Source organism: Erpetoichthys calabaricus, chromosome 16 (genome assembly GCF_900747795.2).
Source record: "Erpetoichthys calabaricus chromosome 16, fErpCal1.3, whole genome shotgun sequence".
NCBI lineage: Eukaryota > Metazoa > Chordata > Cladistia > Polypteriformes > Polypteridae > Erpetoichthys > Erpetoichthys calabaricus.
Window position 1 is genome coordinate 42,304,458 of NC_041409.2, and position 72,089 is coordinate 42,376,546.

General features: G+C 38.4%; 2 protein-coding genes across 2 annotated transcripts in view; both read left to right on the forward strand.

Annotated features, from left to right (window-relative positions):
* The first annotated feature begins 7,993 nt into the window (after positions 1–7,993).
* zgc:77880 (zf-DHHC domain-containing protein) lies at positions 7,994–40,072 on the forward strand. The gene is made up of 9 exons (XM_028821589.2): positions 7,994–8,228; positions 9,196–9,284; positions 9,371–9,444; positions 12,502–12,617; positions 15,437–15,498; positions 35,421–35,544; positions 36,390–36,462; positions 36,631–36,760; positions 36,954–40,072. The coding sequence occupies exons 1-9, from the start codon at positions 8,104–8,106 to the stop codon at positions 37,043–37,045; spliced, it is 885 nt and encodes a 294-aa protein (XP_028677422.1). The 5' UTR covers positions 7,994–8,103; the 3' UTR covers positions 37,046–40,072.
* Positions 40,073–58,778: 18,706 nt separating this feature from the next.
* The window catches only part of LOC114667105 (NADH dehydrogenase [ubiquinone] iron-sulfur protein 2, mitochondrial-like), a 31,963-nt gene continuing 18,652 nt past the window's right edge, over positions 58,779–72,089 (forward strand). Inside the window, exons 1-3 of the mRNA XM_028822243.2 lie at positions 58,779–58,943; positions 59,578–59,681; positions 71,876–72,066. Coding sequence (XP_028678076.2) covers positions 58,840–58,943; positions 59,578–59,681; positions 71,876–72,066 — 399 coding nt within the window. The 5' untranslated portion in view covers positions 58,779–58,839. The remainder of the gene's footprint in view (positions 58,944–59,577; positions 59,682–71,875; positions 72,067–72,089) is intronic.

Sequence of the window (72,089 nt, forward strand, 5' to 3'; positions counted from 1 at the left end):
GATATATTATATATACATATACACATATATTTTTTATATATATTTTTTATATATATATATATATATATATATATATATATATATATATATATATACACATACATACATACATATACACACATAGATGCACTTACAATAACATAGAAATCAATATAAACAACATTAACATCATTATCATATGAGAATATGAAGTAATATATAAGAAGCACATTTCATATAAATATAAATTATTAAACAGTAAAATCTTCTTCAATAATTTGCTACCGTGGCTTTTCGTTGGTCTGTCCAGGATTTTAAATCACATGTAGCTTGCAAACCGTTTCACTTATTGACTTGAAATGTGGTACACATATAATACGTCACGTCTGCTATCCGCTTTATGGGTGATGAATGTATTACTCTTTTTATGTTTATTTTATTTTAGAATCAACTCCTATCTGCGCACACCAGGGCGGCCGTGGGCAGATGCGTATGGTGTATTCACTCCATGTTATCGTGCATTGCGCTGTCACTGGTATTTTCATAAAAGAATTTGAACAATATATAAGAAGCGTATAAATTATTAAACAGTAAAACATTAACATTTAAGAAGTAAAGTTACATTGAGTACTACTGCAGTGCCTTCGGGTATACCTCATTTTTTCTTTGCCCATTACATGCTTAAATGTATACGTTTTTTGGTGTACCTACCCGAGAACACGCGACATATAACCGACCGTGGGAGAAGCCTGGATTTTAAACACGCGTTGAGTTCATCTGCTGGTCTCCCTCGTGGAATAACTGGTAATGTTTGAGTAAAATGTACAGCGAGTAAAATGACATTACCTCCTTTTTTTTTTTTACGATCTCTGAGATCTTGCTTTTTTCGGTTCAAGGCTTCATAAGCTGTTTTATGTTCAATGTTGTACTTAATAAGTACTAATTATCCCAAACCATCATCTTTGAATGTTGCAAGACTTTCGCCTTGTATGTAGATCGGGGTAATTACATTCATTGCATTCCTAGTCTGAATCACAATGTGATTGTATGGGTGGTTACCTGGCACTGTAGGGTTGCCACCCGTCCTTTAAAATACGGAATCGTGCCGCGTTTGAGAATGAAATTGCGCGTCCCGTTTTGAATCAATACTGGACGGGATTTATCCCGTATTTTTTTTATCATTTTTTTTTTGAAAGCAGCGTCTCATGCAAATCATCCCACACGCATTTTATGAAGATGCCTCCTTTCCTACTTTTGATTGGGTAATACTTGATGTCATCGTTAGTTTGATTGGTGTTTTTAACTGTCCAGTGAGGAGGGCATGTCTTTTAAGTACAGTCTGCAAAGTGTTGGCACTGAGATGTGGCGTCAGCGCCATACTTGAAGCCCCTAACGTTGCGGTCAGCAAGTCGGCTAACATCCGCCATGTGCCGTCTTTCAGTTGCGAGAAGCAGATCATAGAATGGTTGAAACTGTTGCTCCTTTTTTTTGTGTACGATCTCTGAGATGTTGCTTTTTTCGGTTCAAGGCTTCATAAGCTCTTTTATTTTGTATGGTGTACTTATCCCAAACCATCATCTTTGAATGTTGCAAGACTTTCGCGTTGTATGTAGATCGGGGTAATTACATTCATTGCATTCCTAGTCTGAATCACAATCTGATTGTATGGGTGGTTACCTGGCACTGTAGGGTTGCCACCCGTCCTTTAAAATACGGAATCGTGCCGCATTTGAGAATGAAATTGCGTGTCCCGTTTTGAATCAATACTGGACGGGATTTGTCCCGTATTTTTTTTATAATTTTTTTTAAAGCAGCGTCTCATGCAAATCATCCCACACGCATTTTATGAAGATGCCTCCTTTCCTACTTTTGATTGGGTAATACTTGATGTCATCGTTAGTTTGATTGGTCTTTTTAACTGTCCAGTGAGGAGGGCGGGTCTTTTAAGTAGAGTGTGGAAAGTGTTGGCACTGAGATGTGGCGTCAGCGCCAGAGTTGAAGCCCCTAATGTTGCGGTCAGCAAGTCGGCTAACATCCGCCATGTGCCATCTTTCAGTTGCGAGAAGCAGATCATAGAATGGTTGAAACTGTTGCCCCTAACGTTGCGCCACGGCGTGTGGTTCGTTTATACCTCGTGTCTTCTCATTAAACTTTTATCTCGCGAATATGTTATTGCAATCCGCAGGGGGAGCGTTTCTATAAACTTAATTTAAAGTTACGTTTTACACCGTGCTTTGTTTCCCTTATGAACATGCTTGAATGCTTCACTCGCTCCCTTCTCAATTGTTTAATTAATTTTTTGCTCTTCGCTGTTTGCGGCTCTTACGTCATTTCCCCCTACTTCGTTGTTTTATCTCGCGAATATGTTATTGCAATCCTTAACGGGAGCGTTTCATTAAACTGATTGAAAATAGTTTAGCATTTACCTTTTTAGTAAAAGGCGAGCTTTTAAGCCTGAGAAATCACCCCGTAAATGCACACGTTTAATTGCACATGTGTTAATATGTATGGTTACACAGTATTAAAAGACAGTGAACAACGTCAGTTACCTTTGTTCCCGCGTTTGATAAAAGGCGAGCTTTTAAGCCTGAGAAATCACCCCGTAAATGCACACGTGTAATTAATATGTATGCTTACACAGTATTAAAAGACACTCAAAAATTAACGTCATTTACCTTCGTTCCCGCGTTTGACTCGTGCTGTAAATCTCTTCCTTGTTTTTAGTTCACGTGATTACGTAGGAGGCGTGATGACACGATACGTGACTCCGCCTCCTCCATTAGAGTATATGGACAAAAAACATGTTCCAGTTATGACCATTACGCGTAGAATTTCGAAATGAAACCTGCCTAACTTTTGTAAGTAAGCTGTAAGGAACGAGCCTGCCAAATTTCAGCCTTCCACCTACAAGGGAAGTTCGAGAATTAGTGATGAGTCAGTTAGTCAGTCAGTCAGTCAGTGAGGGCTTTGCCTTTTATTAATATGTATAGATTAAATACAATCTTACACAAAAACATACATCATGACTTTCACTTAAACTCAAAGCACACCTCCATACACAGCTTATAATTAAAGCCATCAATGCACATCCAATATCAATAGTCACGCACTCCTTTGAAGTTACACATTGGCCACTAACAGACCTACAGCGTTTCCAAAGAAAAATTAAAGAAATACTCACAAAACACAACCAGTGCCCTTGTTGAAGAAGACATTATTACACAAAGCAACAGACATAAACTTCACACCACTTAACCTCAAACATTACAAAGGACATAACATAAAAATAAACCAAGGATCCAGAAAACATGGTATGGCAGACATCCTCCTTAACTTGATCTGCCTTTTAAGGTAAGACTGTAACAAATACAGTACCTTGCTAAACTGTGGTAAAATGTTTGCCGTGACGGAAGGGTTAATGCTAGCCATACACGATCAAGTTATGAACATGATGAACTACAGAAAATACTGTATATTAAAAAAAAAATCTTTAAAACACCAAGCTGACATTACAGACGGTACATGCAGATACTGCCGCAAGAAACAAGAAAACAATCCAACACATCACATCTGGTTGTAAACTGACACAGAGAGAACACATGCACAGACACAGACAGATGGCAAACATCAGACTTCAAGAACTGGCACTACAACACAAACTGGTAAACACATACAGACCATATTATAAGTACACCCCCACCACAATACTGGAAAATGTAACACATAAACGATACAGGGACAGAACGACACTCACTGACAAAACTATCCACCAGATAAAACGCTGGTAGACAAACAAGACAATAAAAAGACATTTAATATACAGTCATGGCCAAAATTATAGGCACCCCTTGAATTTTCCCAGAAAATGCACCATTTCTCCCAGAAAATTATTGCAATTACAAATGTTTTTGTATATACATGTTTATTTCCTTTATGAGCATTGGAACAACACAAAAAAACAGAGAAAAAAAGCCAAATCTCACATCATGTCACACAGAACTCCAAAAATGGGCCGGACAAAATTATTGGCACCCTTTCAAAATTGTGGGTAAATCATTTTATTTCAAGCATATGATGCTCGTTTGAACTCACCTGTGGCAAGAAACAGGTGCTGGCAATATAGCAATCACACCTGAAGCCAGTTAAAATGGAGAAAAGTTGACTCAACCTTTCTGTTGTGTGTCTAAATGTGCCACACTAAGCATGGAGAACAGAAAGAAGAGCAGAGAATTGTCTGAGGACTTGAGAACAAAAATTGTGGAAAAATATCAACAATCTCAAGGCTACAAGTCCATCTCCAGTGATCTTCATGTTCCTTTGTCCATTGTGCGCAACATAATCAAGAAGTTCACAACACATGGCACTGTAGCTAATCTCCAGCAGGACAATGACCCCAAACATACCTCTGAAAGCACTCAGAAATGGTTGAAGACAACACGCTGGAGTTCTGAAGTGGCCAGAAATGAGTCCGGATCTAAATGCGATTGAACACTTACGGAGAGATCTCAAAATTGCTGTTGGGAGAAGGCGCCCTTCAAATCTGAGAAACCTTGAGCAGTTTGCAAAAGAAGACTGGTCGGAAATTCCAGTTGAGAGGTGTAACAAGCTTGTTGATGGTTATAAGAAGCTCTTGATTTCAGTTATTTTTTCCAAAGGGCGTGCAACCAAATATTAAGTAGAGGGTGCCAATAATTTTGTCCAGCCCAGTTTTTGAGTTTTGTGTGAAATTATGTCAGATTTTGCTTTTTTTCTCTGTTTTTTTGTGTTATTCCAATGCACATAAAGGAAATAAACATGTGTATACCAAAACATTTGTAATTGCAACAATTTTCTGGGAGAAATGGTGCGTTTTCAAGGAAAATTCCAGGGGTGCCGATAATTTCGGCCATGACTGTAGGCACTGCTGTTCCAAACACACACAACTTAGAAAGTAATCTATATAAATAAAAATGTAAATATTCGTTTGTTCAAAACCTTAAATCTCCGAAAGTTCTTCACCAATTGCTTTGAAATTTTGACACAACGTTGCATTCGAATACGCGCGTGTTTTTATATACAGTAATCCCTCACCTAACGCGGGGGTTACGTTCCAGAGCCCCCCGCGATAGGTGAAAATCCGCGAAGTAGCGACCTATATTTATTTTATTATTTATACATATTTTAAGGCTTTATAAACCCTTCCCACACTCTTATAAACCTTTCTCGCTCTCTTGTTAACCTTTCCCACACTCTTATAAACACTTCCTATGCTCTTAAACACTTTCTACATTCTTAAACACCTCAGACCAACACTGCACACTGCACGCAGCGATCAGACGTCAATGTGTCTGCACTAGCTTTGTGAAGGGGGGCAGCTGAACTCACGCTGAGCAGAAATGGACTTTGTGCTGCTTCTGCCAAAATGCCTGCATGTCCCTCTGCGCGTTTGGAAGGAGGAGGAGGAGGGGTGTGTGTGTGTGTGTGTGTGAGAGCTGAACGCACCTTCGCTCAAATCCCCCCACCCCGGAAGCGCAGTACGCTCCTGCCACTTCGCATTGTCAAGGGGGTGGGGAGCTGAATGAACGCTAAGGAGAAGTGGACTTTGTGCTGGCTTTGTGCTGCTTGTCGCTCTGCGTGTCAATAATTTAAAAGCCTGTACAATCAGGCTTTTAGGTGTACATCACCTATTTTCCTGTCTCACTGTCTTGTCTTGCGTGAAGTTAAAATGTTTTATAATAGTGAGATGTTACTCATATCCTTAGCCCGACATCCACATATATGTGTTAACAAAGTGTGTTTTATAAGCTTACAAGTGTTTAAAGCATGTGGGATGGGTATTTTAAGGCTTAAACTATAAAAATGTTTATTTATATGGTCTTTCTATATCGCAGATTTTCTCCTGTTGCTGATGGGTCTGGAACATAACTTCCGCGATAGGCGGGCAATCACTTGTATTTAAAAACCCGCAAAGTCGTGAATCCGTGAAAAGTGAACCGCGAAGTAGCGAGGGATTACTGTACCTATATTATATAGATGTCACACCTGTGACAGGTAAAAACATGCTTTTTTTGAAAAACAGTGCCATCAGTTGGACGTAAAAGCAACACACGCTATACTAAATATTTTATGATTCCATTTCAATGTTTCTGATTTACGATCCATTTACAATTTTAACTCCGTTAAATCGATCAAATACATTTGTAAGTACGTGAATAAAGGCAGCGACATGGCAGTTTTTGGCGTGCAACCAGAAAGAAGTGATAGCAATGCGGTCATACATATCGATGAAATCGCACAGTATCAGGCTGGAATTCTTTCATTTCCCATACACGAACGAAGTCCAGCTGTTGTTCACTTAGCAGTACATCTAGAAAATGGACAACGTGTTTATTTCACAGCTGCAAATGTGAAACAAATACCCCTGAATCCACTGGCTACGATGTTAACTGCTTTCTTCACGTTATGTCAAAATGACACGTTTGCGTCAACGGCGTTACACATGCCACTTTCCGCAGTGCATGTCAAGCTCTGAATTTATTGGAGAACGACCGACACTGGGTTGTATGCATTAATGACGCGTGCAACACGTCACATCCGAATCAAATTCGTGCATTGTTTGCAATCATATTGACCGCCTGCTTTCCTTCATCTCCAACACAGTTATGGGAGAAATATAAATCGCACATGGCTGAAGATATTTTCCGTCAAATACACAAAAGAAAATTCAAATATGAACATGGATTTCACAGCAGAAATCTACAATGAAGCGTTGATAATGATTGAAGATTTGTGCTTAGAAATCGCGAACAAAGTTATCAATCAATTGGGAATGCCATCACCGAATCGATTTGCTGCTGCTTCGTTCGATGTAGAATTGCGTCGTGAACAAAATTACAACACGGGTGATCTTATGTCGTATATGCAATCAAATATTCCTAAGCTAACGCTTGAGCAAAAAGGCATTTACGATCAAATAATGCAAACTGTCAATAACAGGGTTGGAGAAATCTTCTTAGATGCGCCAGGAGGAACTGGTAAAACGTTCCTAATTAGATTGATTCTGGCAGCAATTCGATCCCAAAATGACATAGCCTTATCTCTTGCTTCGTCCGAGAATAGCTGCGACATTGCTACCAGGTGGAAGAACTGCTCATTCTGCTTTGAAATTGCCATTGAACATGCAATTCATTGAAACTCCCATGTGCAACATTTCTAAAGCATCCAGCATGGGAAAAGTATTGCAGAAATGCAAACTTATTGTTTGTGATGAATGCACAATGGCGCACAAAAAATCGCTCGAGGCACTTGATTGATCATTGCAAGATTTGCGTGTAAACATCAGACAATTCAGACAATGGAACAACAAAAAATACTGTATACCCACAAGCATTGTGAAATTAAACATATTAGAAACATGCGCTTTCTCTTTTTTTTCTTTTCCATTTAACCAGACTAAGCCACAGCAACGCGTGGCCGGGTACGGCTAGTCACAAATAAAATGCAGAATTACACAGAACTGAGAAATAAAATATGCTGCTTTGGAGAATTGATAAGGTAATTGTACCCATTGTTGTGTCCACCATATCCCAAATACTTCACACAAAAGCCCACATACATAAGCGCACGGAGTAATGACAAAAGTGTTATATAAATGTAAACAATTATTATAATTATTATTTCATATAAACCAGTACACATACATAAAATTCCACATTGAGATGAAATTCCTTAATACAAACACGCATACACACCACATAACACTGGCCTACGTCTTGGCTTAGCCACGATATTGGCTGTGGCAACAGTATTATCCTATAAAGTACTTTTAATAATAATAATCGAAGAAACACTGCCGAAATCGCGTCATTCTTCATCCATCCATTCATTATCCAACCCGCTATATCCTAACTACTGGGTCACGGGGGTCTGCTGGAACTAAAGTCAGCCAACATTGGGCGCCAGGCCACCGCAACACGCAATTCTCCACCAAGAAAAAACAATTGGCTTTAGCAGTTGTATGCTTGCTTGCCTTGAAGGTTGTGAACACCCCATAGCTCGGATTGGACAGACGAACGTCGAGGCGTAATTACGTCAAAGCTGACTCCGTGAAGCACCCCGGAAGCCGCGGTGCCTGAAACTGTAAAGATGGCGCTCTTTCGTTGCAGACGGGACCCGTGTGGGTTTATTTGTATGATATTGACATACTGCAGTGTTTTATACGCCGACTACGTTGTCATTCAATACGTGCTGCTCACAGCCTATTCAAACAGGTAACAACTAATATCTAAGAGGACGCAGAAAATTTAGCTGGTGACCGTTTCTATGCAGAAAATGCAAAGGGAATTTGTAGTGGTGTTTTGTTTACTAGGGTGGGGAAGTCCTAACGAAATACCCTCACTTAAAGTTGTTCATATATTTCTAATCGCTTAGGCTACTGAGTTATTCTACATGGTTGTATCTCATTAAGTATGAACACCTGGAAATGAATGGAATTCTTAAGGTGACATCAGTTAATCAGCCTCAGATAAAGAGAAGACTGCGGCTGGCATTATATTGCTACAGCGTAGAAATTAGAGAAGTGCACGGCTTTAAAGCGTTACTTTAAGGCGAAAATAAGAATACAGTATAACAAAGTAAACAGGCCTGGCAAATCTGTTAAATCTGTTTTTGTGGAAAATTGTAACCATTAATTTTTAATACTGAATACTCAATTGTTAAGTAGGACTACTTATTTGTTCTTAAGCTGATCTTGTAAAGCAGACAGTGCCGAGAAGTTACTGTGAGGTGTTGTTTTTTTTTTTTTTTTTAATATGGTTCCCCATCCACCAAATAGCTGCTTTAGACGTCTATTGCTTTTGTATTCATCACATTACATCTTGCCTTTTAGAATCTAGTTTGTTTTTGAATAACAATTTAATTATATGTTTAGCAAGTCTAAATTACAGATTGTGTTGTCTGGTGCTAGATGCATGTCTACTGGGTTTTAAACTTGTTTTTTTTTTTTTCACCCCTGTGAAACACTTCACAGTGTTTATGTGGCTTATTGTCATTACTGAACTATTCATAGGTAACCAAGTGAGAAAACGAGTGTATGCATTATTAAATTCTATTTTCTCTTTTCAGTTTACTTTAAAATTGATTTGTCTTTACAATATAATACAGAGGTCAAGACACCTTCCTCCTGATAACTTGTGCATTATTTCTTGTTAAGGAGTTTATTTCTTGTACTCCCCGTAGTGTCTGGTGTTCTCTTCATGGACTTGTGTTTAATCTTATCCTGTTCTTGCTGCTGGCTTGCCACTCCAAAGCTGTCTTTTCAGATCCAGGTATTTTGCGGTTTTTTTATTATAAACTTGTCAGTGAAGCTTGTCTCTTGTTTGTTTGCCTGACTGACTTTTGTTTCCTCATTCAGGACTTGTTCCTCTGCCAGGAGCTGCTATTGACTTCTCTGATCTGAGATCTCAGCCTACTCGAAAAAATGAAAGAGTATGTACACCTTTAAATCTCTGTTAATAATGAACACTTGAATTCATGCTCATCCTTATTAGTGCAGGCACTGTAATTTTATGATATGGTATTGTTTAATTTCCTTATATAAGTTTCCTTTTAGCAAATGCCAATTCCAGAAAAGCTTTTTGTATATACGAGAAGAGGCACTTGTTTAGGGTGAAGCTTTAATGGCATCTGTTTAATCCATTGCTATTTTACGTTTAGTAATTATTTTTCTGATTTTGTTTGGTTTTGAATTGTTTTGTAATAAATTATTTAATGTGGTTTGGGAAGGCTCAATAGTCACACAATTTTTATAGTTCTAAAGTCCTCAGATACTAGCCTGGGCACTTTACTTTGCATTTGCTTGTTACTGGAGCATCCAATGGCCATCACTAGAATAATCCATATTACTAACCGAGAATGGTAAACCGGAAGGCACGGACACAGGTACACGGCGATGGACCCAGGAGACATAGTGCGCAGGCGCCTACAGCGCGCGTCTCATAAACCGTAGGCACGGACGCAGGTACACGGCGATGGACCCAGGAGACATAGTGCGCAGGTGCCTACAGCGCGCGTCTCATAAACCGTAAGCGAAGTCTGATCCACCGCGAACGACGGAGTCACGGCTCTAAAACGAAAGAGCTCAACTAACGTAAATAAGACATGAAGCAACAACGCGCCCATAGCTAACGACTAACGACACAGCCACACAGAAAAGAGGATTTTGCACTGCACCCCAGAGTCAAACGGAAGACACTACGGAGTCCGCAAAGGTCCACAAAGATAGTACAAAAGGCACAGGCGCCTACAACGAGCTTCTGAACTAAACCTTCACACTACACAGCATGGTCCAGGTAATAAGAATAAACGAACTCTCCGTATTAAACGTACGGCATCCTCACACGTCCAAACCATATAGCATATGTGAATCACATTACAGTGATGCATTATTAACAGTACAACCACAGAAAACGCTCCGTATTAACAGTAAGTGCAATTATCCATATTACTAACGGTAGACAACGGATAACTAATGGAGTCACGGTCACGGCTCCAAAACGATCCAGCTCAACTAACGGAGCTACTTATATCTGTGCATTCTCCTCCCCATCAGATCCATTGCACCTCTGGAATACAAACAAACGAGGAATGATAGAGGACATATGCCACAAGCTACATGGAAACGATGATTCCTGCATCAACTGTGAAGCCTATGCACTTACAGACATTCAGTTAGCTCTAATGCTCCTTGGATATATGTTAGATAACTTCAATTTACCAAATGTTCCTGATTCATTACCAACTCTACATTCAACACCAATAAATCTGCAAGAGGAACAACATATTGCGCAAACTATGATTTCCAGTTTAAATACCTTACAATCTGCTGCTTTTAATAGGATTGTTCTTGCCACAGAAGACGACAGCCCGATACCCAAATGCTACTTTCTTGACGGCCCTGGGGGAAGCAGAAGGACATACCTTTATGAACCACTTATACATTTCTTTACTGCAAAACAACAGTTAATTATCGCATCAGCTACAACCGGAGTAGCAGCTAATTTGTTGATAAATGGTCGCACATGTCACTCCTTATTCAAACTTCCAGTCCCAATCACGGAAACATCGGTATCAACTATGAAAATGAAAAGTAACAATGCACAAGAAATCCATCTTGCAAACCTGTTGATTTTAGACGAATGTACAATGGCATCCAGTCATTTACTCAACACCATTGATAAACTTCTCCACACGTTAATGAATAATAATATTCTATTTGGAGGAAAAGTACTGTTATTAGGAGGAGATTTTCGACAATGCTTAGCTATTGTTCCACATGCCATGCGTTCAGCTATTGTTCAGTCCAGTTTGAAATACACAGACAATTGGCATTACTTTGAGACAATACATTTGGTACAAAACATGCGATGTCCAGATCCAAAATATTCCAATTGGTTATTGCAGCTAGGAGATGGAAACCTTACCAATACATATGGACTTCACCCAGATATTATTCAGATCCCTCAAGCCTTTATCTGCGACGACTTAGAGACGGAGGTGTTTGGAACAGCAATCACATTAGACCAGATACCACTATTAACACACCGGGCTATATTATGTCCAAAGAATATTGACGTTGATCGCATAATTAACCATTTCATTGCGTTACTTCCTGGAGAAGGCCGCCTCTTTCTAAGTACTGACAATGTTGATTCTGAAGACGAGAATGAGCATCTTAATTTCCCCTTAGAATATTTAAACACTATTAACCCAGCCGGATTACCACAACACAATCTTAACCTTAAAATTGGGACAATAGTCATGCTATTAAGAAACCTTAATACTACACAAGGTTTATGGAACGGTACATGTTTAGTCATCAACACCATGACAGACAATGTTACTGAGGCAAAAGTACTTACAGGATCACATTCTAACAATACTGTTTTGATTCCTAGAGTTGACCTTACAAGTTCTGAGCTGGAATTACCTTTTACACTTAAACGACGCCAATTTTCCATTAAACCTGCATTTGCCATGACAATCAACAAATCCCAAGGACAAACCATGGACAGAGTTGGCATATACCTCTCTGAGCCTGTATTTGGACATGGACAACTTTATGTAGCCTTCTCAAGAGTTTGGCGTTCATCTGACATTAAAGTTATAGATACTCCATACCAAGGAAAACTCATTCAAGGACAACACGCCATCTTTATTACATATGTTGTGTATAAAGAAATATTCCAATACATCTTTCTAATGTGCCATGCTATGGGTTCTTTACTTCCTTTGTTTGTCATCTACACCTTTACACTCCAATATATCTCATTCATACATCAATGTATTTCGGGTTACCCAACACCAGGGGTTGGCGAGCGAAGCGAGCAAGGGGCGGAGCCCCCTAGTTTGTATAATAATTAAATATGGTCTGTCTAGATGTTATTTTTACCGTAACAAATTATCTATGATTATGAGGTTTCTGAATGTGAGCTGTCTCCCTGAAGTCTAGATTTCTTATGGTGACCACTATGTGCCTGTTGTTAGGGATCATGTGAAGGATGGACCCTCTGTAACAGATGTGAAACATATAGACCACCCAGAGCACACCACTGCAGAATCTGCCAGCGATGCATCAGGAGGATGGATCATCACTGCCCATGGTGAGCATTTTTGTTTGGTTATGTTAGTGTTTGAAAATTATTAATTCCTGCTAGTCTTGGAAAATATTGTTCTATCAGGTTAACATATTTTCTACATTGTTTTAAATTATGCAGTAAGATTTGTCTTTGTTTTACCCCCAAAATATTTCATGTTTTTTTTCACTAAGTTAAGAGTATGTCTTGTTTTTTTTTAAATTTTCAAACTGAAACAAATTAGAATCAATATGTTATAATTCGCTGTAATGCAGAAGGATAATTTGTGAGTATATAAAATTGGGGAATGGATGATTTTCTAATATTCATTGTGTGATGTGAAAAGAAACTGACAGACATTTTGGTTGTGTAATGTTCTTCAGGGGCCTCATGTATAAATGGTGCGTACGCACAAAAATGTTGCATAAGAACGTTTCCACGTTCAAATCGCAATGTATAAAACCTAAACTTGGTGTAAGCCACACACATTTCCAGGGTAGCTCACACCCTATCGTTCGCAAGTTCTCCGCTCGGTTTTGCAGACTCGCAGCACCCAGCGTCAAAGCAGTGCTACTGTTCCTGTGTGGTTATCCTTTCTTTTTTAGATCCACATCCCTGACGCGGCTTTATAAATACACTGAAATTAACCGTATATTGTTTATTAGTTTAAGGTATCTGATTGTAATTAACCAGTAACAATATAATCGTCCACAAAATGGTCAAACTATTCCAAATACCATAACTGCTTTAGCGTTGTTACTCTCACTGCACCTTCTTCTTCTTCTTCTTCTTCTTCTTCTTTCAGCTGCTCCCATAAGGTGTTGCCACAGCGGATCATTTTTTTCCATATTACTTTCACTGCACCACTCGGAGTATTTATATTACTGTATCTGAGTGTTAATCACAGCTGTACAGCAGCTGATCAGAAAGAGAATTATCGGTATACAGCATCAAGCACACACTGCCTTAGCCATGCTGTCTATTGAACTGCTCAAATATGACAAACGCCTCAGAGCCTTTCCTGTACTGACCTCGCGGTTCACAGTTTCATCCCAAGAACTCTAAACGCACTCAATCAATCCATCAAGTGCTCCTTGTAGAACTGTTTGTACTTATAAGTACAATTACCTCACTGTAAACTTGCGATACAGTTATAATATTGCACAACCTGAGCCACTTTATAAAGCGCGTATTTACATATGATGACGATATCATTTTTAAGATGAAATGCAGCAAAATATATTTATTATATTATACAGATAAAACTTTAACTACACAGTGCCGCAGCGCTAGCAAGCCTCTGGCGCTCCGTTCACGGATTGTTCCTGCCTCGCACTGTAGTCTTGCTGGTGCTGACGCGACACTGTGGAAGGATAGATGGATAGAATAATTAAAACACGTACTACGAAGATATTTCAATGTTCCTTAAAAGTTTTGAAGAATTGGCGTTCTAAGCTTACAGATGGCTTAACGTCTATTACAGAGCTGATTGTGTGGCGATTGGGTATTTGGAGAAAGAAAAGTAAGGACAGGAATTGGAGATTACTACGTTTGAAAGAGACAGTACTGCTACAATAAAGTATTTCATCGAAGGTCGTGCATGGCGCAGGAAGCATCTTGCGTGAGACATGAACAGTCACTGCAACACCGTGTTCCCATGTTTAATAACATACTTTAACTCCTATCATCATGAAAATGATATCACTTATACATCTCAGTATTTTAATTCTTCAGAGAGCTGTAATATCGCAAATGTAATGGATTCTGTGTCCTGTCGGAAGAAGAGACAGCCCGGAAGCACATAGTGATTCACACACACACAGCACATAGAAGATTAAATACAAAACAAAGCATTTAACGTGCTACTTTAGTTACGATGGGATTGAGAAACTAGTAAATTAAATGATATTAAGATGAAGTTTATGATGTTCTACTTTAATGACAAAATAAACTACGTGATTGAAGTGGAAATTTAGAGATTAAAGTTGACTTTTCGTGCTTTTTCCCCACTGTGTGCCTTTTTTTTTTCCTCTGTACCCTAATAAGCTTTCATATGACACTCAGACGGTGGGCTACGACTCGCCTTTTCACGGCGACTTTGATATGTGACAACTTCTTTTTTTATTTCGGGCACTATGTGACTTTGTGAACGGGAGCTTTCGAGTTTCTTCGATATGCTATGTCACTCGATCAACTTCCTTTTGTTGTTTATATCACTGTTTAAGCCAACAAATAGTATGGTTTTTCTTTGCCTCCACTTGGTATTCGCTGAAATTTTTCTATTTTCCCTCTTGCTTTTGCCATTGCCTTTTCACAGAAGGCTAAGCTTAAGGGCTATTTACAGTATATTGATTTGCATATTCAAAGAGGCGTAATTCTGGGAGGAGTTGGGGCGGGACAGAAGGTGCGTGCACATGCGTTACTTTTCACGCTGACTGGGATTTATGTAGCGGAAGAATGTGGAAGTTGGCGTTTACACAGATTTATGCATCTGGATTTTTTTGTGCGTAAGCACATTTCCGCTTTTATGCTTATGTCATGTTATAGTGCGAATTCTACGCACGGCGTTATGCATGAGGCCCCTGGTGTGTACAATACAAGGAAATGGAATGAAAGTGTACAGTTTATTTAAAAATTGAATAAATTGTATTAAATAACTGCATAAATTGTATTAAACAAAACATTGAATTCTAGGGTTAGTAAGCCAAGCAATAATCTGGAAAAAAAATTATTGGTGCAGTTTGTGTACTTAATCTGAGAACAGTATTAAAACAATTTCAGTTTATTCATTAGAGTGTGAAGTTGCAGTATTTATTAGAGTTTTATTGACTATAACTATGTTTTAGGATAAATAATTGTGTTGGAGAACTTAATCAGAAGTATTTCATACAGTTCCTTTTTTACACAGGTAAGAGATTCTTTTTTTATTAAAACAATTACCTTCTTTTTATTTTCTATTCTAAGAGTTTGTTAGTTTAAAATGATTCGAATAGTTGTGTGACAAATATATACATTAATTTGCCATTTTACTGGGTACACATGCTTGTTAATGGAAGTTGTTTTTTCCTTGAAACTACTAGGCATGTGGCTCTGATTCGTTATGTATATATTGCAGACATGGTCAAGAGATTCAGTTGCTGTCTGATCAAACATGAGAATTGGGAAATATGTGGTTTAAGCAACTTTGACTTTTGTTATGATTGTTGTGCTAGACCTCTTAATGGTTTCAGCATGTCTGAAATAGCTGTCAATCTGTCCACCTACTAAAAATCTACAGTTTACAGGAAATGGTATGAGTTCTGTGAGTGAATGTGAAATGTTATAGGAGAATGTCCTGGCTATTTGAAACAAACAGAAAAGCCACCAATGTAAAAATAACTTCGTAACACAGAACGCTTTGGGCTTTGTTATAGCAGTGGACATGTATAGTAGGTTTACACTCTCAAAGATGAGATCACAATTGAGTGCATTATCAGCATAACTGGAGGAATGAAGATTGGAAAATGTCACCGGGGCGTCATGTATAACGCCGTGCGTAGAACTCACACTATTACATGGCGTAAGCTCAAAAGCGGAAATGTTCATATGCGCAAAAAAACAAAGATGCATAAATCTGTGCGAACGCCAACTTCCACGTTCTGCCGCTACATAAATCCCGTTCAGCGTGAAAAGTAACGCACGTGCACATGCCTGCTGTCCCACCCCAACTCCTCCCAGAATTACGCCTCTTTGAATATGCAAATCAATATAAATAGCCCTTAAGGTCAGCCTTCTGTGAAAAGGCAATGGCAAAAGCACAAGGGAAAATAGAAGAATTTCAGCGAATACCAAGTGGAGGCAAGGAAAAACGTACTGTTTGTTGGTTTAAATAGTGGTAAAAACAACAAAAGGAAGTTGATCGAGTGACATAGAGTGGCGGAGAAACTTGAAAGCTCAAGTTCACAAAGTCGCACAGTGCCGAAATAAAAAAAGAAGTTGTCACATATCAAAGTCGCCGTGAAAAGGCGAGTCGTAGCCCACCGTCTGAGTGTCATATGAAAACTTATTAGGGTACAGAGGAAAAAAAATAGGTATACAGTGGGGAAAAAAAGCAGAAAATGTCAACTTTAATCTCTAAATTTCCACTTTAATCACGTAGTTTATTTTGTCATTAAAGTAGAACATCATAAACTTCATCTTAAAATCATTTAATTTACTAGTTTCTCAAATCCCATCGTAACTAAAGTAGCACATTAAATACTTTGTTTTGTATTTGATGTTCTGTGTGCGTGAATCACTACGTGCTTCCGGGCTTTCTCGTCTTCTGACAGGACACAGAATCCATTACATTCGTAATATTACAGCTCTCTGAATAATTTAAAATACTGAGATGTATACGTGATATCATTTTCATGATGATAGGAGTTAAAGCATGTTATTAAACATGGGAACACGGTTGCGCAGTGATTGTTCATGTCTCACGCAAGATGCTTGCTGCGCCATGCACAACCTTCGATGAAATACTTTATTGTAGCAGGTCGGTCTCTTTCAAACGTACTAACCCACAATTCCTGTCCTTACTTTTCTTTCTCCAAATACTGAATTGCCACAAAATCACCTCTGTAACAGACGTTAAGCCATCTGTAAGCTTAGAACTGCGATTCTTCAAAACTCTTAAGGAACATTGAAATATCTTCGTAGTACGTGTTTTAATTATTCTATCCATCTATCCTTCTGCAGTGTCACGCCAGCAAGAATACAGTGCGAGGCAGGAACAATCTGTGAATGTTGCGCCAGCTCCTCGCTAGCTCTGCGGCACCGTGTCCTCACATGTTTAATTATTAACAATATAGATTATTTAAATGAAGTTAAAGTTTTATCTGTATAATATAATAAACATATTTTGCTGCATTTCATCTTAAAAATGATATTGTCGTCATATGTAAATACGCGCTTTATAAAGTGGCGCAGGTTGTGCAATATTATAACTATCGCAAGTTTACAGTGAGGTAATTGTACTTATAAGTACAAACAGTTCTACAAGGAGCACTTGATTGACTGATTGAGTGCGTTTATAGTTCTTGGGATGAAACTTTCTGAACCGTGAGGTCCATACAGGAAAGGCTTTGAAGTGTTTGCCATGTGAGAGCAGTTCAAATAGGCAGCATGGCTGAGGCAGCGTGTGCTTGATGCTGTATACCGATAATTCTCTTTCTGATCAGCTGCTGTAGATCTGTGATTCCCCACTCAGATATAGTGATATAAATACTCCGAGTGGTGCAGTGAGAGTAATATGGAAAAAGATGATCTGCTGAGGCAGCCCCTAACGGGAGCAGATGAAAGAAGAAAAGAAGGTGCAGTGAGAGTAACAACGCTAAAGCAGCTATGGTATTTGGAATACTTTGGCTATTCCCTGGATCAATATATTGTTACAGGTTAATTACAATCAGATGCCTTAAACTAATAAACAGTATGCAGTTATGCCAAGTTTAGGTTTTGTACATCGCAATTTGAGCGTGAAAATGTTAGTACGCAACATTTTTGTGCGTGCGCACCGTTTATACATGAGGCCCCTGGTCTGGCAAGTCTCCTTTTCTGGTATAACATAGATGGTAAGGTCAAATATTGGCGCAAATGGGATGAATCCATCTTTGTCAATAGATTGGGCTGGAGTTGGTATTCTAATGGAGTGAGGAATGTTTTCTTAGTCTTAATTTCAGTTGAGCATTATTCATATGCCATAGCTTGCCTAAGCATTTTTGCTGAACATGTGCGTTCCTTATCACTAGAATCCTTGAAGCCTATGAAAAAAGTCATAATGTCGGGCCACCTTAAATTCCATCGCACCTCTTCATCAGCGTCTTTGTTTTGCAAATCTGTCAATCAGAACAAGCATCCTGGTATCCCATCCCCCACCGACGCAGCTGAAGTCAAGTCCGATGCAGTTTTCCCAGCTCAAGTCTGTTTATCTGGGTGTGAGGTGTCTGGAATTGTATAGGGTAAATAATAATATATCGTTATTTGGAATACATACATTTCATGTGTGTTCTGTGTTTACAACAATCTGGGTAAATGCAGGTGACAGGAAATGTGAGGCAAGAAATGTTGAACATTTAACATTTTTTCATGTTGTTGTAATAATGACAAAATGCTGACATGAAGTGTATAATGTGTGAAGACTAAAGTCAAAATATCAAACACTTTCACAAAAGGTATAACCTGACAAGTGTGCTTTTATTCAACAATATAACCAAAGACAAATAAATCATTCAATTTACATGTTGCTGTCAATGAGTAAAAACCCAAACCCAGATATCAATTGACAGAAAGTTAACTTGTCTGCTTGGCTGGTGCAGAGGTAAGAACTGCTGCCTTGTAATCAAGAAGTTGCGGGTTCGAGTCCGTATTCTGTAAAATACTTTAAACAAGATGAATAAGTAGGCATTAAAGTATAAGGAAATACTGGCAAGCTCTCATTTTCATCCTTCAAGTTAGACAGTCATGAAGGTGTTATATGTTTACTGCTGTGCCATGTCCCATATCTTTAGTAGATCAGTTACAGTATTTTGCAGATGTTTGCACATGTTAGTTTTTCAGGGTACATATAGATAGTTAGATATACTTTATTTGTCCCCAATAGGAAATTATAAGCAGCTAGCATCTTATTTTGTAGTCTTCTCTATAAGTGAATCTTGATGTTAAGCACGTTTTTCACATCTGCATTCATGCAGTAGCCACTACTTAATACTTTCATGGAGAATGCCATTTTAGTGATATGGAATGTTAAAAGTTCAGGACTAAAAGGCTTTTATTTCTTTTACTAGATACTTCAAATGATTCATCATTTTTAGGTTACACCTCACTTTTTATGTAGTGACACTTCTGTCATTTTAGATGCTATCTCTTATTAGAATATTACAACAATATATATATATATATTTTTTTTTTGGATTTTATTGATTTTAATAACAAATAATATTCCATACAAATAAGTCAAATTAACAAGACTTAGTTCAAAGCAAATCAACCTTCACCCATGAGAAACAGAGCTAGGCCAGCAGAGTAAAACTTTAAGCTAGTAAAAATAAGTAAATAGATAAATTAATAAATAATTAAAAATAAAGGAAAAAAAGAGGTGAGAGAATCTGTTTCTTCAATTAAAATGCATATTCTAAAATGCTATTGATTAGTTCCTGCCAGGTTTTGAAAACATTCTGCACAGATCCTCTAAGTGAGAATTTGATTTTTTTCCAATTTCAAATCTATATATATATAAAATTCTTTTCACGTTTGAAACGGAAATGACGTATGACCACGCGATATGGAAATTATGTATGAAACATAAATTACGTATGACCACGCGATATGGAAATTATGTTGAGAACAAAGTGGACGCTGGGAGGCACGGAATGTCGGGCTGCTCTGCCAGGTCGGGAGCGTCACAGTTTTGGGCAGCGTCCTCTCTTCTCGCACTGTTTGTGACACTTCAAGTGCCCCATCGGCTCCTGGGAGAGTGGAAATCTTTGCGAATGAGTGTAATCGGCGCCATCGAAGCAGGACTCTGTTTGTAAAGTGCCCTGCACGACTACTTACTGTCCCTTAAGGTGAGTTCGGGTCACTAAAACCCCGCAACATTCAAGGTTGCTTTTGTAATCAATTATTTTAAGAAGATGGAGAGTTTACATCTAAGAAGATGTACAGACTTCTTCATGTAAAGTGTTGGACTTGGGAATTGTTTGGACCTTCTGCCCGTTAAGCACGGAAGGGCAGCGTCCACATTTATCAGAATTATTTTTCTCTTGAATCACAGGCACATAGTGCAAGGTTGTCAGGCACTGTAATTCTTTTTTGTATTCGGCGAGACTCGCGCCGACCAATTAACCTGTTCCACGTCATCCCTCCGTAGGCACGCAATGATGTGAACATGTCTGCAAAAAGTGGCGTCTCCTGCCCTGCAAAAATACTATAAAAGTCTATCAGCCGGCTCGCACATAACTGTGCCAGCCTTTGAAACGGTGACTGCGCTTCTGCCTTAAGTGAAAGTAAGCACTTTTATTTTTTTTCCTCCTTCCCCTAAGCTATAGCCAGACAACTGCAAACACGGGATCCCTTTTCTAGACCGCGGCAAACTAATATTAAGACGCTTCGCACTTTCTTTTCGTATACAGTTATGAGGTCGCGGGAGGCACGCGCAGAAGTGGAGGACCGACAGTGCCATCCTGGCCAGTTAATGGCAGGGCCGTCTCTCCAGTCTACACAAGACCCGCCGCAACGCTCCCCAAAAGGCGCTCATATCGTCAGCGAAGACGTCTCTCTACACTATATAAAAGCAAAAGGCAAATTTCCTTTCATTATACCTTTTATCCCAAACCAAAGCCTTTCTCTCTTAACACTGCAGAGGACACAAAACTAATTTTCTTTAATTGCTGGTAATGCCAGTAAGGCACATTACCACAGGCAGAAATTTGGACGTTCACATAGAAAATGTAATTTCTATACCACAGCTGTCGTGTAGCACCTTTCAAAAGGGATCTACTACCGAGAGATGATCCAAATACATTTTAGCTGCTGTTAGTATTACTTACCTGTTGTGTTGTAGCGCCTTTAAAATGTAGTTTACCCGAAACCATTCCAGTAGTGCTCAATGTATCTTTACTTCTTAAAATGTTAATGTGTTACTGTTTAATAACTTAGACAACATTTTATTTTTTTCCCTTGCACTCAGTGAGCGAAGCCACTGGGTAATCAGCTAGTAGTATATAACATCACTGACTTAAAATAGGAGAGTTAGGATTCTTCCAGTTGAGCAAGATATGTCTACGTGCCAATAGTGTAGTAAAGTCAATTACAGTTTGTTTATGATTCTCCACGTTAAGCGTATCTGGAAGTACACCAAACACAGCTGTTAGTGGATTAGGAGGAATTGTGACTCCAAGGCTGTCTGAAAGACATTTAAAGATTTTGGTCCAGAATGATGTTAATGTGGTGCAGGCCCAAAACATGTGGCCTAGTGAGGCTCGAACTTGATTGCAGCGTTCACAGGTTGGATCTTGCCCTGGAAACATTTTGGACAATTTTAAATGAGACAGATGCGCTTGGTTATATAATTTTAAATTGAATAATTAGATGCTTTGGACTTAGGAAGTGAGTTCTGTGTATTGCTACCTCCCATTCCTTTTCTGAGATGTTGAGTGAGAGATCCTTTCCCACTGTACTCTTGGATCTTTGAAAGGGAGGGACTGTAAAATGGTTTAATATATTATGGAGATGCTATCTGAGCCCTCAAGAATGATCATTATTTTTTCTGGCATAGAGGTAGGTGGGAGGTGAGGAGAATTGGGCAGGTTTTGTTTAACAGTTTCTAATTTGAAGGTAGTGAAAGAAATGTGTTGCTGGAAAGTTAAATTTGGAGTGTCATTGTTTGCAGCAAGGTTATTATAGTTTTGCCTTTTTATATTAGTTTTTATTTCTATATTTTTTCTGATCTTACTTGGAAATTCAGTTTAGTTTTAGTTTTCCTTCGTCGTGTATTTTTAGTTTTAGTTTAGTTTTTATTTCACAAAGACATTTCTATTTTATTTTTATATATATATTAGTTTCAGTTTTAGTAATTATGGCATGGAGCGCCTACGGAATTAGTTTTGTGTCACAATCAGACAGAACTGTACACTTAACAGATTTGGATACGAGTTTAATGCTAGTGGAAGCTTACTACACTGCCTGGTTTACTATCTGGTTTTGTTTTTGTCTGATAAAAACAAGCATAATCAAACTAGACACTGAATATGAACAATTTTACACAATTTCATAATTTTTAAAATATTTTCTCATGAAAATCACAGGGGCTTAGGAAGAACAGGGCTCTTAGACTTGAATGAGTGTGCAGACCCCACCTAGCTGTATTGAGGGAAACAAAGAACAACAAGCATTAGTGTCAAGGTTAGGGACAGCGAGTCTTGAACAGACCACCATAAAGGACAGTAAACCGATAATGAGCAGAGTAAGAGCAGGTAATAGGAGTACGGACAGGCATAAAGCAACAGAGACAGCGTCTGAGATTAAGAACAACATATACATTACCTAAACCTGTTTATCCAGAGTAGGATTGCAGGAAATCTGGAGCCTACCGCAGCAGGTTTGGATTGAAGGCAGGATAAATCCCTGGTATGCAATATGTATGATATGGCTGATGTTAAGAACAAAAAGAATATGATATGTCAACTATCTATTTTGAGAGAGAAAAACATTGAAAAAAGGAGACAAATATTTTAAAATATAATTCTGCTAATGGATTAGATTCACAATATCAGGTATTTTGAGTTGTGAATATGAACTAAAAAAGATAAATTAATAAATATGGAATAAATACAAAAACCCATTAGTATGTTTAGTTTTTCATCACTTGTCAGACTCTCTACCTTTGTTTGTATCGCTTCGTTGTTAAACAATGTTTTTAAAGCAAAAGCAATTGGTCAGCAACAATATGCTGATCTTGTACGATGACCTAGTCAGTCTCTCGATCAGTGTCGTTTTATTATCAAAAACCGGGAGTGGACTCCCCTCAGCTTTCTTGTATGCTCAGATATGGGGATGGATATTTGAGGATTAAACCGCAAGACAATGATTATTTTTTATATTATGTACATTAAGGAACCATCAACAACAAATCAAATTAATTATATATTGAACAATTATTATAAAAGTAAAGTTGAAAAAATCATACTCGTTTTTTTTTTTCATACAGCTGCAGAGTCTGTGTTCAGGTAAAGTACCACTTCCGGGTGATGGATTTGGCCCAAAAGTTAATACAGATCTATAATTGTGGTGTAACATCCACATGCCAAATTTCATCCATCTATCTAGTTGAGTTTTTGAGTTATTGTGTTTATACACACAGGCAGACACAGACATACATGCGTGCGCGTATACACACAATTCCAAAAAACAGTATTGTTGGACACTGGTTAGTCTATAACATCAAGACTCATCAAAATATCGAAGTCGAATTTTTTCATGATTACTATACTTCGTATATGAGAAAGTAAAAATGATTTCTCCTGTGCAAAGTGGCAGGTGAATTGCTGTTAACAAAAAGCAGACACCTGAGAAATAAACTGAAACATTACTCACTCGTGATTTTTCTGTCCATATGGTAAACGTTTTGTTGACCAGCACATTCTGATTTCAGCCATTTGAATTACATCTTGATGATACAACAAGCACAAAGAAAGGCGGCATGGAAATCGCTTTCTATTTCTCACGCTTTACGCACCCGCACTCAGCTTGCTCTGTCACTGCAAATGCTGTGTGAACAGCCGCCCTCAGTCACCAGCCGCCGTTCACTGGATGAATATATGCGGGCGGCACGTGGTGGATGACTTTCTGTTTTAGAGTTAAAACTTACAAGGGTTAAAGACTAACGTCAAGAATATTAATTCAAAAACGAAAACTAAAAATATTTTAGTAAATTATTATTTTATTTCAGTTAGTCTTTCCAGCTACTTTAATAGTTTTGTTTAGTTTTAGTTTTTCATTTTGGTTTTGTTAATTATTTTATTTCAGTTTACGAAAATGTTTTTTTAATAATAGTTTCAGTTTTGATTTTAGTTTTCGTTAACTATAATAACCTTGGTTTGCAGGATGCAAAGACATTGTCTATGTACAGATCTCTAAGTGATTTAATTCCAAATGTTTTCGAGACATTAAAAACTGCGTACGTTTTGAGATGGAGGAAAAAGGTGGTTCTCGTGCAGAATTGCCACAAATAAAAGCTTCTCTATCTTAAATACTTCCTACATTGGTACCATATTGTGAGTGAGTGAAGCACAATTGGGTTGTTAGTATATTGGCGTGACTTGTACTTATTGGGGCACAAAAAAAAGAATACAAAGAAGTACAGCAGGATTTTATTTCTACTGCTGACCAAGCCTGTGTATGTTCAACTGTTTGTGTCCATGTCCAGGTTTTTATAGCTTGTACTGTATATTTGTGCCGAGTAATAAAATTGAAAGTTACAGTTAGGTCCATAAATATTTGGACAGAGACAACTTTTTTCTAATTTTGGTTCTGTACATTACCACAATGAATTTTAAATGAAACAACTCGGATGCAGTTGAAGTGCAGACTTTCAGCTTTAATTCAGTGGGGTGATCAAAACGATTGTATAAAAATGTGAGGCAACTAAAGCATTTTTTTAACACAATCCCTTCATTTCAGGGGCTCAAAAGTAATTGGACAAATTAAATAATTGGAAATAAAATGATCATTTCTAATACTTGGTTGAAAACCCTTTGCTGCCAATGACGGCCTGAAGTCTTGAACTCATGGACATCACCAGATACTGGGTTTCCTCCTTTTTAATGCTCTGCCAGGCCTTTACTGCAGCAGCTTTCAGTTGCTGTTTGTTTGTGGGCCTTTCTGTCCGAAGTTTAGTCTTCAACAAGTGAAATGTATGCTTAATTGGGTTAAGATAAGGTGACTGACTTGGCCATTCAAGAATTTTCCACTTCTTTGCTTTAATAAACTCCTGGGTTGCTTTGGCTGTATGTTTTGGGTCATTGTCCCTCTGTATCATGAAACGCCGCCCAATCAATTTAACTGCATTTAGCTGGACTGGAGCAGACAGTATGTCTCTGAACACCTCAGAATTCATTCGGCTGCTTCTGTCCTGTGTCACATCATCAATAAACACTAGTGTCCCAGTGCCACTGGCAGCCATGCACGCCCAAGCCATCACACTGCCTCCACCGTGTTTTACAGATGATGTGGTATGCTTTGGATAATGAGCTGTTCTACGCCTTCTCCATACTTTTTTCTTGCCATCATTCTGGTAGAGGTTGATCTTGGTTTCATCTGTCCAAAGAATGTTTTTCCAGAACTGTGCTGGCTTTTTTAGATGTTCTTTAGCAAAGTCCAATCTAGCCTTTCTATTCTTGTGGCTTATGAGTGGCTTGCACCGTGCAGTGCACCCTCTGTATTTACTTTCATGCAGTCTTCTCTTTATGGTAGACTTGGATATCGATACGCCTACCCCCTGGAGAGTGTTGTTCACTTGGTTGGCTGTTGTGAAGGGGTTTCTCTTCACCATGGAAATGATTTTGCGATCATCCACCACTGTTGTCTTCCGTGGACGTCCAGGTCTTTTTGCGTTGCTGAGTTCACCAGTGCTTGCTTTCTTTCTCAGGTTGTACCAAACTGTAGACTTTGCCACTCATAATATTGTAGCAATTTCTCGGATGGTTTATTTCTGTTTTCGCAGCTTAAGGATGGCTTCTTTCACCTGCATAGAGAGCTCCTTTGACCACATGGTGTCTGTTCACAGCAAAATCTTCCACATGCAAGCACCACACCTCAAATCAACTCCAGGCCTTTTATCTGCTTAATTGATAATGACATAACGACGGACTTGCCCACACCTGCCCATGAAATAGCCTTTGAGTCAATTGTCCAATTACTTTTGAGCCCCTGAAATGAAGGGATTGTGTTAAAAAAATGCTTTAGTTGCCTCACATTTTTATGCAATCGTTTTGTTCACCCCACTGAATTAAAGCTGAAAGTCTGCACTTCAACTGCATCTGAGTTGTTTCATTTAAAATTTATTGTGGTAATGTACAGAACCAAAATTAGAAAAAAGTTGTCTCTGTCCAAATATTTATGGACCTAACTGTAGGTAGAGCCATGCACCTTTCGCCCTAGGTCTTTGTAGGGTCGCCCTTTGGATACGTGGATGTTTTGAATTCCAAATAAATGAGGTTATGGTTGAATCTAATTTCTTAAAAAAATGATTTACACTCATATAAAAAAGTTTGGGATCCCCTCTTAATTCTTTGGATTTTTGTTTATCATTGGCTGAGCTTTCAAAGTAGCAACTTCCTTTTAATATATGACATGCATTATGGAAACAGTAGTATTTCAGCAGTGACATTAAGTTTATTGGATTAACAGAAAATATGCAATATGCATCATAAAAAAAATTAGACAGGTGTATACATTTGGGCACCCCAACAGAGATATTACATCAACACTTAGTTGAGCCTCCTTTTTCAAATATAACAGCCTCAAGACGCTTCCTATAGCCTTTGATGAGTTTTTGGATGGAGGTATTTTTGAGCATTCTTCCATACAAAATCTCTCCAGTTCATTTAAATTTGATGGCCGCCGAGCATGGACAGCCTGCTTCAAATCATCCCATAGATTTTCGATGATATTCAAGTTGGGACTGTGATGGCCATTCCAGAACATTGTACTTCTCCCTCTGCATGAATGAATTTTTAGAATTCGAACATTGTTTTGTTGGATTATTCAACCCCTGCGTAACTTCAGCTTTGCGACTGATGCTTGCACATTATCCTGAAGAATTTGTTGAAATTGGGTTGAATTCATCAGACCCTCGACTTTAACAAGGGCCCCAGTCCCTGAACTAGCCACACAGCCCCTCAGCAAGATGGAACCTCCACCAGATTTGACAGTAGGTAGCAGGTGTTTTTCTTTGAATGCGGTGTTCTTCTTCCACCATGCAAAGCGCTTTTTGTTATGACCAAAAAACTCAATTTTTGTCTCGTCAGTCCAAAGCACTTTATTCCAAAATGATTCTGGCTTGTCTAAATGAGCATTTGCATACAACAAGTGACTCTGTTTATGGCGTGAGTGCAGAAAGGGCTTCTGTGGTGCAGCGGTTAGATCTGCCAATTTATAATCCAGAGGTTGTGAGTTCAAAACCATCTCCCCCACAAATTTACCATTTGAGTAGTCAGCTACTCTTATTGTTGATATTATACAATAAAAACATACATTTGATATGTGTCTGTAACAGCCGGTGTAAATTTATAGCACTCGTAAAAGTTAGCTTTTTTTTCTTTTTCACTTTTATTCTCTCAGTCATGATACAATAACCCCCCACCCCCCAAAGATCTGACACAGTTTTTATCTGAAACTGGGAATAAATGTAGATTTCAGTGGTGTTTTGGGACAATTGGAACTGGAAATTCTCTGATCTGAAGGGATAAAAGCTGACACACAAATGCTGGTGAATTTGCCTGCTTTGTATCTCACCGTCACTTGAAATTTTTTTTATTCAGTTTTATTGAATGTTCCTGCTCACGCTGAATTAGTATGCACCTTATGGTCCATGATGTTAAAGCCGCACTGACAAAAAAACAGACATAGTTATATATATATGATATTTGGAATAACTCATTTTATGACCTGTATAGTACATTTCGGAAAACATTGTAACACTGATGCAACATTATTCATATTATTCATATTCATTCGCATGCCTTCTTGCACTTGTAATCAGTGAGCGCGTTTTTTTTTTTTTTTTTTCCTATCTTGCCCATGCAGTCTCCACATTTTGGTGCACGTTACTGTTTCTTTTGTACTCCAGGACATGCAGAGGAAAGAATAGTACAGAGAGGTCAATTCCACGCTATATGCAATCATCAGATTCAAATGTTAACAGTTTCCACACACCCAAGGACCATCCTTCCTACATTTACAACATGTGTACCTGTTGCAATGTGCACACTTCTCTCTGTGCTGTGGTTACTATTACACTGAAGGGGCTGGGGGGAGGATGTTTATCGATGTTGCATCCTCTCTTGCTTTATCCATCGCCTTTTCTTGTAAGAAGCGACTACTAAGTTCCTCTGCAAGGTGAGCCATGAACACTTCTTTTCTTAATGGCCCCCGTGCATGCCTTGTACAGTATATGTGCGTTGATTGCCGCCAAGTCAAGTGTGTTATAGAACACAGCAACTGGCCACCCGCATGCTCGTGCTCACACTGAATAAGCCCACGCCTTCTGGTTCACGATGTTGGCTCAGCACCGGGCAAAAAATCCTGAATAGTACCAATCAGAAAACATTGTCGCACTAATGCAATATTATTTGAAAATGAACCAGCATTTGTGTGTCCGCTTTTATCCCTCCATATCAGAGAATTTCCAGTTCCATTGTCTCAAAACACCACTCACATCTATAGTTATTCCCAGTTTCAGATAAAAAATAACTGCGTCCGATAATCGGGGATGTGGGGTTGGTGGATATTTGTATCATGATCATGGCTGAAAGAATAAAAGTGAAAAGAAAAATGCTAACTTTTAGAAGTGCTATAAATTTACACCGGCTGTTACAGACACAAATCAAATGTATGTTTTTATTGTATAATATTAACAATAAGAGTAGCTCTCTACTCAAAACAGTAAATTTGCGGAGGAGATGGTTTTGAACTCACGACCTCTGAATTATAAGTCGGCAGATCTAACCGCTGCACCACAGAAGCTGTCGTATTGTACTTGCGCCTTTTGTGAAAGTGTTTATTTGATATTTGGCCATCAGCCTTCATACATTATACAGTTCATGTCTACATTTTGTCATTTATTACTAAAACATGAAAAACGTTTCTGTTTTAACGATATGTTTACATAGATTATTGTAGATACAAAACACACATCCAATTATTTCCCCTTACAATTCTGGGTAGCTCACTCCCAGATAATCAATCAAGGCAGTAACTTCTTGCCCTTGCTGAGGCGGTGGGGGGATGGTATAGCAGGCTGCTTGGGCTTACAAATGCATTTAGAAGACAAAAGAGGCTGACGGAGAGGTGTGGAGGGATTTAAGGTGGGCCGGATTTACGAGTTTTTTCGTTGGCTCTGGTAATTCTAGTGTTGAACAAAGTAATCCAACCAATCTGGTGTTGCAAGTAATCAGTATTGAGCAGTTGCATGCATTCAAATCCACAAAATTACAAGGGTACCCACATTTTTGCACAGCCAGTTTTTCATATTTGATTTAATTTCATACAACTAAATACTGCTTCACTAAAAATCTTTTTTCGGAAAACACCCCAGTACTCAGATGTTCCTAGGAAATGAAAGACATACCACTGTTATCTTTTTTGTTGAAAGTAGATTAAATTATTATGCAGGAGTTCCTTAACAAGGAGCATCTTAACAATGTTAATTCTTCCAGCTAAAGAATGTTTTGTTGATAAAGAGCTTTATGTTTACTTGATGTTTACCCCTAGATATTTAAATTGATCTGTGATGATGAAAGATAAGGTGTCCAATCTAATATTGTGTACGTGAGAATTCACTAGAAAGAGCACACTTCTATTCAAATTAAATCAAATTAATTCTGACACCAGAAATCTTCAAATCTGTTAGTGCAGTTAGGACTGCAGGCACAGTATTTTGTGGATCTGATGTTTACAGTACCATATCATCTGCGTATAGTGAAATTTTCTTTTCAAGTTCTGTTCTAATAATTCCCTTTATCTCATAAGCATTTCGACAGTGAGCTGCCAGTGTCTCAGTGGCAATTGCAAAAAGCAGTGGTGACAAGGGGCATCTGCATTTGATACGGTAGATCATATTATCCTTCATCATCTTCACTATACAGTTGGACTTTCTGGCATTGCTTTGGAGTGGTTTGAGTCCTATCTTACAGACAGGACTGAGTATGTGGCCTTGGGGGATGCTAAATCTCATACCCACACTGTCACCTGTGGGGTCCCACAAGGATCAGTCCTTGGGCCGACCCTCTTTAATATCTATATACTACCCCTGGGTCACATCATCCGCAAGCATGGAGTTTCATTCCATTGCTATGCTGATGATACGCAGCTCTATGTGAGACTGGATTTGACTTTTTCCTCTTGCTTGGATGAGATTGACGCCTGGATGTCCAAGAACTTCCTCAAGCTGAACAGCACCAAAACTGAAGCTCTTTTAATTGGCAACCCCCATCAACTTCGTTCCTCTGTAAACTGTATTTCCTTTTCTGACTGTACATTACCCTCTACCCTTCTGTTACAAATCTGGGTGTCAAGTTAGACTCCCATCTGTCATTTGATATACATATCCATCACCTTTGTAAAATTGCATTCCTTCATCTCCGAAACATAGCCAAACTCCGTCCCTACCTCTCCCTCTGTGATGCTGAAAAGCTGGTTCATGCCTTTGTCTCATCCAGACTGGACTATTGTAATGCACTCCTCATCGGGATACCCAACAAGAGCCTTCAAAAGCTACAACAAATTCAAAATAGTGCTGCAAGAATCCTGATGAGGGTGCGGAAATATGAACACATTTCACAAATCCTTTGATCACTTCATTGGCTCCCTATCCATCTTTGTATCGAATACAAACTGTTTGTTTACTCACCAGTGCACCCATGGAAATGCTCCACAATATCTTAAAGAACTTTTATTACAATCCACTACAAGAAACCTCCGTTTTACAAATACCTATCTCCTTCGCCCCCCTGTGACCAAACTTCATACAATGGGAGACCAAGCCTTTGCAGCCGTTGCTCCACGGCTGTGTAATGCCCTACCTGAGAGCCTAAGAACACAGCAGATTGTGGGCTGTTTTAAAAAAAAAAAAAAAAAACAGCTAAAGACTTTTCTATTTAGGAAAGCTTATTAGCAAGAATTCTATAATTATTGTTGTTTTATCTCTGTTTTTATCTTGCTTTGCCTTTGTTTAAACTTTTTATGTTGCACTTTGAGATTTACTGCTAATGTAAAGTGCCCCTATAAATAAAATGCATTATTATTATTATTATTTATTGTCTGGTACCACGTTCTAGTTTAAAGTAGTCTGAGTTAATACAAGCTGAAGCTTCTGGACTGCTATACTGTTCAGTCTGTGAGAGGTCCAACACATGAGCATGGATATACCTGGTTTTATCATGGTTTGTCTGTCTGTAGCAGTGAAATTGGTGCTGCTTGCTTTTCTGATCACATGCCTGTTATAATTCCTTGCCAGTCAGCATTTGCAGTGAGACTTGCTGCTCTCACATAATGAACTCTACCACTACTAGCAAGTTTTCCTTGGCTTTATGGATGCTGTGCATTAGCCCCCCACCACCTCAGCGGATCACTGACGGTCTAGACTCTGTTACTCCATTTAAAGTCAAGCTCTCTAAACCTAAACCATGGTTATATGATACCATTCATAGCCTGAGGCATTTATATAGGTGAGCAGAGTACAGCACAAGTGGAAAAAAGACAATCTTCTGGTGTCCTTTGATATTTTAAGGGGTAGTTTGTCTAATTACTAGGAAGCTGTGAAATATGCTAGAATTTTTCAGATGTTCTCTCAAATAACTATCACAGACCTAGAGTTTTATTTAACACTATAAACACTATTTTCTTCCTACATGGTGTGATATGACATCAGCAGTCTGAAGATTTTCACTGATTTTTTTTTTTTTTTTGTTCAAAACATTGCTAACATTAGATCCCACATTATACCCTCTGTTCATGACCGTAATTAGTCAACTTAACCCACAACTTGTCTGTTAGACATTGTTCACACTTGTGTTCTTAAAGATGCTTTTGAAGTGGTTGGGCCTAGCATCTTCTACATTATAAATAGTTGTATTGAGACTGGTTCAGTCCCGGCATGTTCTAAACATGCTGTGGTGCAGCCTTTAAATAAATAAATCTGGGTCTTACAGACTTTTTGGACTTCAGACTTTTCTCCAACTTATCTTTTATTTCTAAAATTACGGAGAAGGTTGTCTTTCTACATATGCAAACCTTTTAAATGAAAATGGTATTTTTGAAGTAATTCAGCCTGGTTTTAAGCCTCACCACAGCACGGAATCTGCACTGTTAAGGGTTTTAAATGATCTCTTATTAATAAGTGACTCTGGTGATTTGGCTGTCCTGTTGCTTTTAGATCTAACTGCAGCATTTGATACAGTTAATCGTGGTATCGTTATTACTTATCTTAAGCAGCCTGTGGGGATCCAAGGAACTGCTTTGGATTGGTTCAGGTCATACCTCACAGGTAGAATCTTTTCAGTCAGCCTGGGCAATCTCTCCTTTACTTTGGCACCTCTCACCTGTGGGGTCTCTAAACGATCTATTCTGGGGTCTGTTCTTTTTTCACTGTCCACGTTCCCCCTAGGATCCATTTTTAAAAAATGTGTTTTCTTTTTATTGCTACGCAGATGATACACAGTTATATCTTTCACTGAAACAGATCGAATCAAATTCTCGTAGATTTTCTTTGGAATGTCTGGAAGATGTTAAAATATGGATGTCGCACACTTTTCTTAGTTTAAATGACAAAAAAACAAATTGTATATTTTGGACCTTCTGATTTTAATTGTGTTCCTGCAAGTAATTGTGGCCCTTTGACAACCCACTGTAAACCATTTGCAAAAAAATCTTCGTTTTGGAGATGATTTTGAAAAATGAATTCATGCGTTTGTCTCATACAATACAATACAAGACAGTTTATTTTTGTATAGCCCAAAATCACACAGGAAGTGCCGCAATGGGCTTTAACAGGCCCTGCCTCTTGACAGCCCCCCAGCCTCATCTTGGCTTGACTATTTTAACTCATTATACGCTGGAGTTAATCGGTCATCCTTTGCTTGATTTCAGTTAGTCCAGAATACTGCAGCAAAACTTCTAACAGGAACACGAAAATACAATGGTGTCACACTAATTTTAGGTTCTCTTCACTGGCTTCCTGTTTGCTACAGGATAGAGTTTAAAATTTTACTACTTTGTCCTTCAGCTGTTCCAACTTGGGGTCGCCACAGCAGATCATCTTTTTTCATCTTTTCCTGATCTGTGAATCTTGCATTGTTACACCCACCATCCGCATGTTCCCTCTCACCACATTCATAAACCTTCTCTTTTCTTTTTGTTCTCTTTTTTCTTTTGTGCTTTATGAATAAAATTGACTTAACTAAATTACATAATGAAAGAATTGCACATATTTTTATTCATTTACTGTTGGCTTTTTCTTAGCCTTTATATATTGATCCTGCAGATGTTTACATTTCTGCCTGCACAAACTTTCATCTTTGCCCAGGGTCTGGGTAATTTCTCGTTATAAATTTGAGCATATTCGGCTATCACTGTGTGCTTTTAATGTTGGATTGCACCTAGATGAGAAATGAGCATGTTTTCTTGTCTAGCACATGCAAAGTTGATGCACATGCAACTTCCAATGTGGGCGTGCTGCATCAGGACTGATTTGATGATGAAATTTACATCACGCACACCATAGCTGACCCTTGCTGTGACGCATAACATTGTGCAGCTTTAGTGGTTCATTGGCCCAAGTCAGATCACACTGTTTTGAGTATGAAATTTTGTACAGGCTTACATTTTTCTCTTATTTACACATGTAACAAATGCCCCCAAAGTATAAATCCTGAGCAAGTGCTGGTGATACCTCAAAGAAATGGAAAATGATAATGATGGGGGGAAAAAAGTGGAAATAAAGTGATCGGAAGGAGGTAAAATGCAATCAGTCACTGGAAAAGCATTAGGCTACAGTTGGTCAATGATCGGGGGAATTTTTAAAGGATAAAGTGAGAATAATGGTGTATGTAAAAGTCACTGGCCTGATGAAAGTTAGTTATTACTAAGCAACTCAGTGGTTTAATTATTGCAATGGAAATGCCATTGGTAATACTATAGTGTAACAATAGGCTTGTGGCCATTTCAGTGATTTGAAAGCTGAATGTGTAGCACGTAAAGGCTTTTGGGATGAAGAATTTGTTGTCAGAAGCTATTTACATAATATTAAAGTGCCAGGTGAATTTCCTGAAATGTTGAAAATGTTGAAAAAAATTTATTGAGAAGGGAGGTTATTTGCCATACCAAATATTTGATGTAGACTAGGCTGGCTTATTTTGGAAAAGATACCTGAAAGGACCTACATTTCAAAAGAGGAAAAAAGTACACTAGGGCATAAGGCATGAAAGGATAGGCTAGGTTATTGCATGGAGGTAACACATCTGGGAATTTCAAGCTCAAGCCTTTGCTTATGTATCGTTCCCTAAATCCAAGGGCACTTCGCTGTATCGTTATTTGGAGTGGAAATGCAAAGGCTTGGGTTACAATTACCATATTTGATGACTGGTTGTTGACCCATTTGCCCCTGCAGTTGAACATTATTGCTTGTCCAAAAAAAATTCATTTGAAGATTCTACTTGTGCTAGACAGCACACCTAGGCATCCAAGTGCTTTAGATGAGCCATCAGGGCTACCCCCTTAAAGGAGTTCTGGTGGAATTATAATATCTACGATGTCATTACTTGTAGAATTATAATTGGGATGAAATGAAGATGTCAAACATTAAAGGTATGTGGAACTAATTGTGCCCCCAATTCATGCATGCTTTTCAAGGGTTTACAGTTCATGACATCACTGAAGCCAGGGAAGATATGGTTGTTATTAGTAATCGACTGCAGTTAGACATTAGTGAAAATGATGTCTTAGAGTTACTCAACTTCCATGCCAAAGAACTGACCACTGAAGACCTTATGGATCTACAGCAGCAGATGATAGCATTTGAGAAAGAAGACTGGAGCTTAAAAACTCCAGAACCGAAAATGTTTTTCAGGAAAGTATTGGTTGAATCCTTTCATCTCTTTGAAGCAGGGATGGCAAAGTTCGAGAAATAAGATCCTAATCCAGAGTAGTTCACCAAAGTTTACCGTACAATTACTGAGGGCTTCAGCTGCTACAAGGTCATTTATAACAAGAAAGAAAAGCTCTGTACAAACCTCCCTTTATGTCTACTTCATGAAATTGACTCCATTAGTAAACTCTCCTTTCCTCCTGCAACAGAATCAAACCTTGACTCTCCAGCACCAGGTCCATCGATTCTATTTTATTGAAAAATTATGTGTTTTCTTGATATACATTTGAAGAATACAACCAAAAAGTACAGATTCATCATATGAAAAGTAAAGCAGATTTATGATAAAGCTACATTCCTCCACTTCCCATAACTATGGGTTGATCTTCTGTGTATGACATGAACTCCTTCAGAAAATGACATGAAGTTTTAATTTATTTATTTTGTTATAGGGCTGGCAAGCTTGTATTCAATTGCTCTGGTGATCTCCACATGGATATGGAGGATACGCAGTGAAAGAGAGGGAGAAGCAGTTAGAGGTGGCGAGGAAATGAGCCCAAGCAAACATGTTGTAATGTGAGTCTGACAGAAGTAGATTTTTAATGAATAGTAAATGGTTGAAAAAAAAATTAATAAACGTGCATAAAGTTGTTAATGTTGAATACATTGTGACTCTGTTATTAACATAAAAAATGCAGATCCAATTTAAAAATACAAAAAATTAAACATGTCCCATGATCATTTTGCAATCTGTTGAATTCTTGAAATGTTTCTACTTGTTTTATCCATCCATTTTCTAACATGCTTACCAGTTCAGGGTATTGGAAGGCCAGTGACTATCCCAGCAGCATAGGGTGCAAGGCAGAGCTTAATCTGGATCATCTAGGTTTATTAAATGAGCAAATCCATTCATTCTTTCTCTGTACACACTTAGCCATTTAAGAGTTGCTGAAGTGTGTGTCTATCTCAGCAGTGGACTTAATGCAGGTTCTAGCCTTGGATGGTTAATACTACAATTATACACTGAAACACATAAATACTCTCACTTCTGTAAAATGAGTTTAGTCATTCAGTCAATTTCTAACCCTCTTAGTCCTCATCAGGGTCGCAGGGATCTGCTGGAGCCAATCCTTGCTAGCATAGGGCACAAAGCAAGAACAAACCCTGAACAGAGCGCCAGTCCATCATTTCATTTTAGTTGAAATATACACTGCATTGAGCTCCCAGTGATGTTCATCTATGAACACTACTTAAAGGAAATTGGCATGTTTTAAGTGAAATATATAAATATATATATATATATATATATATATATATATATATAAACTACAACTTAAACTTAGATGAGAAAAAAGAAAAGTAACTTGTACTTTATAACTTATAAAATAATAAACGGTTTTCCTTTCTTTACTCATTGACAGTGCTCACTATATCATCCTTCTTGTGGAGTCTGTACTGTTTGGAGTGTTTGTCATGGTTATCTTTTATGACCAGGTGAGATAAATGTTAGGCAACAAGGTTATGATTTAAGATTATTTTTTTGTAATTTGAAACTAATTTTATAGTTAAAAAAAATCTGCCTTTCAGAAATCTTTTCAGTCGTTTTATGGCATCTTATTTTGAAAGAGGCCTATTAATTGTTTGTCTTTTCTCCCTTATTAGTTGGTGTCAATAATCACAGATGAGACCCCAATTGAGCAAATAAGAAATCGTCTGATGAGGGACAAGACAGTCAACCCACACTTTACTCGCAAACCAAAGCTTGCATTACTGAGGGAAGTGTTTGGAAGAGGTAAGTATAAGGATGATCAACGCTATTTTTATCCTTTGTTTAATGTATCCAGTTGGTTGTTCTGTGCCATTTCATTATGTTTCTTGGCAAATTCTGCACAGAAGGAATTTGATGTGTTCTTTGAGCATATTGAAGAGAATTGAATAGGTTTTTTTTCGGTTTTATACATCACACCCTGTTGGTTTCCTTCCAGGTTCCATTTTTTGCTGGTTCTTTCCAGTTCACCCAGGACCACCTTCAAGTGGCGGAATAAGCTACTCTGCACTTCCTGATTATGATGTATGACTTATTTGAATTACTACTTCCCTGCTGTGACATCATTTCCTGTTTTCAAAGGAGTTTGCACTGCAGATATTTTTCTGTTTCCTTGTCTGAACTGGATTAATATCACTTCTAGTGAGGCTCAGGTAAAAAGATAAAGGCACTTTTATTTTGACAGAGGAGGCATTGCTTGTTTTATCATAATATACTTGGGGTTATATCATGTCCTGACAAAATTACCAATTAACTTCCTTTTTTGTGGAAGATTCTGACTTTTCTCCTTTCTTATCCTACAATATATTTTAGCAACATAATTTGCTGCTGTTACAGTGATATGTTACAGTAATATTGTCTTAAAATATAACACTTCTGAGAAGCTTAATGTTTTCTATGACTGGCTAATGCAAAATCATTTCAGATTTTGCAGAATTTTTTATGAAAGACAAGAAAGATTGTGTTGTTACAGAAGTCTGAGATATCTATTTTTTTGCCTGAAGACACTGTTTTTGAAAAATGTTGCAGTAACATCATGTAAGCTGGCAGTATCCTTTTATTTGCTTTTTGCTACACTGATGCTACTTCTTTTTCTGTACGTTTATTTTGAAAACACTAATTCTTTTCTAATCGCAGAAAATGATTTACAACTCTTTTCTGCCTGATGGAAAGAGAGGCTGTTGTTACTAGTCCTCTTCTGAAAGAATCAATGTTGTATTGTTTTAGGAAAGACAAAGCAAGATTTATGTCACTTCTACTGTTATTGTAAATAACATTCATTATTGTTTTAAATATTAACCTGTGTACCCTGCAGGGTTCTTATAGTTGCACTTTCTGTTTAACCTATAAAATATTTGAGGATGGAAAAATTGCCCTGGGACTAACTTGCAAAGTTTTTGCTTAAAATGCATAGAACTGTTTCTCGAAAAATCCTCCACTTACCACTAAATATTTGTTTTCCATATCTCATACACACATTCTTCAGCAATCTGGTATACCTTAAAGTAGCTTTGTTCTCAGCTAACAGTTTTATGCCTTGGAGTCATACCATCTGATGTAGGTTTGATCCCTCTTATTTGTTCATTTGTTGTTTGGACCAGTTCAATTTGACCATCTTTATGCTCACAAACAACACTAATTCTGTGACATTATGTTAGTAAAATAATATCTCAATTATAATATTTCTTTATCTTCATACATTTTCAATGCATATATTAACATATTTAAAAGTATATCATGCCAAATGCACTTTTATTTCATTTGAATTGGAGCCTTTTTATTTCCTGCATTTATATTTGAAACATATGGGATTCATTAAGTTGTTGTTATTGTTACTGTGCAAACATGTTAATGTTTGATCTTTCTTCTTTGAAGACTATATTGATTGTATTTTTGTGTAATCATCAGTTAATGACTCCATCCACTGGTTAAAATATAAACACTACTGCATGAGTCACAATTGTCTGCATCTCTGCTTGCTGATGGTCTTTAAGCAGGTTTAAATTCACCCAATTGGTAATTGAAAACCTATTGTGGTAGTTTGTATGGCTAATGACAATGTTCAAGGTGTTGCCATACTAATAGGTTATAACAAATTAGTACAAATTGCTATGGAAAAACACACAGTGATGGTGAAGTACAGTATCATCAAAGCCTGTGCACCAGTATCGTGTTATGTAATGATCAGCTTTATTGATTAGTGTGACACAGTATTTCCAGAGAATTTTGTTCCTTAGGAATAGGAAGAAAAAAAACAGTTGAAATGAGCTAACAACAAGTGAGTATTGATTTACTCACTTATTGGTATTCCCTACAAAGCTATGTTGTTATTCTTATGAAATGGTTTATTCTTTCAGAAATATCGCTAGAATGGTAGCTTACCAGTACTATGATATTGTATGTCTATAATTTAAAGACTTTGCAAAAATAAATTTTCAAAGACCCTTGGCCTTTTTATGTTATCAGTAAGACTAAAAATATAATTGGTAACTGGTTTCATATATTTTTACCAAAGACAGTACAGTTTAAAATGTTTTTATGAATCATTACTGTTAAAGACATTACAAGTCTCTGTGGCTCAGTGTTGATGGTAGTCAGTATTTCATGGGAGAATATTTAGCAGCCATGAAGTTTTCCAAAAATAAACAGCAGTTAACACTAACATTTTTATGTGATAAAAATCATTACCAATTTAAGTATTGTGCTCAAATGCTGCAAGTCCTAATTTTGATTTAGTTTAATTTTAAAATTACATCTCTAGATTTTGATTTAAGAGTGTATAGCAGGATTTAAAATCCTTAGGTTGTTATATCATTAGACCTTTTTGGATCTTTTTACAAGTAGAAAGAGAATGAAAAAGGAAACTGGAAGCCACATTTTTTGCCAGATACTATGCCATATTAACAGAGCTTGGATCTTAAGGTTCCTTTTTTCTTTTTTAGTACACCCTTTTTTTTTTTTTCTTCTGGCTTCAAAATATTTTGCAAAGTATAATCTCAAAGCCTGGAATAAAATCAAATCATAAAGGCATACTGTAGTTCCACTGGTCTTTCCACTTTATTGACTACTTAATTCATAAGCATATTCACACATATATTTTGATCTAATGTTGGCTAATTGAAATATAAGAATGCTCTCTCTACTTTAGGAATTGGCTGAAATGAATTTTGCTATGATGTGCATGTATTTGGATGTACCTTACTTTATAGCAAGGACCCTTTTTTCAGTTCTTTTTTTTAATAGTCAGTTTACTTGCTTTTTTAGCACATATACTGTGCTAATTTCACATTACTTACAGCAAAAAAGGCTGAAGTAATTATTTTATAAAAACGTTGGTAAAACTGTCCAATCTAGGTGAAATGGAAAGCATAACACACCTGTGAATTGTCTGAAAAGATTTTTGTTTGTATGTCGTGTCATATTTGTATACCTATACTTGTGTTAATAATCGGGAGCTAAAATATTTATTGTAGTATTTATTTTTTATTTGAATGTACTTTGGATGTTCTTATATAGGATTATTACAAGTATAAACTAAATAAAAACTGAATGACTGAATTTTGTTTTCTGATGTTGTGTAAGTCTGTTTGTAGTGTATAAATGAAATGCTGAAAACCTAGTAAATGAAATTTTGTTTTTGAACGACTACATGTTAAATCAGATTTTTGAAAATTTAATTCTGATCCTTGTCGTAAATGCAAGAATATTTTAAAAAATACTGCAGAGTAGAACATGTTCAGTATCATGACAGGGCCATCTACATTTATTCATAAAGAACTAATGGCTTATAGTGTATTAAATATTAATCAGTGTTTTTTTTTCTTCAGATCATAAATTAATGGTATACCATGAAGGTCAGTTGATACCTTCATGAGGAAACAACTGCTTTTCAATTTGATTCTTTTTGTTTGTATGATTTAATTTCATATGTTAATTGTTTCAAGGACAGCACATTATGTTTTTACAGTTTTCTTCAATTAGAGCAGCTTGAGTCTGAAGCAAAGATACAAACTCAATACTGAGCCAGTTTAAGAATGTAATCAAGACAGGACTATGGGGATAAATATCTGCTGTTCTATGACACTGAACCTCTTTCAGGGCATTGTAAAAATACACAGAAAAATCCTTTTGGATAAGTTTCCAATCATGCTGCAGTAATCTGGTGACAGAGGAGGACTGACTCTAGAAAGAGTTTTTAATAACTGCTTTCCTTCATCTTATACAAAATCATAGCTCGCAGCTTGGTAAATTATTTGGTCAAAGGCAGAAGTAATGACACAGCTGTACCAATAATGCCAAGTACAGATCCCTTATATAATACATATTAAATCATAAGTAATTCGTGTGGTGGGTGCGGCAATGTGCTGTATCCGTGCATACTCCTAAATATATAGCTAAGTAAATAATGTGCCACCTTTTTAGGTTTTCTAAATTGAGTAAACTGAGGACTTTAATAAAAATATGAATTAAAGTTTTTATCATCTAAATTACAGATGGTTTATGTTTTTAAGATAATCAATTATTCATTGTTGTATATAAACAGTTAAATTAAAAATGGTAAAGGGCAATTCATCCATTCAGTGCATCATATGTGATAAGGAAGAAGCCAATGAAAAGATTTTTAGAACTAATACTATGATGCTGGACACTGTTTGGTTAAGTGCTAAAATGAGAATGAATAATTTTCACGAAAGTGACACATTACAGGCATTAGTTCTAATCTGTATGAATGCATAAATTATTTTGTCTCTCTACAGTAGTAAATTTCCTTTGTGCTTAATATTTCAAATTTAAAAAGTACTTCATAGCAAATTAAATATGTATCATGGTCAATAATAGCATCAAATGGTGGAAGTTGAAAAAGGAAGACTGCAAGGTTGAGTTTAGGGAGAAGGTGAGACAGGCACTGGGTGGTAGTGAAGAATTACCAGACAGTTGTGAAACTACAGCAGATGTAGTAAAGGTGACAGCAAGAAGGGTGCTTGGTATGACATCTGGAAAGAGGAAGGAGGAAAAGGAAACCTAGTGGTGGAATGAGGAAATACAGGAGAGTATACAGAGGAAGAGGATGGCAAAGAAGAAGTGGGGTAGACAAGAGTACAAGGAGATGATAAGGCGCAAGGTAAAGAGGGAGGTGGCGAAGGCTAAAGAAAAGGCGTTTGATGAGTTGTATGAGAGGCTGGACACTAAGGAGGGAGAAAAGGACTTGTACCGATTGGTTAGACAGAGGGACAGAGATGGGAAAGATCTATAGCAGGTTAGGGTGATAAAGATGGAAACGTACTCACAAGCAAGGAGAGTGTGTTGAGCAGATGGAAAGAGTACTTTGAGAGGCTAATGAATGAAGAGAACGAGAGAGAGAAGAGGTTGGATGATGTGGAGATAGTGAATCAGGAAGTGCAACGGATTAGCAAGGAGGAAGTAAGGACAGTTATGAAGAGGATGAAAAATGGAAAGGCCGTTGGTCCAGATGACATACTTATGGAAGCATGGAGATGTTTAGAAGAGATGGTAGTGGAGTTTTTAACTAGATTGTTTAATGGAATCTTGGAAAGTGAGAGAATGCCTGAGGAGTAGAGAAGATGAGTACTGGTTCCGATATTTAAGAATAAGGGGGATATGCAGGACTGTAATACCTACAGGGGGATAAAATTGATGAACCACAGCACGAAGTTATGGGAAAGAGTAGTGGAAGCTAGGTTAAGAAGTGAGGTGATGATTAGTGAGCAGCAGTATGGTTTCATGCCAAGAGAGAGCACCACAGATGCAGTGTTTGCTCTGAGGATGTTGATGGAGAAGGCCAGAAGGAGTTGTATTGCATCTTTATGGACCTGGAGAAAGCATATGACAGGGTGCCTCGAGAGGAGCTGTGGTATTGTATGAGGAAGTCTGGAATGGCAGAGAAGTTGTACAGGATATGTACGAGGGAAGTGTTCCAGTGGTGAGGTCTGCGGTAGGAGTGATGGATGCATTCAAGTTGGAGGTGGGATTACTTCAGGAATCAGCTCTCTGAGCCCTATCTTATTTGGAATGGTGATGGACAGGTTGACAGACGAGATTAGACTGGAGTCTCTGTGGACTATGATGTTTGCTGATCTGTAGCGATAGTAGGGAGCAGGTTGAGGAGACTCTGGAGAGGTGGAGATATGCTCCAGAGAGGAGAGGAATGAAGGTCAGTAGGAACAAGACAGAATATACAGTGGTGTGAAAAACTATTTGCCCCCTTCCTGATTTCTTATTCTTTTGCATGTTTGTCACACAAAATGTTTCTGATCATCAAACACATTTAACCATTAGTCAAATATAACACAAGTAAACACAAAATGCAGTTTGTAAATGGTGGTTTTTATTATTTAGGGATCCAAACCTACATGGCCCTGTGTGAAAAAGTAATTGCCCCCTGAACCTAATAACTGGTTGGGCCACCCTTAGCAGCAATAACTGCAATCAAGCGTTTGCGATAACTTGCAATGAGTCTTTTACAGCGCTCTGGAGGAATTTTGGCCCACTCATCTTTGCAAAATTGTTGTAATTCAGCTTTATTTGAGGGTTTTCTAGCATGAACCGCCTTTTTAAGGTCATGCCATAGCATCTCAATTGGATTCAGGTCAGGACTTTGACTAGGCCACTCCAAAGTCTTCATTTTGTTTTTCTTCAGCCATTCAGAGGTGGATTTGCTGGTGTGTTTTGGGTCATTGTCCTGTTGCAGCACCCAAGATCGCTTCAGCTTGAGTTGACGAACAGATGGCCGGACATTCTCCTTCAGGATTTTTTGGTAGACAGTAGAATTCATGGTTCCATCTATCACAGCAAGCCTTCCAGGTCCTGAAGCAGCAAAACAACCCCATACCATCACACTACCACCACCATATTTTACTGTTGGTATGATGTTCTTTTTCTGAAATGCTGTGTTCCTTTTACGCCAGATGTAACGGGACATTTGCCTTCCAAAAAGTTCAACTTTTGACTCATCAGTCCACAAGGTATTTTCCCAAAAGTCTTGGCAATCATTGAGATGTTTCTTAGCAAAATTGAGACGAGCCCTAATGTTCTTTTTGCTTAACAGTGGTTTGCGTCTTGGAAATCTGCCATGCAGGCCGTTTTTGCCCAGTCTCTTTCTTATGGTGGAGTTGTGAACACTGACCTTAATTGAGGCAAGTGAGGCCTGCAGTTCTTTAGACGTTGTCCTGGGGTCTTTTGTGACCTCTCGGATGACTCGTCTCTGCGCTCTTGGGGTAATTTTGGTCGGCCGGCCACTCCTGGGAAGGTTCACCACTGTTCCATGTTTTTGCCATTTGTGGATAATGGCTCTCACTGTGGTTCGCTGGAGTCCCAAAGCTTTAGAAATGGCTTTATAACCTTTACCAGACTGATAGATCTCAATTACTTCTGTTCTCATTTGTTCCTGAATTTCTTTGGATCTTGGCATGATGTCTAGCTTTTGAGGTGCTTTTGGTCTACTTCTCTGTGTCAGGCAGCTCCTGTTTAAGTGATTTCTTGATTGAAACAGGTGTGGCAGTAATCAGGCCTGGGGGTGGCTACAGAAATTGAACTCAGGTGTGATACACCACAGTTAGGTTATTTTTTAACAAGGGGGCAATTACTTTTTCACACAGGGCCATGTAGGTTTGGATTTTTTTTCTCCCTAAATAATAAAAACCATCATTTAAAAACTGCATTTTGTGTTTACTTGTGTTATATTTGACTAATGGTTAAATGTGTGTGATGATCAGAAACATTTTGTGTGACAAACATGCAAAAGAATAAGAAATCAGGAAGGGGGCAAATAGTTTTTCACACCACTGTATGTGTGTAAATGAGAGGGAGGTCAGTGGAATGTTGAGGATGCAGGGAGTAGAGTTGGCATAGGTGGATGAGTTTAAATACTTGGGATCAACAGTACAGAGTAATAAGGATTGTAGAAGAGAGGTGAAAAAGAGAGTGCAGGCAGGGTGGAATGGGTGGAGAAGAGTGTCAGGAGTGATTTGTAACAGACGGATATCAGCAAGAGTGAAAGGGAAGGTCTACAGGATGGTAGTGAGACCAGCTATGTTGTTTGGGTTGGAGACGGTGGCACTGACCAGAAAGCAGGAGACAGAGCTGGAGGTAGCAGAGTTAAAGATGCTAAGATTTGCATTGGGTGTGACGAGGATGGATAGGATTAGAAATGAGTACGTTAGAGCAGGGGTCCCCAACCACCGGTCCGCGACCCACTACCGGGCCGCAGCCGTCTGACAGCCGGGCCGCGAGAGAACTGCCGGCAACGGAGACTCACTCAGACTTTTCAGAATGCTTGGTGGGCGGGGCTTTGCAGCGGCCCAGAGAGAGGAGAGAGACCGAGGTGAGAGAGTATTACAACAAAGTATTTTTACGGTCCCGACAGTTTCCCCATATGACACGAGACTATAGAAATCTCGTTACTACGAAGTACATTCAGCAGATGCTTTCATTACAACGAGGTGACCTTGAAATGCTTGAAAGAATCATCCACAGAGCAGTTAGATCTGTGGCCGCAGCTCAGTTGTACACATTTAGGCTACACAACGATCCCCAAACAGAAACATTGTTAAAAAAAATTCTTTCTTTGAACATTCCTCGTACTGTTTTTTTTTTTTGATATTTTTGTTTTCTGTGGTTTTCAGTGATACCTTTTGCTTATTGCTTGTCAACATCTGAAAAACATCCATTGGAATTTAACTCATTGTCACCCTCCTATAGAAACGGCAGACACGAAAAAACGATAACAGTGTTAATGTTTGTGATGTGCAGTGTGTTGGAATGGCAAATGCAAAGCATATGTCTTTGTTATATGCAAAAAAAGAAGAAAAATCTCGGGTTGTAAACGTATGCGAACTGCTTAATAATAATAGAAATGTTATGTAAATTGTGTATAAAACTGCCCATCCCCCCCCCCACCGACCGGTCCGTGGAAAAATTTGCATCTAATAAAGTGGTCCTTGCTGTCAAAAAGGTTGGGGACCACTGCGTTAGAGGGTCAGCTCAAGTTGGACAGTTTGTTAGACAAAGTCAGAGAAGCGAGATTGCATTGGTTTGGACATGTGCAGAGGAGAGATGTTGAGTATATTGGAAGAAGGATGGTAAGGATAGAGCTGCCAGGGAAGAGGAAAATAGGAAGGCCTAAGCGAAGGTTTATGAATGTGGTGAGAGAGGACATGCAGGTGATGGGTGTAACAGAACAAGATAAAGACGACAGAAACATATGGAAGAAGATGATCTGCTATGGCAACCCCTAACGGGAGCAGTCGAAAGAAGAAGATTAAGGCAAGCTATTTTTAATGTGTTACTCCTTCTATATTTAAATGTTGGGTTAGAATTTACATTACTATGCATTTTTATTTCTACACTGTTGTTTGTTCTTCCACGTACAGTGGAACCTCAGGTCACGACCGTAATTCGTTCCAGCACTCTGGTTGCAACCCGATTTGGTCGTGACCCGAACTAATTACCCCCCATAGGATTGTATGTAAATACAATTAATCCATTCCAGACCATACAAACTGTATGTAAATATTCTTTTTAAAGATTTTAAGCACAAAAATAGTTAATTATACCATAGAATGCACAATGTAATAGTAAACTAAATGTAAAAACATTGAATAACACTGAGAAAACCTTGAACAGAGAAAACTAACATTGCAAGAGTTCACGCTACAGCCTTACGAACCGCTCTCTGCAAATACTTTTTTTAAATGAGTTTTAAGCACAGGGAAAAATATTTAAATTTTAAAATCCTTAATTTATACAAAAACTAACAATAAACAACCAAGAAAACTAACCTTGCACGAGTCGAGTTCTGGCATGAAGGAAGTGAGGAGGAAGCTGGGTGGAGAGGAGGTTACAGTTTTGAGGAAGAGTCCCTCTGCGCGATGGAGGGATGTTCTCCTTCAGGTGTTTTCTGTCTTGTGATTTCTTGGGTTTCTGGTGTTTTTAGCTGTTTAGCTGGCAGATCAGACTTCGCAAAACAGCGGTCTAATGTGACTTGCCTTTTCCTACGCATTAAAAATTTTCGGAAATGCGAGACGATATGGTCGTTCATCATGTTTATTAATCAGGGTGGTTCTTCTCGAAAAAATCCTGGCACTCGTTCCATTTTTCCATGACGGCTTTTATTGCATCACTTTTTATAACCGCCCTTTCCTCTTCTTCCCCTGGGGACTGCTCCTCAGTGAGCAACTTATGCTGCTCCTGCTGGAGTTCAGCAAGTTCCTCCGCCGTCAGCTCCTCCTTGTGATCCAGGACCAGCTCCTCGATGTCCTCATTGTCCACTTCAAGACCCATGCTCTTGTCCATGGACACAATCTCATCCACAACAGGAAGCTGAGATCTTTCTAAATCCTGTTCAGGAACGCATTCAGGCCAAAGTTTCTTCCGGACCGAGTTCAAGGTCCGGTATGTGACTTCTTCCCAGGCTTTATCGATGAGGTTGATGCAATGAACGATATTAAAATGGTTCTTCCAGAACTCTTTCAGGGTCAAAGACGTCTCCTCTTTCACATTGAAACACCTGGCGAATAGTCCTTTGGCGTACAGCTTCTTAAAATTTGAGATAACCTGATGGTCGATGGGCTGCAGAAGATGAATTGTGTTGGGGGGGGGGGGGAACATGACCTTAATAAAGTCATACTCCTCGACCATATCGTCAACCAAATTTGAAGGGTGCATTGTCCATCAGAAGAAGGCATTTTTCAGGCAGATTATTCTCTTCAAGATATCACTTCACGGCGGGAGCAAAAGCCTCGTGCAGCCATTCCAAAAACAAGGTCCTTGTGACCCAACCCTTCGTGTTTGCCCTCCACATCACGGGCAGTCTGGCTTTGTTTACATTGTGCTGCTTGAAAGCACGAGGGTTCTCAAATTGGTAAACGACTAGCGGTTTGATTTTTATGTCGCCACTAGCGTTAGCACACAGCAAAACGGTTAACCTCTCTTTCATTGATTTATGGCCGGGCATAGCCTTCTCTTCCTGGGTAATGTACGTCCTCTTTGGCATCCTCTTCCAGAACAATCCGGTCTCGTCACAGTTGAACACTTGTTGTGGGATGTAGTCTTTGTCCTCCACGAATTTTGTGAAATTTTTCATGAATTCTTTTGCAGCTTCAGCATTGGAACTAGCAGCCTCTCCATGCCTTACCACACTATGAATGCCACTTCTCTTGCGAAACTTTTCAAACTATCCTCTACTGGCTTTAAATTCCTCACCTTTGCCAATCGTAGAAGGATAGTTTTGCAACAAATCGCCATGAATCTTCCTGGCTTTCTCGCATAATGTCTCCTCGCTTACGCTATCCCCTGCAAGTTGCTTCTCGTTCAACCACACTAGCAGCAGTTTTTCCACATCTTCCAGCACTTGAGGCCTCCGCTTGGCTAACACTGTAACTCCTTTTGCAACATCAGCTGTTTTAATGGCCTCTTTCTGCTTTAGAACAGTCGAAATCGTAGATTTTGACTTCTTGAACTCGGCGGCAAGATCAGTAACACGAACGCCATGCTCATACTTTTCAATAATTTCTTTCTTTAATTCGATTTCAGTTTTCTTCGAACCTTTCTTCTCACCAACACTACCACTCTTCACTTGCTTAGAGGACATAGTTAATTGCAAAATGAATGCAAAAGCACACGAATTAGAGCACAAAGAGTTCACAGCGAATGCATGCACGTCTGACCGAGAACAATGTACAGGGAGATACTGAACACGTGCAGAAATCATTGGCATGTACAAACCGGAAGGGAAACAGGCTTGTTCGTCACCTGAGTGTGTGGTTGTGAACAGATGCAAAAGTTTGGCGAACTTTTTGGTCATAACCCGATTTGTACATGTTCTGAGACATTCGTGACCCGAGGTTCCACTGTATAGTTCTAAATCTGGTCTGTCCTAAACTCCCTGCCCTCCATTCCCTAGTTTAAACAATCCTCAACTAGCCTACTCGTACACCTCCCCAATACATTGGTGCCCCTTAAGTTCAGATGTAACCTGTCGCGGCAGAACAGGTCCCATCAGTTCCAAAAGGTGTCCCAATGCCCCATAAACCTATACTCTTCTACCCTGTACCAAAATTTGAGTCACACATTAAGCATTGTAATCTCCTCAGTCTTACCTGGACTGGCATGTGGCACAGGCAAAATTTCAGAGATGACTACTTTGTCAGTTCTGCTCTTCAGCCTGGCACCTAACTCTTTGAATTTGGATGCAGAACTGACAAATTACCCTTATGTATGTCATTTGTTCTAACATGTACAATGACAACCAGATCCACCTCCACTCTGGCCATGAGCCTATCCACCCTTCCAGGGAGGTCCCCCACCTGTGCACCCGGAAAGCAACACACTGTGCAAGACGCTGTGTCTCTGGATCAAACCTGCACTTCAATCCCCCTAATGGTTGAGTCCCCAACTGACACTACCTCTCACTTTCTGGGAGCTGATTTTGAGGTGGGGCTCCTCATCCCTGCCTACCACCTCAGAATCATCACAGACACTGTTGGCTCCTCAAGGACCTGAAAATGGTTTTACATTTCTAATTCTGGTGTTGATGACCCTGGACAGTGTGCATCCTTTACCTTACACGTTGTGACCGTGACCCACCTATCTCTGTCTGTCTGGTGTGGATTCTCCTCCCACGCCACTTTAGGGATGCACACTATCTCTCTAAAGGACACCTGGGCCAGGTCCGCCAATTCTTTACTAAACGCAGGCTAGTCAACGCCTCCTCCAGTTTAGCGACTCTGAGCTCGAAGTGCTGGATCAGCTGGCATCTCCTGCAGGTATAGCCCTTATAAACAACTGGCTCCTCCAAGCCATCATCTAAAAAGTCCAAAATCCAATAGGACTTGCATTGCACTGGCCTCATTGTTAAAATTTGATTCAGAATTACTAAAACTGCTTTAACTATTTCTTTTTTTTTAGTTAATATTAAAAGATTTAACTTAAATTGTAAAACTAAAAAATGTAGCCAAAGAAAATAGATTATAGAATGCTATAGCTACCTTCTATCCCGTTAAGCTCCTGTACTATTCTCTTTCTCAACTGCCTGCTGTTTGTCCTTCTATGAGGTTAACTTTACTTTTCTCTATTTTTCTAACTGCGATTTTCTTATTGCTTATGTAAAAGCTCTCCACAGCACTGTGTGTATTCCCCCATATTAATGAACCCTTATGCTGTCACCCACTTAACTGTTCTACCTCCTGTATGCTAAGGACTGCTAGTTAATTTCTTTCTCTTATCTACTCCTGCAACCTGATCAGGCGTCTTAATGCTGGCCGCTTACCTATGCAATCCTGAGCCATCCTCTTTATTGTTTTGAAGTCAGCCCCTGCCTTTTTAATCTATAGAATATCTGTTTCAGTTACTTATTAACTATTTATTGCTAGGATGGGTTATTTACTTACAAATACTGATATCAGTTACTGTTTCTTTGTTCCCTGCCTCCCCATACTAGTTCAAATACAGATAACAAAAACAAGTATACGTACAAGGAACTTTTCCAAGCAAAAACACCTGCTACTTTTGCTCCTGTACAGGCGAAAAAAAAGAAAAAAACCCTTCTAAAGGGAAAAAAAAAGTTTTAAATTCCCACCTGTTTCCTTAATACCAGCCAAAACCCAAGTTTATATGAGCAAAGTGTAGTTTTTTAATTAACTCTCACACCACATAAAACCCAAAAACTCTCAGCAGCCTCCCTCATTTGCAAAGTTGATGCACATCCTCTCTCTCAGAGCCAACCAGTCTCTCTCTCTCTCTCTCTCTCTCTCTCTCTCTCTCTCTCTCATAGACAACATGAGTTGGCCAGCATCCCGGCCCTTGTGGGTGGTTCCTTACCTGGCCAGGAGGTCTTTATAATGGAAAGAAAAGAACAGGTGGGCATCCCGGCCAGGTTCGTTAGTGGTGCTTTTCCCAGTTAGGAAGTAATTTTTCAGTAAGAACAGAGTGAGACTGCCTCCTAGAGCAATGTGTTCTCTAGTACGCTGAGTGGCAGTATTCTTCTAGTGTGGTTCCCAGGGTTGCATGAGAGTAGTAATGTTAGTGTGCAGCCCTGTTGGGGTCCTCAGGCTCAGTTAGGTTAAGTTTCTGGATGTAGGCTCTCCTGTCACAGACAGGTTTCATCTGACCTGGAAGTATGTCTTGTGTGCAGTGATGTAGCACTGAAAGTACTCGAGGATCTGGTATAATGGCTACATTCCATTTGAAGTTGCAAGTCAGAATTTCTCAGTTTCTAGCCAGAAAATTAAACTGGAATGCTCTCTTAAGCTGCACTCGTAAACTCCAGGCTGGTCTGTCAAGAGCAAGTTTTTCGACTTCAGATCATGACATCAATGCAAAATGGCCACGTACACCATGGACTTTAGTAAAAGCTGCAGTTTTAGCATCTCTGCCTAGTGTCCAGCCTCTATCTGTGGACATGCTGCTACAATGTTTGGATACACAAAGTACCGTGTAATGCATTTTTATCAACTGAAATTTATTCAGATCGAGCAAGTACAACAAAGGTTTTTTGAATGTTTTACTGTAATGCAGTCAACTCAGATGTGATGTCATTCCCTGCTCTGACATTCAACTTCCAAGGTACTTGAAACACTGCAAAAGAAAGCTGCTAAAAATCCCCCAGATGAATTGGAGTTGGATGGAAGAGGATGAAGCTTATCTGGGAGGAATGGAGGAAAAAAAAGAAAAGTGTAGTGTTTGTGCAGCTGTGAAAGAAGTCTGTGTTAAAGGTATTGTGTTATAATAAACCTTTCATTGAACCACGACTTGTGTCTGTGAAAGTTGTGTCTGAGGTTTGGGGCACTGTGGCACCCCAGACAGGTCATACCACAGAGGAGGTCTTTTGGTCTGAGGTGAGCTCTGAACTAAGGAACCATCTGAGGAAACCCAGATGGTAACTGAAGATGCCATCATGAATGTCATTTGGTGCTGTGTCCTTTTTCGAGATGAGTCCAGCTGCAGACCTCCACAGCTCCACGATTCAGTAGCTCCACTGGACAGCCAATTGGATTGCAGGGTTTTGTCATTTGGTTTACTTGAGCTCAGTCAGATAATCCTCCCCCAGCAATAATTTTAACCATTGTGTAACCAGGTGTTATCACAGACATATAATATAAAGCGACAACCTCTTCAATGGAGTCGAGCTCTGGAGTTCCGCAGCTAGAGTCTATTGCCTTTTTCAGGCTATTTGCATGACTTGACATCTGTTACCTTCTTACAAGAGAAAGTAAGCAGGTCAATGCTGCTCAGAGATTTGTAAAGCAGGTTGACCAACAGGGTCTCATCTTGCTGGTGCAGTGAGAAAGTATGACAAACCATGTTTAATTGTCTTTCTCCCCTGTTTGAAGACTACCTGCTAAAACTGTTATTTACAGTGATATGCGATTATGAATGTGTTGGTTGAGATGAAGGTTTTCAAAAAGAAAGTTTATTAGAAGGAAGGGTCAGCACTCTTATTGATAAGGATAGCTAGACAATAAATTGTTGATGTATAGTTTAATGCACAAAAATATATTTCTGTTTTGAAGGAAACTGCCTCAAACAGCTGGCCTTGTTGACGATAAACCACAGATCTAACGTTTTTTGGCCCTGCCTGCAATGTAGTTAGTAAAGTCAAGAGAAATGAGTAGGAATGCAATGTCAGCAGTCATAATGTCTGCTTGGCACTTATAAACAAAGGGGCAATAATGGACTGGTTTAGAATGAAGAAGAAACAGCAGGTGTGGGCAATTCACCATAAATGTCAAAATGACTTTACTTCCAAGGCTAAAATGGCCACTGTAGAGAAGAGAGAGAGACTAGGATAGGTGGCAGCAATTTGTCATTGGGGAGGCTAATGCTACAGTTCTTTACCAGTAGCTCAATATCTTGGCCTATGTTAGACCACCACTCTGCCATGCCATTTTAGCTTTACTATACCATTGTGCCAAAACATGTAGCCTTTTTGCTTCTGGTATAAGAGTGTGATGGAAATCAGTTCCCTTTCTGCTGTGTGTCACTAGCCATTCCTAATAAGATGTGTGGAACAATAGGACCAGTGAATTGTGTTTAGATGCTTAACATGACTAGTCCAATGAATATGTGGGGATATAGGAGTATGATACATAAACACTTGCTCTTGCTTAATTACTGAAATTTGTTGTTCTTTAGATAATGCAGTTGCTTCAGGCAGGTGGCATGCAACTGCATCATACAGGTCGAGAATGAATTCAAACTTGAACTTCTGTTTGTGAGTGATTTGTGATCTATCTGTGAGGCCCTGCTGGTCAGTGAAGATAGTAAAACCCCTGTTATACAAGTATACATTTACATAGTTATTTATTTCTAGGCAAATGTCTCTCTCTCCCTCTCTCTCTCTACTCTGCTATGGAGTACAGTGATCCCTCGCTATATCGCGCTTCGCCTTTCGCGGTTTCACTCTATCGCGGATTTTATATGTAAGCATATTTAAATATATATCACAGATTTTTTGCTGGTTCGCGGATTTCTGAGGACAATGGGTCTTTTAATTTCTGGTACATGCTTCCTCAGTTGGTTTGCCCAGTTGATTTCATACAAGGGACGCTATTGGCAGATGGCTGAGAAGCTACCCAACTTACTTTTCTTTCTCTCTCTCTTGCGCTGACTATCTGTGATCCTGACGTAGGGGGTGTGAGCAGGGGGGCTGTTCGCACACCTAGACGATTCGGACGCTCAGTCTAAAAATGCTGAAAGATTATCTTCACATTGCTACCTTCTGTGTGCAGCTTTTAAGTATGCTGCACGGTGCTTCGCATACTTAAAAGCTCAAAGGGCACGTATTGATTTTTGACTTTGTTTCTCTCTCTCTCTCTCTCTCTCTCTGCTCCTGACGGAGGGGGTGTGAGCTGCCGCCTTCAACAGCTTTGTACCGGCGGTGCTTCGCATACTTAAAAACAAACAGCCCTATTGATTTGTTTCCTTTCCTCTCTGTTTCCTTTGAAGAGGAAGATATGTTTGCATTCTTTTAATTGTGAGACAGAACTGTCATCTCTGTCTTGTCATGGAGCACAGTTTAAACTTTTGAAAAAGAGACAAATGTTTGTTTGCAGTGTTTGAATAACGTTCCTGTCTCCCTACAACCTCCTGTGTTTCTGCGCAAATATGTGACCCAAGCATGACAATATAAAAATAACCATATAAACATATTGTTTCTACTTCGCGGATTTTCTTATTTCGCGGGTGGCTCTGGAACGCAACCCCCGCGATGAAGGATGGATTACTGTACTTTCAGAGTGCCAATAAAGCATATGTATTAGCCATCATTTACCTGATAAAGGACTCCCCCAGAGGTACAGCAGAGGCATCACACTTTACTGTTGTGAAAGCCATAAGACTGAAATGAGCTGAAGTGGAGGAAGATGTGAACTGCAGCTTAAGTGTCTCCAGTGCCTAATGGCAGTCTCGTGTCTAGTATCAGGGAACAAAGATTTTTAAGGGATGGTTCAGAGGTGCTGTTGTTGAAGCAAACTGTAGAATGATGTTAAGGTATCATGCAGTTTTCATAAACAGAATCCAGGTATGGTGATTTTATAGGCTCTTATAGAGCTACTTGAAAAAAAGATTATAGAGACAGTGATATGATCTGTAAGCCTGTACCCCACAAATTCAATGTTTTATACCCTAAAGAGACACTTACCTTTGTTAAGGATGACTTGAGGAGTTAAGAGGTGGCCGAACACTTAAGAAAAATGCTGATCGTCCTGAACAAGAGCAGCACTAAGCGGTATGGTATGATCAAGATAAAACCCAATAATCACACCAATAAGAGTGATATAAACATCTGGAAAGAACTAGGTGATTAATTTAGAGCAAAAGGCATTATTTTAGATCAGAAGACTCAAAAGTGCATCACAAAAACGGAGAGATCTCTGTTCACTAGGTAAAGAGGAACCTGTAAAAAAATATTCATGACTTAATTATATTCTACTGTACCCTGTAAACCCATGAGAATGTGTGGTAAACTTTTCAGTAGCTGATAAAGGGAATAATCATTTAAAAAGTGGCAAAGGTGCTGTTGACAAAGAACTACAGTGCATCCGGAAAGTATTCACAGCGCATCACTTTTTCCACATTTTGTTATGTTACAGCCTTATTCCAAAATGGATTAAATTTATTTTTTCCTCAGAATTCTACACACAACACCCCATAATGACAACGTGAAAAAAGTTTACTTGAGGTTTTTGCAAATTTATTAAAAATAAAAAAACTGAGAAAGCACATGTACATAAGTATTCACAGCCTTTGCCATGAAGCTCAAAATTGAGCTCAGGTGCATCTTGTTTCCCCTGAACATCCTTGACATGTTTCTGCAGCTCAATTGGAGTCCACCTGTGGACATGATTTGGAAAGGCACACACTTGTCTATATAAGATCCCACAGTTGACAGTTCATGTCAGAGTACAAACCAAGCATGAAGTCAAAGGAATTGTCTGTAGACCTCCGAGACAGGATTGTCTCGAGGCACAAATCTGGGGAAGGTTACAGAAAAATTTCTGCTGCTTTGAAGGTCCCAATGAGCATAGTGGCCTCCATCATACGTAAGTGCAAGAAGTTTGAAACCACCAGGACTCTTCCTAGAGCTGGCTGGCCATCTAAACTTAGTGATCGGGGGAGAAGAGCCTTAGTCAGGGAGGTGACCAAGAACCCGATGGTCACTCTGTCAGAGCTCCAGAGGTCATCTGTGGAGAGAGGAGAACCTTCCAGAAGGACAACCATCTCTGCAGCAATCCACCAATCAGGCCTGTATGGTAGAGTGGCCAGACGGACGCCACTCCTTAGTAAAAGGCACATGGTAGCCTGCCTGGAGTTTGCCAAAAGGCACCTGAAGGACTCTCACACCATGAGAGAGAAAATTCTCTGGTCTAATGAGACAAAAATTGAACTCTTTGGTGTGAATGCCAGGCATCACGTTTGGAGGAAACCAGGCACCGCCCATCACCAGGCCAATACCTTCCCTACAGTGAAGCATGGTGGTGGCAGCATCATGCTGTGGGGATGTTTTTCAGCGGCAGGGACTAGGAGACTAGTCAGGATAAAGGGAAAGATGACTGCAGCAATGTACAGAGACATCCTGGATGAAAACCTGCTCCAGAGCGCTCTTGACCTCAGATTGGGGCGACGGTTCATCTTTCAGCAGGACAACGACCCTAAGCACACAGCCAAGATATCAAAGGAGTGGCTTCAGGACAACTCTGAATGTCCTTGAGTGGCCCAGCCAGAGCCCAGATTTGAATCCGATTAAACATCTCTGGAGAGATCTTAAAATGGCTGTGCACCGACGCTTCCCATCCAACCTGATGGAGCTTGAGAGGTGCTGCAAAGAGGAATGGGCGAAACTGGCCAAGGATAGGTGTGCCAAGCTTGTGGCATCATATTCAAAAAGACTTGAGGCTGTAATTGCTGCCAAAGGTGCATCGACAAAGTATTGAGCAAAGGCTGTGAATACTTACAGTATGTACATGTGATTTCTCAGTTTTTTTATTTTTAATAAATTTGCAAAAACCTCAAGTAAACTTTTTTCACGTTGTCATTATGGGGTGTTGTGTGTAGAATTCTGATGAAAAAGAATTGAATCCATTTTGGAATAAGGCTGTAACATAAAAAAATGTGGAAAAAGTGATGTGCTGTGAATACTTTCCGGATGCACTGTATAACTATATTTAAAATCCATGGTGAGTTGTCCAGGGGTTCAACAATAATGTCCTCACTTAAAAGGCAGCAAAGTTCAGTATCAGCCTGGTCTTGTATTGATATTAGCACTACAGTTAGGGTAATGGGGAAATGTAGGATTCACTTTTCCAACGTGCAAATCCAGTAACGCAGCCAAGACCTATAATGAACATTGAAAAGTTCATATTTCTGGTGTGAATGATGTAACTTCAGTAATGACAGCACTACTAGAATCACACAGGTGAAATTGCATTCTGTATAGTAGATCTAGGTCTGTCAGCATTGTAAAAATAATATAATAGTCTCAAACCAGCTTAATCCTGTTCAGAAAGAGTGCTGCCATTCCGTCCCCCAAGCAGTGCTTTTTCCTTGTCATCTTCATACTTTCCAATCACTATGTCAAATACAACTCAAATTAACATTACCTTCAAGCCCAAGGGACCAGTGACTCTCCTGTTACTTCTTTTTTTTTTTTTTTTTTTTTATTAATTTTTATTGTAATCATTCCATACAAATAGATCAATTTATAACCAAACAAAATTGAAGACAAATCAATCCCCACCCCAGAGAAGGAGAGCTTAGCTAAAGAAGAATTGCTTAGGGCTTTTTAATAAGACAACAATAAGCAAAAGAAAGGGAGAAATAAATATATATGTAAATAAGAGATGGGGCAGGGTATTAAATGCGGTAATAGTTATTTCTCTTATTCTAAAATAATATTGATCACATCCTGCCAGGTTTTGAAAAAATTTTGTACAGATCCTCTAAATGAGAATTTGATTTTTTCCAATTTCAAATAATATAAAACATCGGTTTCCCACTGACTTATCAGAGGAGAATTAGGATTCTTCCAGTTTAACAGAATAAGTCTGCGTGCCAATAGTATAGTGAATGCAATCACCGTTTGCTTGTCCTTCTCCACTTCAAGTCCGTCTGGAAGAACACAGCTGTTAATGGGTTAGGAGGGATTGTGACCCCAAGGCTGTCTGAAAGGCACTTAAAAATTTTGGTCCAAAATGATGTTAATTTGGTGCAGGTCCAGAACATGTGACCCAGTGAGGCAGGAGCTTGGTTGCAGCGCTCGCAGGTTGGATCTTGCCCTGGAAACATTTTGGACAGTTTTAAGCGAGACAGATGAGCTCGATACATAATTTTTAGTTGAATAATTCTATGCTTTGCACATATAGAGCTCGAGTGAATTCTCTGCTTTGCTACCTTCCACTCCTTTTCTGATATATTAATTAAGAGATCTTCCCAATGTCCTCTTGGATCTTTGAAAGTTAGGGACTCTAATAGGATTTTATATAATGCGGAAATGGTGTTTAATTCCTCGAAATTGAGCAGTATTTTTTCCAGCATTGTGGAGGGTGCAAGGTGGGGGAAATCGGGCAATTTCTGTTTAACAAAATTTCTAATTTGAAGATAGTGAAAGAAATGTGTAGCTGGGAGGTTGAATTTTGAACGTAATTGTTCAAAAGATGTAAATATGTTGTCTATATAAAGATGTGTGAGCATTTTAATCCCAAAACTTTTCCAGGTATTAAAAACTGGATATGTTTGCGATGGTTGAAAGACGTGGTTCTGTTGCAGAGGTGCCACAGACAAAAGATTACTTCTAAGAATTATTCTCAGAAAGATTCAGTATGTCAGACTTGGTTATCTTCAATGCTAAATGCTACAGATGAAATACTACATACACACAAATGCTTGATTTCATTCATTTTATGCAACCACCCCAATAATAACTTCAGTTTCCCCATTCAATTAAAGACAGTGTTCATTTATATCTAGGATAGAAGCAGTGTCATTGTTAGGGGGTGCTTCAGGTGTTTAAGCCCCTGATCTCTGGAGTCCAGCCTCCAGTCTTCGAGAGCCACCCCTGTGCTCTTCAGTATTTTTTTCTGAATAAGACTGCATGCAAAAATAGAGATGGGTCAAGCTGCAGACCTCTGTATATCTGCAATTCAGTAGCTCTGCTGCAGAGACGATTGTATTGCAGGTTTTTGTCACTTGGTTATTTTTAGTTGAGTCTAATAACCCTCCCCCAACTCTAATCTTAACCAGGTGTTATCACTGACATATAATATAAAGCATCCACCTCCTCAATGGAGTTGAGCCCTGGAGGTCCACAGCTAGTCTGTTGGGGAAAAGTCAAAGGGGAGTCTAAGAACCTAATAACTGCACATCCTAATGATGACCCTGTTCTGTAGCATTCAGTGAAAGCCTGTATTTTTTTAACCTAGTGCCAAATTTACAGGGCAGAGTGGTGGCTCTGAGGCTAAGGATATGCGCTGGTAACCTGAAGATTGCCGGTTCGAATCCCCGTCACTGCCAAAAGAGATCCTACTCTGCTGGGCCCATTGCGCCCCTGTGCTCTGACCCCAAGGGGTATGTGAAAACTAACAAATTCCTAATACAAGAAATTGTATAAGGCAAAATAAAGAACAAAAAAAAATCTCGGTGCCCTGTCCGAGAACTGCCCTGTCAGTTCTAACACGTGAAAGTGATGACCGTTCAATCCCACGCTCATTTTGCCCAAAATTAAGACGCCACATATGCCCGTCAATGCCATCACTAAACATGGCTAACGAGAACTGTGATGTCATAAGCACCCGGATGTAATTCAGGCCAGAAAGATGGCAGCTGCTATGTTAAGGTCGCTGTCTAAATTAAAATGCCCTTCAACCGCAATTTTAACTACAAATGTTGTAAAATCATCGAGTTCTTTGCTGCTGAACAGGTACGAGAAAACGTTAATGTAGTATTTACAGAAGAAAGGTGAACCACTGCAGTACTTTGGGACTGTAAAGTTATTGTCTTGCGACGTTGCGCCTAACAAACTACTGATATATAAATAAAGGAATTACGGAGTTATTTGCTCAGTGAACTAGTAATACTTTGCATTGCGTTAAGTCGACTATATGGTTTAATTCTTTACGACAGTAATACTTTTAGTTTACATATACCTTATATGAAAGGAATTCACAACGCGCCTTATTTGTTTTAAGTTTTTTTTTTTTCTTTTTTGAATGCTTCAAAAGTAAAATGCCTAAAATAACATACGTAATGTTGACGTTTTGAAAATGTGAAAATCAGAAGTACTATACGAATTTGCATTAACGACAAAAGGTCGCGCAATTATATGTAAAATTCGAGTGATTTTGTATTATATCGTGTTTAATTTTCGTTTTATATTGTAATGTTTCTTTACTTATGCATTCTAAATGTCGTGACTTTGAGTACAGGTTTATGCAATCTGCATACACAGGTTAATGGCTGAAAATATTTGTTTTGAAGTGTTGCACCTTTCGCCTTATGCTGTGCATTTTCATTGGTTGATTTTTTTTTTTTAATAATGTTTTTGTGATACTCAGGCAGAAACAGTGGCAGCCAGATGTTGAATGGACAGAACAATATGCAGGAGCTGTTATGTACCCCACTGCTGTCACTGAAAAGTGGAACCCACCTCCCTGGAATGGTAAAGTTTTGTTTTACTCTTAACCTGGGATTTAGGTTAGTTAAAGTCTTATTTGTCTACTCGTTTGTTATTGATCCGGTCTTATGTTCACTTACAGAACAATAATGATGTATTTTACATGTAAAATTAAATTACTAATAAAAAAAATTGATTTTGTTTAGGTGTTAAAAAAAATATTTTTTACAGTTTAAACTTTCAGTACTGTCAATTGCTGAATTTCTTGTTAAAAGCTGGGCTTTAACTTTTGTTTACATCATACCTAGATGAGCATGATCATTGGTGTTTCTGGGAATTGTGTGCTTGAAATCGCTTGCTTGGCTGAGTAATCCGGGATCATAACAGGCTGGGTTGGAAGTGTTTTAACCATTCATTTTAAAATGGTATATATTCAGCAAATCATATCACAGCTTTTTTAAAGCATCTTTTTATTTACAAACACAAAGCACTATATGCATTTGTAAGTACAGAATAAATCATAAAAGCATTCATTAAAAATTCCTCACTTTAAAGTACAGTTCCTGATGATTACTGAAAAACCATGCAATATGTACATAGACATGTACATCTTTTAAACAAATTTAAAGTAAATATACTGATAGTAATGATGTAAGTAAATGTTTTTTGTTGATGAGTTTCATGGAGTTGGATGACCTGATGTTAGTTCAGTATTAGTTCCATTAATACTGAACACCCCTTCCAAGGGAAGGTTTGCATTCCCTAATTCATATTCCTTTTAATTTAATTGTATATAGTCTACTTCAGTTTAAAAGCTCTGGAAAATATACTGTTTATATATAAATATATTTAAATCAAAAAGTATTATAAAAAATGCAAAGAAGCTAAATAAAACTGTGTAGTATATACATAGTATTATATCCAATATAAATAATATAAATGGCATGCATTTGGCTGCAGTAAATACTACAAAACGATACCAATTTACAACTTTAAAGCTATATTCATAGTTATGTGAACTGTACAAGGCAAAGTTTGAGAAAACTGAACAGAAAGAAACTGATCTGATCATTTCCAAACCTGTATTATTAGAGCATCACAGTATTCTTCATAAGTGATTTGATTTGATATTACTTTACATTATGACATAATTGGGCCTGCTGTTTAAATAAAAAATGTAATCGTAATTAACCAAAAATTACAATTTTAAATTGAAATTAAGTGCACGTTAATCACAATTTATTGTATTTGATTAAAGCATACTAATATTTCAATAAAGCAGCAAAAGCTTAAGTGATTAATTGTAATTAAAAAAAGGTTTTATTAATCACTTGCCTATGCATATGAAATTGTTCCAGTTAGGTTATTGAACAGTTATGTGTAATAGAAACAACACCTGATGACCACCAAACACTCCAAAACCAGGAGGGTTGCTCCAATATTTGGGAAAAACCATACGTATTGTTTGGACTGCTATGATGCAAGAAAACATAGAAAAAGCACTAACAATTACACAAAAAGAAAATTTTAAATGGAAACGTAAAAGCATGGTTCATTTTTTATGCACAGTTAGCACTGCTAGAGCTGAGGTTGTGCTTAAATGCACGATACACACAAGTGAACTTTGCATCTGTTACCTGGAGAGGAGAGGTCATTAATTACACTAATAATATGTATACGGTCATCAGCCAATTTATTAGGTACACCTTGCTGGTACCAGGTTGGACCCCCTCTTACCTTCAGAACTGCCATAATTCTTCGTGGCATAGATTTGGCAAGGTGCTGGAAACATTCCTCAGGGATTTTTGTCCATATGGACATGATAGCATCATGCTGTTGCTGCAGATTGTTGCACATCCATGATGCGAATCTCCCATTCCACCGCATCCCATAGGTGCTCTATTGGATTGAGATCTTTTGACTGTAGAGGTCATTTCAGTGGAGTGAACTCATTGTCATGTTCAAGAAACTAGTTGATCTGAGCTTTGTGACATGGCGCGTTATACTGCTGGAAGTAGCCATCAGAAGATGGGTACACTGTGGTCATAAAGGGATGGACATGGTCAGCAACAATATTCTGGTAGGCTGTGACATTTAAGTGATGCTCAGTTCGTACTAAGGGGCCCAATGTGTGCCAAGAAAATATCCCACACACCATTACACCACCACCAGCTTGAGCTGTTGATACAGGGCAGGAGGATTCATGCTTTCTTGTTGTTGATGGCAAATGCTGACCTTACCATCCGAATGTTGCAGCAGAAATTGAGACTCATCAGACCAGGCTTTTTCAAATTTTCTATTGTCCAATTGTGGTGAGCTCGTATGAATTGTAGCCTCCGTTGCCTGCTTTTAGCTGACAGGAGTGGCACCTGGTATGGTCTCCCGCTGCTATCTGCCTCAAAGAACGATGTGTTGTGAATTCAGAGATGCTCTTCTGCATACCTTGGTTGTAACGCATCTGTCCATTCTCCTCTGACCTGTGGCATCAACAAGGCATATTTGCCCAGAGAACTGTAGCTCACTGGATTTTTTCTCTTATTTTCTGGAGCATTTTCTGTAAACCCTAGAGATGGTTATGTTTGAAATTCCCATGGATTTGTGATACTCAGGCAGAAACAGTGGCAGCCAGATGTTGAATGGACAGAACAAGTTTCTGAAATACTCAGACCAGCCTGTCTGGCACCAACAACCATGCCATGTTCAAAGTCACTTAAATTACTTTTCTGCCTTGTTCTGATGCTCAGTTTGAACTTCAGCTGGTCGACTTGACATTAGCCAGGTTTCCATCCAAGGAGTTTTTGCGAAAAAATATTTAGCGCTTCAAATTTTTTTTCCGATATAGCTGATGGAAATGCTAATTATCGATAAAATGTTGTACATGTCGATATAATATTTTTCCGTTTAACTTTAGCACATAAATTTCATATCGATACTTCAGATGTCGCAAAAACTACATTGGAAACACTTTTTGTCGGAAAAAAGGGCTTTAACGCAAATAAATGTGTCACATATCACTTGCAATCAAAACGAGAATGGCGGAGCGGTTCGCATGGTCTGATGAAGAGAGTTTTTTTTTTTTTTGATTAAACGTCGTTATTTTGTATTACAGTAATCCTTCCTCCATTGCGGGGGTTGCGTTCCAGAGCCACCCGCGAAATAAGAAAATCCGCGAAGTAGAAACCATATGTTTATATGGTTATTTTTATATTGTCATGCTTGGGTCACAGATTTGCGCAGAAACACAGGAGGTTGTAGAGAGACACGAGCTTTATTCAAACACTGCAAACAAACATTTGTCTCTTTTTCAAAAGTTTAAACTGTGCTCCATGACAAGACAGAGATGACAGTTCCGTCTCACAATTAAAAGAATGCAAACATATCTTCCTCTTCAAAGGAGTGCTTGTCAGGAGCAGTGACTGTCACAGAGATAGAGAGAAAAGCAAATAGATCAATAGGGCTGTTTTTCTTTTAAGTATGTGAAGCACCGCGGCACAAAGCTGTTGAAGGCGGCAGCTCACACCCCCTCCGTCATTTGCAGACAAAGTGAGACAGAGTTTGTTTTTCAATCAAAAATCAATACGTGCCCTTCGAGCTTTTAAGTATGCGAAGCACCGTGCAGCATGTCGTTTCAGGAAGCAGCTGCACAAAAGATCACAACATGAAGATAATCTTTCAGCATTTTTAGACGAGCGTCCGTATCGTCTAGGTGTGCGAACAGCCCCCCTGCTCAATCCCCCTACGTCAGGATCAGAGAAAGTCAGCGCAAAAGAAAGAGAAAAGTAAGCTGGGTAGCTTCTCAGCCATCTGCCAATAGCGTCCCTTGTATGAAATCAACTGGGCAAACCAACTGAGGAAGTATGTACCAGAAATTAAAAGACCCATTGTCCGCAGAAACCCGCGAAGCAGCGAAAAATCCGCGATATATATTTAAATATGCTTGCATATAAAATCCGCGATGGAGTGAAGCCGCGAAAGGCGAAGCGCGATATAGCGAGGGATTACTGTAATTCAAATTTCAGTTTTAATTAAAAACCTTAAGGGAAGCAGGTTACAGTACTAATTCAGTTGTTATCGCACTGAGAAGGGATGTTGAAAGGTAGGCTCACCTGTACAGATCCGATGCTGCAAACACAGCTGCATCATGGGCACTTCCAGGAGTGCCAACGCAAATGTCTCGTATCATGCACCTGTCATCAACAAGGGCCTGGAGAACAATAGATGGCCACCCTTTGTGATTAATGTAATCGCGGTAGCCTTCCGTCGGGGGAAGAATAGGGACATGCGTGCCATCCAGCGCACCGTAAATCTGTGGCACAAGATGCACCAAGGAATTGCAGTATGTAATTTCATTGGCCTCCGCTACAGTCGGAAGTCTGATATAACGCCGCATTAATTTTTCTTTAATAGCGGTGCACACAGCATATACACATTGATGGACGGTAGTTTTTCTAACCCCGAAAGTTTCTCCAACTACTCTATACTCGGCGCAGGTTTCCAGCTTGTAAAGGGCAATGGCAATCCGCTTTTGGGTTGGAACCGGTGGTCGGTGGCAACCTGTGATGGGCGCAACATTAGGACTGATGAATCCACACAACATCTCAAACGTCGGCCGTGTCATTCTAAAATGTTGCAGCCAGAGATTTTCATTGAAGTGTCTCTCCACCACCTCCTCCCACAAGGTCTTATTCCGTCGTCTCTCCCATACCCGTGGGTTTCGTTGCACTGGGGTACTTTCTTCGAGCTCTAGGGCTATCAGACAAGCAACTGCTTCATTCTGCTGTTGTCTTCAGATATTATGTACAATTCCAATTATTTGTGAAACTGAAATAACAGTAAGCTGGCAAATTTCAAAAAACTGTCTGAATAATCTCTCCATTTCTTTGTTTCTTTGTTTAGTGGAGGGGGTGTAACGTGGAAAACAAAAGGTAGATAATTTGCGACATACACAAAATTATGTATGGAAACGGCTCAAGGGCAGATTTTTTTCGTGATACAACAAAACTTATGCAACAGTTCGTTTTGGGGGGGGGATGACGTTATCACGCACACCATTTTATCGATAAAAAGCCAGTTGGATGGAAACAGGCTGGAGACAGCAAATTTCGCATATTTTTTTTACGTATATTCTGTTTGTCGATAACAAAACGTCGCAAAAAACTGGATGGAAACTTAGCTATTGTCTATATGCCTAAATGCATTGAAAGTTGAACAGGAGTGCCTAGTAAAATGAGTGGAGGGTGTAGATTAGGCTTTTAAATAGCAAACAATAAACTTATTAATTCAATAACCCTATGGAGATGCATGTTTTAAATTGCACATTGTAATAGAGTAGTACTAGGGTGTTGTACCGTGTTAGCCATTATGAATGTAGAGAAAAGCCAAGCAAAATGACACCTTTTATTGGCTAACTAGAAAGATTACAATATGCAAGCTTTCGAGGCAACTCAGGCCCCTTCTTCAGGCAAGATTACATCTTGCCTGAAGAAGGGGCCTGAGTTGCCTCGAAAGCTTGCATATTGTAATCTTTCTAGTTAGCCAATAAAAGGTGTCATTTTGCTTGGCTTTTCTCTACATTGTAATAGATAATGTCATATATGGACTATAAAATAAGCAACTATCTTCAGTCCAAGTAGATGGAAATATTAGTATAAACAATTTGCATTGATTAGAATTAATAGTTTTATTAGTTACAATATGATGTAGGATATAGACTACAGTGGGTAACATACAATTAATTAAACAACATACTTTGTCAGCGTTGGGGCAAATGTGAGAGAAGTATAAAGAATCGAGCAATTCCACTCTTTGTCATCTGCTCTTTTGTTGCTGTGACATGTGTAGCACCTGCACTGTGCTGTTTTGGGTATGATATCCCTCTGTTGGTTACCAGAAAAGCGCCATTGAAACATATTCAATGCCAGGGTCGGTGCTGACCCATTGACATTCTGTCTTGACAGCCTCTTACATTTCAAGAGTGAACTTGCATTAGTAGTCCTCACGGTGTGTAGCATTTTGTTCTGCTATACAGTGTGATGTGACTTTTTTTTCCCTCATTAATGTGTGAATGCAGCATAATGGCAAGGATGATGCTGACTTGCAGTCTCATTTAGTGCGTAGTGCTTGTCCATCTGCAATGTTAACGTGGCACGAAAATGAAAGTAATATTTTTCTGCTTATATAACTGGTTTGATTTTTAATAGTTCTCGTGTTCTTCTCTGCAGTTTGAAGAGCTAGTGTAAATATGAAACGATATGTACGAAATTTTATGTTCCGACACAGAGCATTCCCATATTACAAGAGACAAGTGGCAACTCTACTGGTCTTTGTGGATGAAGACCATTCTCCAAAAATGACACAGTAGATGATCAAGTGCTATTAATAGACTGGGATTGATTTGGTGCTGTCTCATTAAGCGTGAGGCATGGTCAAATTGACTGGATTAAACTGACGCATTAAGGGGTTGTGTTAAAAAAAAAAAAAATGTAATCGCAGAAAGTTTTAATGTGTTAATTGTACTTATTAATGGTGATTATTCAGCACCTCTAATTGTGATATAAAGTAATCAATAAAGATTATAAGCTTAAACTTATTACTCTGGTTTCATTAGAACGTAAATCTTTTTATATGATGGTGGATAACGAGACAATTCATTTTCCTGTAGAATTTTTGAGGTCTTCAGAAGTTTCATGGTTAAAATGTAATATTTTAAAACAGAATTGCATATTATTTGTCTCTAAAATTTTAAATACCTAGAGTTTTGTAATGGCCTCAGATGAGTATGTCCTTCAGTTTTTTTAGGGGTGAATTTTATAACTTGGAAAATGTTTGGGCAAAATGTTTTATTTCCTGAATATGTATCATATCAACAGGCATGTCATCAAATTTTAAAAGCCTGTAATTCCTAATTAAGTTAGCATTATGAGTATGAAATATTCTTGTATGAACTTGAAATTAATACTTTTCCTCATAGTCAGTTATATATTGGTTTTTCTGGGGAGAAAAATAAAAATAGCTTGTGTTCTAGTGCATATTACTGCAGTGGTTAGCGCTGCTGCTTCATGCATCCAGGAACCATAGATTTGAATCTCACACATGGTTGTTGTCCATGTGGATTTTTGTAAGTTTTCTTCAGGGTACTGTGGTTGTCTTCCTACATCCCTAAAGATGTGTATGTTAGGTTAATTGACAACAGCAAACTATTCTTAGTGTGAGTGTTTGGACACAAATTGTTCTAGTGATGGACTGTTTCCTGCCTTGGATGAAGTGCTGCTGGGATAAACCCAGGCTCATTGCTATAATGAATTGGATTAAGTGTTTTTGAGAATGTGTTATGTTCTAATTCTTACCTGTTATGCAATAAGATGATTTTAGTGTTGTGAATAAATTGGAAACGCTTTCTTCAGTGAATATTAACATAAGATTTCCTCTTTGCATTATATGCTTAATTTGAAAGGTGCTACTTGATACTGCAGTGCATTCCCTTTACTAGCACTATGTATTTTAAACAATTTTCAGTTTTTGAATTTCTAGTCGGATAGGTATAAGTAATAAACATTTACAGGCAATTAAATATATATGAAGAAAAGTTTTGTTGATAAAATCAAATTTCCATAATTATTCAAATGTAATATGAACATTGTCATAAACAGTTTTAACAAAAGAATGCTCCGCTGTAATAATAGGAATGCAGTCTTAATTTAAATACCAAGGACCGCCAATCATCTCTAACATACATTTGTGCATCATTTCAGAATTGTTGGAATTTGTTACTTAAAGATATAATTTATTTTCAATTTTAAGAATGCAAGTATTTTGTGGAAATTGCCTACTTTGGGCAATTTAAAAATATATGTAATTTAAAAATATTTTAAGTAAACTTAACTTTTGTGGCTCCCTATGCACCTATATTTTTAATTTTGTTTTTTATGTACAAAGTGAAAGGAAAGTCTTTTTAGTATGCATAAGCAAGAGCTAGCCAATCAATGAAATTGATAATCAATACATTTACTGATTATTTTAATGAATAATCGATTGATTGGAATTTAATATATACACACACAGTTAGGTCCATAAATATTTGGACAGAGACAACTTTTGATTCTGCGATCTTCGGACACAAAGGCCCACAAACAAACAGCAACTTAAAGCCGCTGCAGTAAAGGCCTGGCAGAGCATTAAAAAGGAGGAAATGCAGCATCTGGTGATGTCCATGAGTTCAAGACTATTGACCTTTATACATTCAACAAAAATTCTGAACTGATTATACAGGAGTCAAGCCATCTACATGTGTCATTGGCATGTCAGTGGTCATGCAAGAAGAAACATTACTCAAAAATAAAAGGGAAGGGTGTGCGATAGAGTAGATTGAAGTATCACAGACCAATTACCAAATGTTTTAATGCACAAAAAAAACCTAAAAACTTGCAGGTGAAGCAGCAAAAGTTTTGATGTAAGAAAATGTGCCTTCTGTATTTCTGATGCATGTTTATGACATCAAAGGGGATCTGGAAATAATCATTTTATCGCATATTCCTGGTACAGTGTTTCTTGAGGTAAGGATATATTTTCGCTTGTATGAATTCTCGTTTAAGTATGGAAATAAATCAAAATGAAACCAACCATGTGTGGCATGAATAGGTTTCCTCTTGAAAGACCAAATCATAGTAAACATGTCCCGGAAGGATGAAAGGATATTGTGCAAGAGAATACAGGCACTGAGGTAACATGCACAGCTGTTCTTCTCTTAAAATGACTGAATTTCATAATGTTTTTTGTTCAAAAATAACATGTAAGCTCAAGAAACGGATTAATACTTGACAACTGTCTTGGCTGGAAAAATGAATGTGTATTTGGTAATTTGTATGAATTTTGTTTTCTGAGTCTCCCAGGCTCCACTACAAGATGGCAGGACTGGCTATGTATTTTTAAAATTGTAATGGAAAATGCTCAACTTTAGAGCACAATTTTGTGTGGCAAATTCATATATACCATGTTTGTTAAGAAATAACTTTGACTTGATAAATACCAAACGTATCCTTTAAGTCTCTATCTAGCATGTCTTTGAAAAACTTTATGCTTAAGAAATTTTAACAATTTGTCACAGACCCTCCACAATCAAAAACTAAAGGGAGGCCATCAGTTGATGGCTTTTTACATCATTTGAATTGGAATCTGCAGTGTATGAAAGCCATTGAGCTACACAAGTCTGTTTAGACTATGTTTATAACTCGATGGCATTAGAAAGTGCTGTTAAAGAACATGTGTTTAATGTTCTGTGAGAAGTAACTGAAAAAAATTGAAATGCTCCAGCTTTAATATCTGTTTTCATATTCATATAGACCCTGAATTTTATGGAATGCATACATTTTCTAACTTGTTAATAAATTTAAAAAAATAAGAAGCTATTATTCAGTGCTTAACACTTTTCGTTTCACTAAGTTGAGTAGCATATCTCAGTATCTTAAGATAAGTAGTGAATCTTCATTTGGCAGAGTATGTGTGCATGCCCAGGATTCAAGTACACATTAAATGCTTTCATTTTACATTTTTAAACTTTCATTTTAGATAAATATCAAATGAGCCATAATCTAGCCTTTATTTCAATGCAGATATTATTTTAGCAATTGCTGCTGGCAGGCTCAGTGGCTCAGTTTACTTGTAGTGACAAGTCAAGTAAAATGACGCCTTTTATTGGCTAACTAAAAAAGATTACAATATGCAAGCTTTCGAGGCAACTCCGGCTCCTTCTTCAGGCAAGATGTTCCAGCTGAATTTCCAGTTTACTTGTAATTGTTATTCGACGGAACCCGGGTAGCAAACTAGATGCAATCCTTGTAGGGTAACATGCATTTATAGCCATTTGTATCAACCACATCTGTCTGTGAAAAGCAATCAGTGATGTTTTGTTCAGTTTGGTGAAGTCTTTGTGTGTATTATGAACATGTATAACTTGCTGTCAAGTACTACAAGATTTAATATGGAGACATCAGGCAGCAGTAGACACTTGCATTTATCTGCACAGTGCTTTGTAAACCTGTAGTAGAATGGGAATGGACTGCTAATAATGATCCAACATATGTTTAAAGCAGCACAGGTGTCAGAGCTGGCCACTCGTCTGTGACAATCCTGACTGCTGCTACTGCCACCACTGCCCTACGCGATTCTTTTGTCCTTTCTGCTGGCTTGATTGCTGCATGTGGAGAGAAAATGCATGTGTATTTCCACTTGAGTTAGATGTGGTTATCGCTAATGGAAACATTCCATTGCTAAAAATTCATTTTAAAAATTACTTTTCATTTTTTTATTATCGGTACAAAAGTGAGCAGCTTTTTTGTTTGTTTTTTTTTTTTTAATATCTTCAATCAAAATTCTGTATATGGATAATATTTATCCCAAAAAAATGATAGATTTTTCTTCTAATAAGGAAAACACTAGTTTAATACAGACATGCCAGTTTAGGGTGGAATGATGGCTCTGAGGCTAAGGATCTGCATTGGTATCCCGAAGGTTGCCGGTTCGAATCCCCATCACTGCCGAAAAAAAGATTGTACTCTGCTGGGCCCTTGAGCAAGGCCCTTAACCTTCAATTGCTTCAGGTGTGCTGTACAATGGCTGAACCTGCGCTCTTACCCCAAGGGGTATGCGAAAACTAACAAATTTCCTAATACAAGAAATTGTATAAGGCAAAATAAAGAACAAAGTTGTTTTTAGTACGGCCTGTTTTGTGTTTTAATTTGTGAATTATACTTAAAAAATGCAGGCAGCGTAATAGCACTAGCAATAAATTTATAAACATAAACATAATTATAAACATAAGTTCAAAAACAAACAAAACAAAAGTACAGGAGGGTAAATATTGTGGGGGGAAGGGGGTTCCCTCACATATTCTTACAGTATACTAAGGGACCTTGGAGGAATAAAGATTGAGAACCATTGACCTTATATTAAATTACATGTGTACTTCATTGATTATTTTAAATAAATTAAATAGTAAAAAATAGAACTTGTGGCACTAAAAGAGCCTGAGTCCAAGTGCTTGAAAGTGATGCATATATAAATGTTTTTATTAACTGATCATATAGCAGTTTAAATAATGGATTACCTTAAGTTGTGTGCAACACTCTTAATAAGAAGCAAATGATGCATTTTTCCATACTTGAAAGTGAAATTCAGAAAAAATGAATTGTTGCATTTTATTGTTAGTCTAAAACACATTACGTTTTCATTTTGGTGAAGCTAGACATATTCCTTGATTTTTCACTTTTTTGTTTAATGTTAGTTGCGAGCGCAAGATTGCTTGTGAATCTTCACATCCATTTGTCCTTAATGAATATTACGATTCTAGTGGAATGTATAGTAGAGCGATGATGTGGCTGCATCGTGTCTACTAGGTGCTATACAGTTCCATAACTATGCAACAAAGAGAAAACACAAATTGTGACCTAGTTGTGAGTAAAGTAAAACACTTAAGAATCCTGTCCTTCCATATGAGGTGAGGTGAATAACCTAAGCTCCATTTTCTGTAGTAGATGCTTAGTAAACAACATCCACTGTCTAAGGTGTGGAAGAAAGTCAGAAAGACAAAATCCCAGGCAGGAGGAAGCTTTTCAGCACATTTTCTTTTCTTTTCATGAGAAGGGACCCTGTGGCCCACTGTGTAGTCCCCGAACTAAGGCACAAAATTGTATTTATAACCACTTTGTCAGAATAGGCTTACACAACACATGATATAATGTTAATATTTTACTGAATACTCCTTTCAGAAGCATGATTTAATCACGCTGCACAATACTTTGCTTATTTGCTAATTACACGCTGCCCACTTAATTTTCTTTATTCTAAAAGGTTTAAGTCCAGACTGTGTATGTACAGTTTAACAATGTTTAACATTTCACTTTTTTTTTTTATCTGGCACAATATAATTTACATTACATTTTAATCTTGCAGAAAAATTGCATTCTTACCTTAACAGTAATGTCTCTTTATACATTTTAACCTTACAAATTCTTAGCAGGGTATTCCACTGCACTAAAGCATGCTATCCCTCCCATTAAGGCAAAAACACTAAAATTTTCTTCCACAAAGGATTGTGTAGTGTTTGTTTACCAGACTAGAAACTGTGCTGACATTTCCTTGAAGCAAATAATTTTAAGTAATGTTTTTGACTGAAAAAATGTTTTCTTTGCTTCTTTAATGCATTAATCACCATCTTATTGTTTTATATTTGTTTAATCCACCAGATAAGGATCCTCCAGCTGAGAAGACAGTTTCCAATTTAACAATTAACTTTGGACCTCAGCACCCAGCAGCTCACGGGGTACTCCGGTTGGTCCTTGAGCTTAGTGGAGAATCAGTTAAAAAATGTGACCCACACATTGGTTTGTTGCATCGTGGGACAGAAAAACTTATTGAATATAAAACATACTTGCAGGTAGTCCTTTTTAATTATAACCG

Excerpts from the sequence above, each read along its gene's own strand:
- zgc:77880 (XM_028821589.2), top strand. The coding sequence starts at position 8,104 with ATGGCGCTCTTTCGTTGCAGACGGGACCCGTGTGGGTTTATTTGTATG. Across the intron at positions 8,229-9,195 it reads CTCACAGCCTATTCAAACAG|TGTCTGGTGTTCTCTTCATG; the intron begins GTAACAACTAAT and ends TACTCCCCGTAG. Across the intron at positions 36,761-36,953 it reads GAGGGAAGTGTTTGGAAGAG|GTTCCATTTTTTGCTGGTTC; the intron begins GTAAGTATAAGG and ends GTTTCCTTCCAG.